Consider the following 71,151-nt stretch of genomic DNA (forward strand, 5'->3'; position numbering starts at 1 on the left):
TCACTAACCAATGAGAGGAATTGTGGGAGGAACGTTGTGTCAATGTCATTAATTTACTTACAACCAATGACAAACTATGTGGGTGGGGTGACACATGCAGCCCCGCCCCGATCTGCAGGCTGCAGACAGGGGCTTCCCGAGAAAATAGGTTGGGTGCATTTTGAAAACATCATAACATACTTATGGAAAGACTGAAAAACTGGGTCGGGCTTTCTGGGATGGTACTCAAATGGTTCAGGTCATACTTAAAAGGGAGAGGTTATTATGTGGGTATAGGAGAGCACAAGTCTAAGTGGACGTCCATGACATGTGGAGTCCCACAAGGCTCAATTCTTGCATCGCTCCTGTTTAGCCTGTATATGCTCCCACTAAGTCAGATAATGAGAAAGAACCAAATTGCCTATCACGGCTATGCTGATGATACCCAGCTTTACCTAGCCTTATCTCCAGATGATTATAGCCCCAAAGACTCCCTCTGCAAATGCATTGAAAACATTTGGAAACAAAGATGAAGCTCTGAAGGTGAATGTATACCATACCTTCACTCTAGGGGTCAGATAACTAAAAATCAAGTCAAGAATCTTGGGGTGATTCTGGAGACAGACCTTAGTTTCAGTAGTCATGTCAAAGCAGTAACTAAATCAGCATACTATCATCTCAAAAACATTGCAAGAATTAGATGCTTTGTCTCAAATCAAGACTTGGAGAAACTAGTCCATGCCTTTATCACCAGCAGGGTGGATTATTGTAATGGTCTCCTCACCGGCCTTCCCAAGAAGACCATTAGACAGCTGCAGCTCATCCAGAACGCTGCTGCCATGATTCTGACTAGAACCAGAAAATCTGAGCACATCACACCAGTCCTCAGGTCCTTACACTGGCTTCCTGTAACATTTAGGATAGATTTTAAAGTACTTTTACTTGTTTATAAATCACTTAATGGCCCAGGACCTAAATACATTACAGATATGCTCACTGAATATAAACCTAACAGACCACTCAGAACGTTAGGATCGAGTCAGTTAGAAATACCAAGGGTTCACACAAAACAAGGGAAGTCCGCCTTTAGCCATTATGCTGCCCGCAGTTGGAACCAGCTTCCAGAAGAGATCAGATGTGCTAAAACATTAGTCACATTTAAATCTAGACACAAAAAACTTATTTGTTTAGCTACGTCCGAACTGACTGCATTATTTTATGTTTATCTAATATCTTAAACTGTTTTATTTTAAGTTTTCTTTTTTATTTTAGATTTATTTAAATTAGTTTAAAGTTTTATTGCTAACTGTTTTTATTTTCATTTTAAATTAAATTTAAAAGTTTTCGTTAAAAAGATTTATTGCTATTATCTTTTATTTAATTTTATGATTATTATTTTTTCTTCTACTGTATGTAAAGCACTTTGAATTACCAGTGTGTATGAAATGTGCTTTACAAATAAACTTGCCTTGCCTTGCATTTGTGAGAAAATGGGTTGGGCGCATTTGTGAGGAAATACGTTGGGCGTATTTGTAAGAAAATACGTTGGGCGCATTCATGAGAAAATAGGTTGGGCACATTTGTGATTGCAGATTGTGTTTGTTTGTTTGTTAAATTTTGGCACTGAAATAACTCCATAAGCAGGTGGCATTGTGTCAGTTATGACTTCTGACAGCAGAATAAAAGATTAATCACACACACACACACACACACTCTCTCTTTCTCTCTGCAGCAGAGGTAATGTCATGCAGGACGTCTCTGTAACTGTAACCTGAACCACTAAATGTAAGAGATAAACATGAAGAAAATGTACAGTATTATACTAAAGGTGTGTGTGTGTGTGTGTGTGTGTGTGTGTTGCTTTTTAAGGACTTGGAACTGAAGATCTTTGAGAATGGGGACTGAGAATAAAGTAAGTGTTCCTTCTTGGTCTTAAAATTTTATCTAAATATTAAATCCACTCTTACAATCTGAAACAAACACTGGTTGTATATTTAAACCACACATGACTCGAGGGTGTGTGTGTTACACTGGGTTTGTGTGTGTCTGAGTGTGTGTGTAAAGTGGAGCACGATTCCCATACACATGATAAAATAACAGCAAAAGAAACAACTAGATAAAAATCTGTGTATTAGAAAAGGTTTGAATTTCTTTCATTAATGAGTAATGCTGATGACCGCAGTGAAGTTGTTTTTATATTGGACATTTGCCACACATTCAAGGTTATCCCATCCGTTTATCAAGAAATAAACACACAAAAATGACAAATCGCATATTTTCTTACTCTGGAGTGGACAGAGAAGCTGTTACAAATAGGTATATTTTTAGATCTTTTCCTATTACAGCCTGCTGGAGCTAAATCTTTCAGAAACGCTGCTTACAGGCGCATTATAGCAATGGAGTCACTAAGGGATCGTCTAAAAAGTGCATGACCAAGACCCAACCGTACAGAAGAATACACAAGATTACAGAGAAATACCTTACAGGACATCAAACATATTAAACTGTTAGGCTACAGTATATATTATTTGTTTATTTATTTGTTTGTTTAATTGATTAATAATTATTTTAAGGTACATTATAAAACAAATGATTACACAGACAATTTCTATGCCAAAAAAGAAATGTGGTAAATAAGAGTCTGTGTTTTTTATGATTAAAAAAATAATAATAATTGTAAAGGTATATATTAAAATGAATGCACTTTTGTTCAGTCTATTATGAGTAGCTAAAAAAATGACAATTAAATAAACAAAATTAAATAACTTTTTCGCTATACATTTCACATGTAAAACCAACTGTACTATAATCCACTCTATCATTGCCAATAAATACAACCATTCCCTTTGCAATATTCAGTTTGATCATTTTTAATTAATTTTTTATATAAAGTATATTAATTTTCAAAAGCTTTTTCGTTAAGTGGATTACACATGTAAAACCAATTGTACTATAATCCACTCTATCATTGCTAATAACTACAACCATTCCCTTTGCAATATTCAGTTTGATTACTTTTTTATACATTTTTTACAACAAAAAAAAAGAATTTTCAATAGCTTTTTCGTTAAGTGGATTAGACATGTAAAACTAATTGTACACTCCATCATTGCTAATAACTACAACCATTTCCTTTGCAATATTCAGTTTGATAAATGGCTCATTAAATCAGTTATGGTTCCTTTGATCGCTCCACACATTACTCGAATAACTGTGGTAATTCCAGAGCTAATACATGCAAACGAGCGCAGACCCTTCTCTCCCTCTCGGGGTATGCATTTATCAAACCCAAAGCCCATCTGGGGGGTCTCAGGCCCGCCGGCCGCTTTGTTGACTCAAGTCAATCGCGTGCCCTCCGTGGCGGCGACATCTCATTCAAATATCTGCCTTGTCAAATTTCAATGGTACTATAGGTGCCCCAAAGCGACCCGCCAAACTTGCATGAATACCTGAGCTAGGAATAATGAAATAGGACTCCGGTTCTATTTTGTGGGTTTTCAGAACCAGGGCCATGATTAAGAGGGACAGCCGGGGGCATTTGTATTGCGCAGCTAGAGGTGAAATTCTTGGACTAGTGCAAGATGGACGAAAGCGAAAGCATTTGCCAAGAATGTTTTCATTAATCAAGAACGAAAAATAGGAGGTTCAAAGACAATCAGATACCGTCATAGTTCGGACTGTAAACCATTTTGACCCGCGATCCAGTGGCGTTATTCCCATGACCCGCCGGGCAGCATGCGGGAAACCATAAGTCTTTGGGTTCCGGGGGAGTATGGTCTCAAAGCTGAAACTTAAAGCAATTGAAGGAAGGGCACCACCAGGAGTGTAGCTCCGACCAGGGGATTCAACCCGACGGTCCTGGGCCATCCCTGTGTGCCCCCCAACCCATCCTGCCGTCAATCGGGGTGGCCGGGGAAGGTGGGGGCCGCCCGCTGGACAGGGTTCCATGGCTGCCGATCGGGCGCATTTCCTCCGCGGCCTTGCGCCGCCCCAGGTTTCGGTTCAGCTTGGAAGGGTCTGAAGGCGAAGGTGGCTCGTGGCTCCGACCTTGAGATTTACAGCGTCTCCCCGCCCAGTCTTCGCTGCTTACCCCAGGACCAGGACAAGTCACTCTGGTGGAGTCCCGCAACGGTCCTGATGTGCAAATCAGTTGTCCGACCTGGGTATAGGGGTGAAAGACTAATAGAACCGTCTAGCAGCTGGTTTCCTAAGTGAGCGACTTTCGGTAAGCAGAACTGGCTGCAGGATGAACTGAATGCCGGGTTAAGGCGCCCGATGCTGACGCTCATCAGACTCTATAAAAGGTTGGTTGATATAGACAGCAGGATGGTGGCCATGGCAGTCAGAATCCACTAACAACTCACCTGCCGATTCAAATAGCCCTGAAAATGGATGGCGCTGGAGCATCGAGCCCATACCCGACGAGTAGGAGGGTGCGGGTGGATCCGCAGCAGGTGCAAATCTTGGTGGTAGTAGCAAATATTTAAACGAGAGCTTTGAAGTGGAGAAGGGTTCCATGTGAACAGCAGTTGAACATGGGTCAATCGGTCCTAAGGGATGGGCAAACACCATTCAGAAGGGTGGGGCGATGGCCTCCGTCACCCCCTGCTGATCGAAATGGAGTTGGGTTCAGATCCCCAAACCTTCACGCGGCAGCGGGCCTAGCGTTGCTGTGGCGGCGACTCTGGACGTGCGCTGGGCCCTTCTCGCGGATCTCCTCGTCTATGGTCCCGGCGCAGCGCCTCAACCGGCGCCTAGCAGCCGGCTTGGAACTTGTGCAGACAAGGGGAATTTGACTGTTTAATTAAAACAAAGCATCACGAAGACTCTCAGCAAGTGTTGACGCGATGTGATTTCTGCCCAGTGTTATGAATGTCAAAGTGAAGAAAGTCAATGAAGCACAGGTAAGCGGCGGGAGTAACTATGACTCTCTTATGATTACTATGACTCTTTTCGATATGATTACAACTACCGTGTCCCATGATGCGACTCTTATCGCTCTTATCGCTCTTATGACTGGGTGATTACAGCCCGTCACTAGATGGCGTGACACCTGACGAGCAGGTAAACTGGGTTTAGACCGTTGTGAAACACGTTAGTTTTACCCTACTGATGATGTGTTGTTGCAATAGTAATCCTGCTCAGTACGAGAGGAACCGCAGGTTCAGACATTTGGTGTGTGTGCTTGGCTGAGGAACCACTGGTGCGAAGCTACCATCTGACTGAACGCCTCTAAGTCAGAACCCTGCCTAAACGTAACAATACCGCAGCGCCGTGGATCTTCGGTTGGTCTGGCGTAGCTGGGAGCCCTCACGGGCTGCGCGACCTCGGCTCCCAGACAAAATATTGGATCAAGGGCTGACTTTCAAAAGATCGCAGCAATGGAGCTGCGCTGCCACTCACGACACCCTGACCCAGAATCAGAGTCAGCACCAGGTTCAAAAGAAAATTGCGTTGTAGTTATTAGCAATGATAGAGTGGATTATAGTACAATTAGTTTTACATGTCTAATCCACTTAACGAAAAAGCTATTGAAAATTCATGTAATCAAACTGAATATTGCAAAGGGAACGGTTGTCGTTATTAGCAATGATAGATTATAAGATTGTATTATAGTACAATTAATTTTCCATTTCTAATCCACTTAGCGAAAAAGCTATTGAAAATTAATATACTTTATATTAAAAAAATTATTTAAAAAATGATCAAACTGAATATTGCAAAGGGAATGGTTGTAGTTATAAGTAATGAATGAGTGGATTATTGTACAATCGGTTTTACATGTGTAAAACACTTAACGAAAAAACTATTGAAAACGAATATACTTTATATAAAAAAATTATGAAAAAATGATCAAACTGAATATTGCAAAGGGAATAGTTGTAGTTATTGGCAGGTAGATGACCCAGTTACCTGACGAGCAGGTAAACTGGGTTTAGACCGTCATGAAACACATTAGAGTTTCATTAGAGTTTGTGACTGTCAGATGCAGACTTTTTTATTTACCACGTGCATTCACCAGTGTTTTCATTATCGGAGTGTACATTCCACCTAGCACTAATGCCAAGGAAGCGCTACAGGAACCGTATGCAAAGATGAGTGAACTGCAAAATCCCCCCGCCCCCCCCCCCCCCGAATGGATTGTTTATTGTGGCTGGAGATTTCAACCATGCAAATCTCAAGTCAGTGCTTCCTAGATTCCATCAGTATGTGGACTTTGCAACAAGAGGGGAAAACACACTGGATTTTGTTTACACAAACATCCCCGGCACATATCGGGCAGAGCCCCGCCCCATCCTCGGCTACTCAGACCACATCTCTGTTATGCTAATTCCAGCATACAGACCACTCGCCAGGCATTCAAAACCGGTTCTGAAACAGGTGAAAGCCTGGCCAGCAGGAGCCATCTCTGCTCTTCAGGACTGTTTCGAGAGCAGTGACTGGAACATGTTTAGGGAGGAAGACCACCCCTCCTCCAGATGACCAGTTGCTGTCTCTCACTACAGCCCATGTGAGGAAAACTCTGCGCAGAGTCAACCCACGCAAAGCTGCTGGACCAGACAACATCCCAGGCAGAGTGCTCAAAGAATGTGCGGCACAGCTGGCAGATGTTCTCACCAACATCTTTAACATCTCCCTGAGCAGCGCCGTTGTTCCCATGTGCTTCAAAGCCACCACCATCGTCCCCGTGCCGAAGAAGTCTTTTGTGTCCTGTCTCAATGACTACCGTCCCATTGCAATTACATCCATCATCATGAAGTGCTTTAAGCGGCTCGTCATGAGATGCATCAAACCCTGCTGTCCCCCTCACTGGACCCACTGCAATTTGCATACCGTCCTAACTACTCAACAGACGACGCCATCTCCACTACACTCCATCTTGCCCTCACACACTTTGACAATAAGGACACATACGTTTGAATGCTGTACATAGATTTCAGCTCAGCATTCAACACTATCCTCCCCCAACAACTGTCCGGGAAGCCAAGCCTGCTGGGCTTGAACACCTCCCTCTGCAACTGGATCCTGGACTTTCTGATCGGAAGGCCTCTGTCAGTACAGATCAGGAACTGCAACTCCAGCACCACCACACTGAGCACTGGGGCCCCACAAGGCTGTGTGCTCAGTCCCCTGCTGTTTACACTGCTGACTCACGACTGCACTATAAAAAGTAATTTGTTAGGTTTAGTTAATTAAATTGTGCAAACTCATTGCCTTAATTCAATTAAATGATATTAACTTTATCATATCAAGTGTCATTTAAGCCATATTTACTAATATATTAAAAGTATTCCTTACTTGTATCCAGTCACATTTACTTAAAGCATTTAAGTTTTATTAACTTAACTGAATCTGTGATTTGGGGAATGGTACCAGTAAAGTTTAACTATATGTATAACAATAATTATTATAATTTATTAATAAAATAACAGCAATATTCCTATTTAATTTTATGTACAGTTTTAGATACATTGCAACTAGTAAAAATCACAGGTCTCCATTTACATCACTTTAAAAACATTTATTTTTCAAAATGTTGATTACAGCAGTAATGGCTGAAGCAATTGAAAAAATTTTAATCAACACACTACTATAATTTATTGGATGACTGCCACAGGGTGCAGAACGTCAACAGAACGGTTGAATGGAAAACCTCCGCTGTCTAAACATCTCTACATTCGTATAACATTTCACAATCCTTATTAAAAGTGTTTTAAGCAGACCATGCTGACTGATACACAATAACATTAATACAAGGATACTATGATCCATTAACATATGTCAAACAAAGAAAATAAATCTTGCTATGACATGATGTGAATCAAATCATCCCAGTAGTGGCTATATGAACTGCAGGTCAGATAATTTTGACCTAAATGTGTTGATTTAAGCAAATAACTGGTTTTTCAAAGTCTGAAGTTTTGGTTTCAATGACTTCGATTCCAGATCAAGCATGACTTGCTGGATGAAGTTGAATGTGTTCTTCATGCACTTTGGGTAATCAAGATGGAGTGCGTATAATAGTCCAAACAAGAGACAAACAGCAAGAGGCCGGTTCCTCATATCATCCATAAGAATACCTCCCTCTATGATGATAGCAGTGGAGACTGGACGTACAGGTATCAACGAAGAGTAGAGAGGAGAGTCTTCCTTGTCGACTAACAGAATGCCAACAGGAATCTGCTCAAAGTTGTTTACTTCTGAGTCCTGAATAGATATGAATATAAAAAAAATGTATAAAGTAAATATATCAAATAGACATTAGAGGTGTACATTAGATTTTTCTGTAGCACTGGTCACACAAACCATTCAAAATTCATTAGCCATATAAAAAAAAGTTAAAATATTAATCATCAATTTTTATAGCTATACTTACAAAGCAAATCTTGAAAAATTCTGAGGGGTTGTCCCTAAGAAGGACAGGGATACGACGAAGAACCACAGTGTGTCGAATTGTAATTTTCGTTTACTAAAAATAAGTTTATGAACTTCCATGTTATTCAGAGTGTGTACAAATTACTTACTGTTTGTCATTTGTAACAGTGTAGTTTCTTGAAGGAACCATATTTCATTTTAGTCCTTATCTGTTAATTAAAATATGACAATAAATCTTATTTTAATGGAACTGTTTTTTCTTTAACATTTATAAAATCATGAAAAATAGTACAATAATTTAAAGGAATAATTTAGCGCTATCCGCTCCTTCCGCTTACGTGAGCTCACCGACGGCTCTGATTGGCTGCAGAGCCGTGATTAATGTGGGAGCACTGAGTACCTCTCATCCCTCCCCTCTGAGAGAGCTTGACCAATCAGATCTCTCTAGACCTCCGGCTGCGAGAGGTTACAGCATTACCCGGGGATCGAACCAGCGATCTCCGGATGATAGGGTGAGAACTTTGTGCCACTGCGCCACTTGGAGGCCAGAATATAATTATTATGATTAATCAAAGATGTGTGTCTATTGAGGATTAACGCAGACGGGGCAGGTGGGCAGAGCGATGTTCCCAGAAGGGCATTAGAGGTGGAGGGACGACGTCAAAGGGGCAGAAAGGCACAACAGCATTCTCCTAAACACGGGACAATCACAGGTAGCCTGGGGTTCTAAGTTAGGCGGGACAAGGGGGCAATTGTGTCCTGAGTCAGAGACCTGAGCAGGCGGCACACACAGGACCGCCCCCGTGTCTCTACCTGCACCAATAGATATTAATTATAAAAGATAAAGTGAATATTTTTACTGGGATTAGTTCATATTTTCACTTTGGCTAAAATAACAGCGCTGAAGTGGTATAAGTGAATTTTAACACACTGGAGTCGTTTTAAGACAAAACATAATAAGTTAGACAGAGTGTTCTGCTGTACAGAGAGATACACAGACATGTACGTGGGCTTCAACCTCAAATAATAATAATAATAATAATAATATCACTGATTACATTAAAGATCAGATCAGATTAGTTTTAATATTTTAACTGTTTCTACAGACTCTTTAACCGTTAATGACGCGTCCTAACACTGGTTGGAAATAAATTCAAACTCCAGTGTTATGAACGTAAGAAGATCACGTTTCCTTTAGTGTATATTAGACAGAATTGATCTGCCAGCGTTCTGTTTGTCTGTACTTTATTTTTTAATTTTTTTATTTAGATCACTGTTGTAATAACAGTCAGGCTGGTGATCATTACTGTTAATAGATTTAACACTGAATCATGCTGACTAGACGTAATAAAAAACTGAAACATGTGTGTTTGTGTGTGTGTGTGTGTGTGTGATGGGAGCAGTTGCTCATGTGTGGACACACTTTAAGGCCGCTATCGTCATTAAAATGCTTCGCTAACGATCTTTTTATCTTTCACACGCCAAATCTGGTCACGTGTAAATTTAGCGGTGTGGTTTTTACAGATTTATGTGTTTCAGTACAGAACGCTGAAGGCTGTTACAGATGATCTATGTACATTAGGAATCTCCTGTACAGGTTCCTCTGTGAAGCTGCAGAGTTTTACACCCGCGATGGAGCGACTTCTAGAGAAACCTGCTGATGTCTGCATGACATTTAAACCCAAAGACACTCTGTGTGTGTGTGTGTGTGTGTGTGTGTGTGTAGGTGATCAGGTGTAAGGCGGCGGTGGCGTGGGAACCTGGGAAACCTCTCACCGTAGAGGAAGTGGAAGTCGCTCCACCTAAAGACCATGAAGTCAGAATTAAGGTCTGTGTTTCTGTAGGCCTGACTTTTACTATACAGCCTGAGATTATGGACGTGCTCGCTGATATATAAATATATATATGTGTGTGTGTGTGTTTCAGATAGTAGCAAGCGGTGTGTGTCGCATAGACTGGACGTATCTGTATGATTGTGGGAAAGAAGTGAGGACTCTGCCATTTCCTCTCATTCTGGGTCACGAAGGTGCGGGTGTGGTGGAGAGCGTTGGCCCGGGCGTGACCACCATACAGCCTGGTACACACACACACACACACCCACACACACATTCTTATTGTCCATTGTAATATAATGATGATGATGATACTCTTTGACCTGGAACGCTGGGTTCTGAGACGGTTCTAAGAATTCGAGGACTACAGTGGTTACTCATGCGGTAGCCTGGTTTTACCGCCACGGCTGACGGTGGCCACATTTGGGTTTGTGCGTTGGCTGGCTTCTACCGCTGAGTGGTGCTATATAACTACAGACTGACGCCTCGGGCATCAGTTCATTCTCTGCAGGATTAATGGGACGCGCTCCGTTAGAGCGTCATACAGCGTCCGGAAGGCGGTGAAAGAGGCGAAGCAGCGCTACGGGAGAAAACTAGAGTCACAGCTCCAACAGAGTGACTCTAGGAGCCTGTGGCAGGGACTAAGGACAATAACGGATTATAAAGCACCAACAACCGGTATGACGAACGCGGATGTGACTCTGGCAGACGAGCTGAACACTTTCTATGCTCGCTTCGAGGCTGCAGCTAAAGACGCTAGCGATGCTAATGCTAGCGGAGCTAACGGCTGCAGACAGGAAGTCACTGCCAGCACCGGAAGCGCGTTCATCATCACCGAGCATGACGTAAGGGGAGCCTTCAAGAGAGTGAACACCAGGAAAGCAGCAGGACCAGACGGCATCTCAGGCCGTATTCTCAGAGCCTGCGCAGACCAGCTAGCACCTGTGTTCACTGAGATATTCAACATCTCTTTATCTCAGTCGGTGATCCCCACATGCTTCAAAGAGTCCATCATTGTTCCTGTCCCAAAGAAACCACATCCTGCTTCACTCAATGACTATCGCCCTGTAGCTCTCACCTCAGTAGTGATGAAATGCTTTGAACGCCTGGTCAGAGACTTCATCATTTCTTCACTACCCGACACACTGGACCCACTACAGTTCGCATACCGTCCAAATCGTTCCACAGACGATGCCATCTCTCATCTACTCCACACATCACTCACTCACCTGGACACTCGGAGGGGGAATTATGTTAAAATGCTCTTCATCGACTACAGCTCTGCATTCAATACCATAATTCCCCACACACTCACTACCAAGCTGGAGCACCTGGGACTCAGCTCATCTATGTGTCAGTGGATCTCCAACTTCCTAACTGGGAGACCACAGGCAGTAAGGATGGGCGGACATGTCTCAGCCTCCATCACTCTCAGCACTGGAGCCCCCCAGGGGTGTGTTCTGAGCCCCCTGCTGTACTCTTTGTACACATATGACTGTGTGGCCACTACCAGCTCCACCACCATCATTAAGTTTCCTGACAACACCGTCGTGGTGGGCCTGATCTCTGATAACAACGAGACGGCCTACCTGAAGGAGATTAGGAATCTGGAGAACTGGTGCCAGAGGAACAACCTCCTTCTAAACGTCAGTAAGACAAAGGAGCTGATAGTGGACTTCAGCAGTAAGCAGGAGAGTTACTACCAGATCCCCGTCATCAACGAGAGCCCAGTGGAGAGAGTGGACAGTTTCAAATACCTCGGTGTTCACATCACGCAGGACCTGACATGGTCCTGTCACATCAACACCGTGGTGAAAAAGGCCCGGCAGCGTCTCTACCACCTCAGACGCTTGAGAGACTTCCGACTGCCCTCCAAGGTGCTCAGGAACTTTTACTCCTGCACCATAGAGAGCATCCTGACGGGAAACATCTCAACCTGGTTCGGGAACAGCACCATGCAGGACAGACGAGCTCTACAGAGGGTGGTGCGATCAGCTGAGCGCATTATCCGCACTAAGCTCCCTGACCTGCACTCAATCTACAGCAGGCGGTGCTGGACCAAGGCCAGGAAGATTGTGAAGGACCTCAGCCATCCCAACAATGAACTGTTCTCTCTGTTGAGGTCAGGAAAGCGATTCCGCTCCCTGAAGGCCAACACAGAGAGACTGAGGAGGAGCTTCTTCCCACAGGCGATAAGGTCTCTCAATCACACCACCACACAGTACTGACACACATATGGTCTTTACACACATACACTGGACATTCTGGACATTCGTTTACACTAGTGGCCACTGCACAACTACACCTGGTGGTCACAAGTCACAAGTCACTTTACATAAATCACTTTTTAAGCATTTTTTGCACGGCACTTGACACTTTAAATATGTAAATTGCACAAACAGTGGACATTACTTTACCGTTAAAACTACCATTCCATACAAAAATTACATAAATATACCTACCCGTTCAGCTGCTCTTATTGTTTTATATTTCATTATACATTCTTCAAATATTTTCTATATTGTGTATTTTTGTCGTACAATTATTTATTTATTTTTTTAACTTTAGTTTATATATTTTATTTTATTTTATTCTTTTCTAGTTTTATTTACCCTATTAGTCTTCTATTTTAGGTCATGAGCAGTTGCCTAAGCATTTCACTGCATATCGTACTGTGTATGACTGTGTATGTGACAAATAAAATTTGAATTTGAATTTGAATTTAGAGCTGCACATAGTAGCGGATAAAATCAAGTGAAGCATTGTAGTTAAACGAATTCATAATCACAGTATTAAAATTGCAGTACAAATGTAGAATTTAAATTAAATCTTATTAGGATTGAATTTAAGCAAAGTAAACGTGGGCCTTTAGATTTTATCATGTGTAATTAGTATAATCAATGAATCAAATATATTATTACTATATAATTAACCCTAGGCAAGTGACAAATTAATACACAAAAATTATGACATATAATACAAATTCTAGGGTTAATTATAATAGTAATAATATATTTGATAGTAATAATAATAATATGATTTTTTTCATTATAATGTCCATATATATTTGATAGAGATTTTGTGTGGGGTGCAATCCGTGACAGGGGAGCATTTTAGCGCATAACACAATGTTACTGCGGTTCACCTCCATTGTTCAAATTTCACCCTCACACTCAGTCGGCGACTATATTGTATTGATATTGTATGAGGAAGTCTGGAGTGGCAGAGAAGTATGTTAGAGTGGTGCAGGACATGTATGAGAGCTGTAAGACAGTGGTAAGATGTGCTGTAGGTGTGACAGAAGAGTTTAAGGTGGAGGTGGGTCTGCATCAAGGATCAGCTCTAAGCCCCCTTTTGTTTGCTCTGGTGATGGACAGGATGACAGATGAGGTAAGACAGGAGTCCCCATGGACTATGATGTTTGCAGATGACATTGTGCTCTGTAGCGAGAGCAGGGAACAGGTGGAGGAAAATTTGGAGAGGTGGTGGTATGCTCTGGAAAGCAGAGGAATGAAGGTTAGCCGAAGCAAGACGGAATACATGTGTGTAAATGAGAGTGACCCAGGAGGATCGGTGAGGCTACAGGGAGCAGAGGTAAAGAAGGTGCAGGATTTTAAGTACTTGGGGTCAACGGTCCAGAGCAACGGGGAGTGTGGAAAGGAGGTGAAGAGGCAGGTACAGGCAGGTTGGAATGGGTGGAGAAAAGTGTCAGGTGTGTTGTGCGATAAAAGAGTATCAGGGAGAATGAAAGGAAAGGTGTACAGGACAGTGGTGAGACCAGCGATGCTCTACGGCTTAGAGACAGTGGCGCTGAAGAAAAGACAGGAGGCAGAGTTGGAGGTAGCAGAGCTAAAGATGTTGAGGTTCTCTTTGGGAGTGACAAGGATGGATAGGATTAAGAATGAGTTTATCAGAGGGACAGCCCACGTTAGATGTTTTGGAGATAAAGTCAGAGAGGCCAGATTGAGGTGGTTTGGGCATGTTCAGAGGAGAGATTGTGAATATATCGGTAGAAGGATGCTGAGGTTGGAACTGCCAGGCAGGAGGTCTAGAGGAAGACCAAAGAGGAGATTTATGGATGCAGTGAGAGAGGACATGAAGTTAGTTGGTGTGAGAGAAGAGGATGCAGAGGATAGGGTTAGATGGAGGCAGATGATTCGCTGTGGCGACCCCTGAAAGGGAACAGCCGAAAGACAAAGAAGAAGACTCAGTCGGCGACTGCGAGTGACGTCACTCCCCACACAATCCCGCCCCACAGTATAGACCCGCCCCTGAGCAATTCCTTTTGAATATTGTCCGAGATATCGCTCCATAGCGACATATACAGTACTTGCTGATTAAACACTGCATTCCTTATCATTTTAAGCCATTATTTTTAATGCTATTTTACAAAGGATAAATACAAATGAAATAATTTTATTTGGTTTATTTATTTATTTATTTTTAAATAAAATCTAAAATTAAAACATTGTAGAGTAATTAAAAACAGTGTAGAGTGATTAATAACATGTATGTTATGATAAGAAAAATCTCATTCCAGGGATTAAAAACAGTCACAATGTCAATTTTAGAATGTAGAATCCAAAAGATTTTAAATTTACACAAATTTAAGAAGAGACATGAAGCAAGATCCAAGATCCTCCACTTTGCTGCAACCTTGCACAGTGAGGAGAGGTGCATTTTAGTTTCCCTGAGAGTAAAGGTGAGAACAGCTGGTTCACACCTGGGGTATTATTTGCTTTTGAATGTGTCTGACATTGCAAAGCACACACAGTAACACTCCAAGAACAACAACCTAAAGTAAATAGAAATAAGAGGCCCTGATTATACTGCGTAAATATTATTTAGTACAACAAAATTCCAGCCGCGATATACTATACTATTACCATATAATACAAATGATAGAAGTGTATATTTAAGTTATTTTAATGTTCTGTTCTGTAGGTCTATTTTCCCAGTTTTTTTATATATATTTTAATTTTGATTTCTTTAAATGTATTTTTTTATAATAACAATAAACTGATACAAACAGAAGCTATATAACAGTTCATTCTTTGTACAAATAAAATTTGTAATAAAAAAAATAAAATCGTTAGCTAGTAAACTTAATTAGCTAGTCTAAATAATATTTTATATTTACTATTACAAGCCCTTGAGCTGTTGTTAGTGCTTGTTTGGCCAGTCAGTTTCCTTGCTGTTTTCCCTGACGCATTCATAATCATTAGTCTACTTTTGCCGGTGCTGTGTTTCTTAACCCCACCCCTGTTAAAACGGCGTATTCAGAGGCTCGCCCGCGAGAGGTTGTGCGCGCGCGGTCCACTACACAGCAAAAACATGTTAGTATACAAACACTGCATTGTGCTATGTTGTACTGCATTGTGCTATGTTGTTTGTACACACTTTTACTTTTCCCCTTCTAATCTCCCCTTTGATCAAAATGCTCCCGATATGAGCCGACACGAGCAGCTGTATTTCAGTCATAATATTCCTCTATCATAAAGAGAGGCGACATATACTTGATTAAACACTGCATTTTTTTTTAAGTGAAAGCGCGCGCGATATGAGCAGCTTTAATTATTGATAATTAAATAATTATTAAATGGTGGACATAAACAGCAAAAAGAACAATATCATTTTACTTTTGATTATTATCATGTTATTGAATGATTATTTGAAACTGAAGCCTTCCGTGTAGATTCATGCCACGAGTCATTTTATCAGACAAAGATTCCAAAATTGACATTTTTACCGTTTTTTAATCACTGGAATGGAAGAGATAAAAAGTTTCCTTATCATAACATGCCTTGTATTGTTTTAAATCACTCAATACACAACCATCTGAAATAAAGCGGCTCACATCGGCGTGCGTTTCGCACAGCGCCGCAAAGACAGCGCTTATTTAACAGGTATAAATGTGTGTTTGTTATTTCTGGGAAACAAAAATCGTTAATAAATCTCTCATATCGGCTCGCGTTCATCTGACTTTAGATCAAAACTCGGCAAAGTGAAAGAGTGCACACGCGCGCCGCGGGCTCATGCGAACATTTTACATTCTTATTCACAACCACTTTCTAGCCATTCACAGACATGCATTGTGCTGTGTTGTTGGTACACACATTTTCTTTTCACTTTTCTTCTCCCCTTTGATTAAAATGCTCCCGATATGAGCTGACACGAGCAGCTTTGTTTCAGTCAGAATATTTATCTCTCATAAAAAGAGGCGACATATACTTGCTGATTAAACACTGCATTGTTCTTTAAGTGAAAGCGCGCGCGATGTGAGCAGCTTTAATTATTAATAATTAAAAAATTATTTAATGCAGGACATAAACAGCTAAAATCAAGAGTATTATTATTTTTTTAGATCATTATCATGTTTTTTTGCTGTTTGGGTTCAGCGTTAAATGATTATTTGAAACTGAAGCGCCTTGTGTAGATTCATGCCACGAGTCATTTTATCATACAAAGATTATTACGTTGTGCTTGGACCACTGACTCCAAAATAACCGTTAAAAATATAAATGTTTTTACAAGCCCTTGAGCTGTTGTGTTATGCTAAGAGTCTGTCTAAACAAAATTAATTGCAGCCATTTTGCAAAATGTCCCTTTGCGCCACCTGGTGGTCATTTCCCTAATTACTTTGAATTGCGACTGATTTATTTTGGCTGTTGCCGTTTGGCCGTGACAGAGTGCGCGGCAGTAATAGACATTCCGCTTGAGTAACCACTGTAGAACCCCAGGCCGGGCTTCAGGTGGGTGTTTATAAGAGGTAGTGGAGGTACAGCTGTAGCGTATCTCCTAGTAGACGTGTCCCTTTGCAGTGTGTGTGTGAGCAATTTACTTTTATGATTCTACACCTGAGCAGGTTAATGCGCTGCCTGGAGGTGCTGGGGTTTGAGTGTGCTGGTCAGGTATTGTGGACCAGCAGGCTACATCAAGTCCTTTTTCCTTTTTCCCCTCCAGGTGATAAGGTGATCCCTGTCCTCCTGCCTCACTGTGGGGAGTGTGAGTTCTGTCTGGGCTCAAAGACCAACCACTGCTCCAAGAACTGGTGAGGATGATGATGCTGCTGCTGCTAAAGATAATGATGATGATGATGATGTATATTTCAACCAATTAATCACTCAGTAAATGCCCACACCGTACACTCCTAAAACATAATCAGTTTATTAACATGGTATATACACAGTATGTTGGTGGCATAGTGGTGTAGCGATTAGCACTGTGTCCTCACACCTCCAGGGTCAAGGGTTCGATTCCCGCCTCGGGGTCTGTGTGTGTGTGTGTGGAGTTTGCATGTTCTCTCTGTGCTTGGTGGGTTTCCTCCGGGTTCTCCGGTTTCCTCCCACAGTCCAAAGACATGAATGTTAGACTACACTGCCTGTAGTGTGTGACTGTTGAGCGGAGGTACTACCACTGTTGTGGAAATGGGAGTTAATACAACAGTCACCACTGGTACCTCGTTGGACTACAGAGGTTCCTAGTTGGATGGATGGATGTCCAGTAAATTACTTATCCCCTATTAGTAAAGTGTGAGTATCTCTCCAGGGGTTCCACATGGGTGCACAAGTAAGTGCACTCTCAGTGCTGCTCCTACGGCTGGATTAAATATGGAGGGTTGCATTAGGAATACATTAGGAGTATCAGTGAAAAAAAAACCTGTGTCTAATTAAATATGTGTGGCGACCCCTAATGGAAACAGCTGGAAGAACATCATCATTATGCAATACTTATTATAATTTGGTATCTGTCCAGGGTATCACATTGGATCAGGGTCACCTGACAAAAAGGTTAATGAGTTTATCATACTCTCCCTCTCTCTCTCTGTCCCTCTCTCTCTCTGTCTCTCTCTCTTTCTGTCCCTCTCTTTCTCTGTCCCTCTTTCTCTCTCTCTGTCCCTCTCTCTCTCTGTTTCTCTCTCTGTCTGTCTCTGCCTCCCAGGGAGAAGCTTGAGAAGTGTGTGTTAGCGGACGGGACGAGTCGTATCACCTGTAGGGGGCAGCAGGTGAATCAGTTCATTGGAGTGTCCACGTTCTGTGAATACACGGTCACTCCTGAATACAACGTGGCTAAGATTGATCAAGATGCACCGCTGGATAAAGTCTGTCTCCTTGGCTGTGGAGTGGCTACGGGATACGGAGCAGCGCTTAACTCTGCCAAAGTGTGTGTGTGTGTGTTTGTTCCTATTAAGGCGTAATGAAAAACCTGACCATGCAATAATATGGCTTATCTTTGATGTGTATTTATGAATAACTGATTAACCTGCTCGCTCATCTTATGGAGGACCTCCTGTGTTTAAGTCCCGCACTGCTCTGTAGGTTGTGGTGTCAGCATGAGCCTGTGGTCACAGAACTCTGTTTATGAGCCCTTGGCTGGACAGCTCTGGAAGTCTTAGAAAGTTATATTTGTGAGCTTGTGCTTTGTCATCCTGTGATCAGACATCTCTTTCCACGAGCCCCTGGTTGATGAGCTCTGTCTATCAGCCTGTAAATGGACTGCTCTATCCATAAATCTGTCATCAGAGCGTTCCTTCTATAAGCTCATGGAAAGACGCCTCTACCTCTATCTGGTCATATAGTTCTGGTCATGAGTCTGTGATTGACGGCGCTAAACGTCAGCCCGTGATTGGACACGGCTCTAACCCTGAGCTCCTATCAGTCCAGCTCTAAACTCCCAGTATTCTCTTAGCTGCAGTTAGACCCTTGTTCTAAGTGTAAGCTGTAAAGTCATCAGCGCCTCCATGTGGTTGCAACCTGTATGTCAATATCTTTTCCCTACTGATTGTTAACACTTACAGGTGTTGGACAATGAAACTGGAACGCCTGGCCACAATAATTCATTAGTATGGTGTAAGGCCTCCTTTTGCGGCCAATACAGCATCAACTCATCTTGGGAATGACAGATACAAGTCCTGCTCAGTGACCAGAGGGATTTTGAGCCGTTCTTCTTGCAGAATAGTGGCCAGGTCATTACGTGATGCTGGTGGAGGAAAATGTTTCCTGACTCGCTCCTCCAAAACACCCCAAATTGGCTCAATAATATTTAGATCTGGTGACTGTGCAGGCCATTGAAGATGTTTAACTTCACTTTCATGTTCATCAAACCACTCTGTCACCAGTCTTGCTATGTGTATTGGTGGATTATCATCCTGATACACGGCGCCGCCTTTAGGATACAATGTTTGGACCATTGGGTGCATATGGTCCTCCAGAATGGTTCGGTAGTCCTTGGCAGTGACGTGACCCATCTAGCACAAGTATTGGGCCTCGGGAATGTCATGATATTGCAGCCCAAACCATCACTGATCCACCCCCATGCTTCACTCTGGGCATGTAACAGTCTTGGTGGTCTTCAGTCTTTGGGGCTTCTCCACACCGTAACTCTCCCAGATGTGGGAAAGACAGTGAAGGTGAACTCATCAGAGAACAATACATGTTTTACATTTTCCACGGCTCAAGATATCTGCTGGGCATGGCCTGAATGATGTCACTTCCTTGTGCATAAAGCAGCACTGTTTAGATGAATTAAAATTCTCCATTTTTAATGAATGATTTTCCTCTCCTGCTCTTTCCCCTGTGGTTGTTCCTCCTGGTGTGTGCAGGTGGAGCGCGGTTCCGTGTGTGCCGTGTTCGGGTTGGGAGCCGTGGGTCTGGCCACGGTGATGGGCTGTAAAGCCGCCGGAGCCTCCAGGATCATCGGCATCGATGTCATCGCAGAGAAAGGTGAAATCGGGAAGACGTTCGGCATCTCCGAGTTCGTCAACCCGAACGATCAGAACAAACCCATTCAGGAGGTTCTGGTGGAGATGACAGGGGGAGGAGTGGACTACAGCTTCGAGTGTGTGGGGAACGTCAACCTCATGGTGGGTTTCAGGTTTATGTATAAACATCAGCTTCAGTGTAAAGTAACTAGGTCCTCTTCTTATCCTTCTTCTTCCTCTGAAGGCTGAGACTGCACATGAGACGTGATTCAGGTGAACACTTTAGTGTCGAGTTTGATTGGACTGAATGGCGTCACTGAGTTAAACGAGCGTGCACTTGATTTAGAAGAATAAATGTGTTTTGTCTCCACTAGACGGCGGCGTTTGAGAGCTGCAGAGCCGCTTGTGGAACCTGTGTGATCGTGGGATGGACAGAAAGAAATCTCTCTGTGTCAGCCAGAGACTTCGTGATGGGACGGACAATTAAAGGGTCTTACTTGGGTGGTACGAGTCGAGCACTTTGTCATGTAGCTTCCGATCAAATAATAATCTTTATTTCAGCTATTAAAAATATAATAAGGGCAAAATTTACCACAAAGAAGGAAAGAAAAGACTAAAAAAAAAAAAAACTGGTTTTCCTTTTTGGATATATGTTCAGTGTGTGTGTGTGTATGTGTGTGTGTGTGTGTGTGTACTCTGAACAGGATGGAGGTTTGTGCGTAGTTTACCCAAACTGGTGGATGACTACATGAGGGGCCGGATTTTATTGGACGAGTTTGTGACACACACACTCCCTCTGGAGGAGATTAACCACGCCTTCGAGCTGATAACCAAGGGGAAAAGGTCTGTAAGTCACATGACCCTAATACAGCTAGACCTGTTGGTAATGCAGAATTTTCTCTGTTTTTGCATACATGTGACCTAAAGCACATCAGAAGTTTGTGATCCTCGGCTTGAGTATCTGACTTGACCTCCGTGTGCAGCAGTGACAACAACTAAACCTTAATCAGTCCTGTGCATCAATTGTGTTTTGTCTCCCTTCAGGGCTTTTAGTAGGATTAAAGTTAGGACTTGGACTCATCAATCCATTAAGACATCATTCTTCTTTAACCTTTAGGTGGAACCTCTTTAAAGCTGGTTTAGTGACCTTTTCTGGTTAACTATTTCTCTGAAGTCACTGTGGTTTGAGCCATGATACACATCCATGAATGTGTGTTGTGAAGATCTGACTTTAATAGATTTGTGTACTTTAAATAAAACAAGGCTCTCACACACACACACACGCACACCTGACTGTCGCCCAGTGGATTGAAATCTACTCACTCTGATTTCACCTTCATATGAACTCCTATTCCTAGGGGTTTACATAAGTTTGCCCCCAGTGTTGGGTGACTTTTTAAAGTATCTAATTACATTACAAAATTACTATCATTAAAAAGTAATTAGTTACATTACAGCGTTACTTTCTGATAAAAGTAACTAGTTCGAGTACTTTTCCATTGCAGAAAATGAAAACTCCTTTGTGATTCCTCATGCATGTTGTTTTAGTCAAGACCTTTATAACATTTACATTTAGGCATTTGGCAGAAGCTCTTATCCAGAGCGACTTACAAAAAGTGCTTTAAAGTTTGCATCAATGGATACATACTTACACTGGGTTAACTAGGTTAATAACTAAGTGCCATTAGTCCAACACAACTGGGAATGTTTTTTTGGGGGGAGGAGGGGGGCGGGGTTGTTAGTCCAAGTACTGGAGAAACAGATGCGTCTTGAGTCGTCGTTTAAAGCTAGTCAAAGTCTCTGCTCTACGGACATCTACAGAAGGTTGATTCCACCACCTCGGTGCCAGAACAGAAAAGAGCCTGGATGAATGCCGCCCTCGATCCCTGAGAGATGGTGGGATAAGGCGAGCAGTGCTGGAGGATCGGAGGGAACGTGGTGCAGTGCGTGGTGTGATTAGAGGAGAGAGGTATGTGGATGCTGGGCCATTTTTAGCTTTGTAGGCAAGCATCACCGTTTTGAATTTGATGCGGGCAGCTACAGGAAGCCAGTGCAGGGAGCAGAGGAGTGGGGTGGTGTGGGAGAACTTGGGAAGGTTAAAAACGAGACGTGCTGCTCCATTCTGGATCAGTTGCAGAGGACGAATCGTGGACAGAGGCAGACCTGCCAGGAGTGAGTTGCAGTAGTCCAGTCTTGAAATAACAAGGAACTGAACAAGCACCTGAGTAGCCTATGAAGAAAGAAATGGGCGAATTCTTCTGATATTGTAAAGAAGAAATCTACAAGAGCGAGTAAGGTTAGTGATGTGTGGGGAAAATGACAGATGATTGTCCACAGTTTATCCAATATTGCGGGCGGTGGTTGAAGGAGTGATTAGGTTGTTGTCTAGTGATATCACAAGGTCTTGACCTGGGGATGAGTCACAAGGGATGAACAACAGTTCGGTTTTACTCAGATTGAGCTTCAGCTGATGAGCAGCCATCCAGGATGAGATGTCTGCCAGACATGCTAAGATCCGGGTGGAAACCTGAGTGTCAGAGGGAGGAAAGGAGAGAGTAAGTTGGGTGTCATCTGCATAACAATGGTATGAAAATTCATGCGATGATATGACCTTACCAAGAGACTGGGTATAAAGGGAGAACAGAAAAGGACCAAGTACTGAGCTCTGCGGGACACCAGTGGAAAGTCCACGTGGGCCAGATGTAGATCCCCTCCATGTTACCTCATATGACATATCTTCTAGGTAAGAAGCAAACCATTGCCATGCTGTTCCACAAATTTCAAGGCTTGTAAGAATAGATAATAGAATCTTGTGGTCCACCGTGTCAAATGCAGCTGACAGGTCCAGGAGGATGAGGACAGATGACAGTTTAGCAGATCTAGCAGCATGGAGCTTCTTAGTGACTGACAGAAGGGCAGTTTTTGTGGAATGTGCCACTTTAAATCCAGATTGGTTGGGATCATTAAGGTTGCTCTGATCATTAAGGTTGCTCTGTGACATTTGGTTATAAACAGTTCTTTCAAGAATCTTGGAAATAAAAGAGAGAAGTGATACCGGGCGATAGTTGTTAACTTCTGATGGGTCCAGGCAAGGTTTCTTGAGGATGGGAATAACCCCTGTCTTTTTAAAAGCAGCAGGAACATGACCAGATGATATGGAATGGTTGATGATGGTTGTGGTGAAGGGAAGGAGGTCTTGTGAGATGGCCTGGAGCATTGTGGAAGGGATTGGGTCTAATGAACAGGTGGTGGGGTTAGATGATGAGATGATCTGCTGAATCTCATCAGATGACAGGTTGGAGAATTCTGCTAAGGGAGGGAAGGGAAGGTCCTGAGGTTCTGCCGTAAGAGCTTGGTTGGGAGTGAAGGACTGGTGGATTGCTACAATTTTCCCATCGTAGAATGTCATCAGCAGTCAGAGAGGAAGGGGCAGCAGGAGTCGGTGGGTTGAGTAGTGAGGAGTAGATGTTGTGGAGTTTGCCAGGATCATGTGCAGAGGCTTCCAGCTTTTCTCTGAAGAAGGTGGTTTTGGCAGTCACGTCACATGAGAATTTGGCGAGAAGAGTCTCGTAAGAGATGAGATCTGCATCAAGTTGCGATTTCTTCCATCTTCTCTCTGCAGTTCTTAATTCTCTCCTGTTGTTGCGTAGCACATCAGATAGCCAGGAGCAGGACAAGACATCCTTCTTTGTTTAGATGACAGCGGGCAAAGAAGATCTATCGATGAGGAGAGAGAGGAGAGGAAAGTTTCAGTTGCAGTCTCTAGTGGTAGAGAGGAGGAGGAGTCTGGGTCTGGGAGGGATGATAGGGTGCATGAAGACACAGAGGAAGGGGAGACAGATGAAGGTTTCTGCAGGTAAAAGAGACATTTTTGTGGTTAGGTTTACATAGAATAGGAAGGGTTATGGTGAAGGATACCAGGTAATGATCAGATTTGTAAAGAGGAATAGTAGTGATATCTGTGACTGGGAAAGGGCGGCAAAAACGGGGTGGAGAGAATTCCCTGCCTTGTGTGGGGGAAAGAGAAGGAGTTAAGGAGATGGAGAAGGAATTATTATATTATTTTATATAATTATTATATTATATATATAATAATTATTATAAGGAATTATAATTATTTTACCATCATTACTCAGTGAAGTTTGGCCCATAATCTGTTAACTACTAATACCCCGATCTCACCTATGCGGTTTCGCGCAGTGGCTATAAGTACGGGTCATCATAATTCACTGCGAGTTTTAGCTGAAACTAATAATAAAGTAAATAGATTTCCACCTTTCCACACAGGTGAGATAGAGGTATAACAGCAGGATTAACAGGGGGGTGTTATCGGGGGCGGGGCTTGTGGGATGACCTTCACACACACACACACACACAATAATGGATTGGGAATGACTTCTGTCTGGCTTATGGATTACATAAATTGTCTGAATAACAGATTATATTTTTGAAAAAATAACTAAATACAGTAACTGAGTAATTAAATGGTGACCTGACGTGTTAGATTACTCGTTACATCAAGTAATCCAAGTACTCTAACGCGTTACTTTGCAACACGTTACATCCAACACTGGTTGCTTCACACAGATATGTATTTGGATCATTTTCCTCAATAAATAAAAAAATTACAGTCTTTATTAATTATATCTTTATTTATATTATACCTTTAGATATTGTGTAAAAATCATTTGATGTTTTCAAACCCTGGTCTAATCTTTAAATTTTTTTGCTTTTTTTGGTTTGTGTTGTTTACATGTCTATTCAAGCACATGGCGTTTGTTTTGATCCCTCGCCTTGTGTCCCTGTGACATCACCACCATCCCTCCCACTTCCTCTTTATTATTCTATTAAGATGATTTCACTCACCTGTTCCCCCTCGTTTTCATTGTAATCATTCACCCCATTCATTCCCTCTTGTCTGTTGTCCTGTGTCAGATCGTTGTCCATGTCGCCAGCTGTCTACACGAAAATAGGGATATGTTGTTCCCTATTTTTGGCTACAAGTCAGTATCCTCTGGGGTTTTTTTTCACCCTATTTTCTAATTCAAATTTTATTTGTCACATACACAGGCATACACAGTACGATATACAGTGAAATGTTTTAGACAACTGCCCGTGACCTTAAAATAAAAGACTATGAAATAGAAAAATAAATATGAAAAGGAAAACAGAAGGTAAATTTAACGAAGTAAGAATAAAATAAAATAAAATATAGAATTAAAATAAAATAACATAACATAACTGTACAGTACAAAATATGCAATAAAAGAGACATATATGAAAAATATAGAAAAATAAGAGACAGCAATACAAAGATATATAATTTAGGACTATGTGTGGGAATGAGGGTAAATATGGATTGAGTATAAATAGAAATGTCACGAATTTAAAGTGTTAAAAGTGTTTAAAGTGACTGTGCATCCAGGTAACAGAATGTCCAGGGGGTCCTGTTCCCCTTTTCATTGTAATCATTCACCCTATTTATTCCCTCTTGTCTGTTGTCCTGTCTCAGATCGTTGTTCCATGTCGCCAGCCGTCTGCCCATTTCGTGTCCTGTTTAGCTCTGTATACAGTATGTTGTTCTTAGTTTGCGCTGTTCTGCAGTTTTCTGTCCTGAGGCCTGCAGTTCAGCAGACTTTGGCCCCGTCGCCCTCTGCTGTCTGCCGAAGGAACTACAGGCCTACAAGGCCTTTTTTCCTCTTCGGAGTAGTTTTTGTTTTGTTTATTTTTTGACGTTGGCGCTCCTGTGTTTTTGCTCAAAAGAGAACAGTTCCGTTTGTTCCTCTTTTTGTTTTGTTTTTGTTCTTTAATTAATGAATTTTTTGTGTGAATTAAGGCATCCCGTCAACAAAAAAAAAACCTTGAAGGAGACCAGCATTTGTGTCCGTTCTGATTCCCTGACAGTTGTTGGTCACATTTATGCAGTGTATTAGCACGTTAGCTAATTTAATCTGATTAAACGTGTGAGGATAAAACTTTATTAAGTCACTCACTCACCCCCCCCTCTCTCTTTTTCAGTATCCGGACGGTGATAAAGCTGTGAGATGTGAGTGTATTTCAGTTCATTAACCACGACATGACGTCATCAGTCTCCGTGACAACTTTTTCAGTCACCATGGCAACAGACTCACTCTTTCTCTCTCTCTCTTTCTCTCTCTTCAGAGTCGCTGGAACTTCCCTGAAGCTTAAAACACAGTGATGCAGACGGGAGCTCTGGACTCGTCTGTGTGTTTGTCGTTTATCTGTTAATGCGGAAATTAAAACATGAAAAATTTTATTGAATTAATAAAATCTACATTTGCATCCTGAAATTAGAATAAATGTCACTGCATTTACTAAACAATAACATACGCCGTTGTCAGTTTACAAAAGCAGATGTTGGTTATTTCAGAAGTCTTGGTGTTTAGTATGACATTCAACTGCAGACATTTTCAATATTTTAATATGAATTAACAATTTTTAGCCTAGGGGGTGTAGTGGTCAGCACTGTTGCCTTGCACCTCCAGGGTCTGGGTTCGATTCCCGTCTCTGTGTGTGTGTGCAGTTTGCATGTTCTCCCTGTGCTTTGTGGGTTTCCTCTGGGTTCTCCGGTTTCCTCCCACAGTCTAAAGCCATGTAGATTAGGCTAATTGGCATTCCCAAATTGCCTGTAGTGTGTGTGTGTGTGTGTGCCATGCGATAGACTGGCACCTTGTCCAGCGTGTACCCTGCCTTGTGCCCTAATGCTCCTGGGATAGACTTCGCCCCCGCAACCCTGAATACAGAATAAAGTGGTATAGATGAGTAAGTGAGAGAATTTTCAGCCTAAAAGCCTCCATAAAAATCTTTTTTACAGAATCTGGAAATATAATGAAAAATAACAATTTAGATTTTTTTTATTATTATGTTTAAAACCCCACAACAACATCATTAGTTAAAATAAAATGATCTGTCAGTCTTGTTTCATAGACATCAAAGTAAACATTTATAGAGTAAATAATTTTATTTAAGTCATTTATTAATAAACATGTATCAATTATACAGATTACAATTATAAATATGTATAATTTATTTTATGTTAAGAAATTAATATATATCTGCATTTAGTCTACTTTTTTTTTTTTTCATCACCTGTAAGGAGAATTTACACTCATAGTAAAATGATATTTTAGACAGATCGTTAGCCCTCGAACCACCCCCCCCCCCCCCCCCCAAAAAAAAAACAAAAACAAAAACAGGTTCTCGTCTGATCAGCTATACAAGTGACTCCACCCCCTTATGTAAAGGCTCCGCCCTCAAAACTGTGACATGTGCGTTACTGCTCATACCCGCAGCAGGAAGTCGAACAGCGCCACTTTGCTCCACTCGTGATGATGGAGGCTGCTGCAGCTCCACTCGGGTCTCGGGACTCCGCGCTGCCAGCACCGGTACTGTAACGACGTCTGATACCAGCTCCACCTCACAGAACCTGATCTCGACTCGGGTACCGGCAAAACAGACGGGTCGTACAAGGTCACCAGACCCAGCTGAACATCTGAAACAGCACGGTGTAGCGATGATGCAACATTCAACAACAACATTTATCATCATGATCATTTATTCACTCACCATCTATCTACAGTATAATATTTTACGGGATTTAAATCACTGGAGACTCCTAAAGAATTGAAGACCAAAGAGCAGTGCTGCTGAATTCTAGATTCTGTTTCGTATAGGTTTATAATAACACACTTCCTCTAATAAGTTACCGTTTCTATAGCAACAGTTCATACACAGTGAAGTGTAAAGCACACAGCCAATAAACAGATCATAACAATCAATATTTAGTACAAAGAGATTTACTTATGTAGCATTTATGGAAGGAGTCTCCAGTGTCAGTGCTGTGTAACAGGCAGAGGTAAAGCTGTAATTTTAAGCAACTACCACATCCTGCAAACATTTATTTGCAGTTTTTGAATAATTTGACAATCTGGCATTTTTCTGTTAGTACTTCTATGACATGATCATAATTTTTAGTTAATTTTTAGTTTAGTTAATACGAACATAAGGCAAAAAAATTATGGTTTCTTTTTCATCTTAGATTAAATATTTAACATATTGGAGACATGCTATTAGAAAAAATGCTTTTTGGGATTTAACAGTGACATTTTTAGACTTTATCAAAGTACCACATTGAGCAATATTTTCCTACAACAACATGACGTTTTATTTTTTTTACATATTCTTTGCAAATGCTGAAGAAGAAATACACAGTCATTTTTTTAGGAGCAGCTTCCTAGTAAAACCTGCTTTATATTGACCCGCGTTTATAAAGCAGTCTGGTGAAAAATGATTAGTGCAAACATGAACGCATTTAGGTAAATCAGCGGGGACGTTAGCTTCAAAAACTAAATTCAGCCACTGCGTCCTCAGCGGCTCAGATGTCGGTAGTGAATGATGACTGCTGTGATCGCTATTACACCCAACAACTGTACAACACACTCGCTTAGGCGCCATTTTGCTCCAGCGGCGAAAAACAATAGCCGACAGCTTCTTCTCACTCGGGGCGGGTCTTTGCTAAAACACCAGTGTCAATCAACTAGTGTAGGAGCGGCCTCTTGTGGTGTGGCGTCACAGTGACAGGCATTTGCGATTGCCAACTCTATACAAGCCGAAGAAGAAGGAGACTGACATCACCTCCACGTGAATAAACCCGGAAGAAACCAGTGACAACATTCTCTAGATATCTAGTATCTTGTGATACATTTATTTTTAGGAAAACGTAGCTAAATCTAAATAAATCAGTAATTATTTTTATATCCGTTTTGCTGGCAGATTTATTTAAAAATAGTTTTTTTCCCTTGTTGGCCTGCATTTCAAAATAGATTAGTCCTGAAGTTGCCTTCCCTTGGCGGATGTGAGCCTGTAGAGGGCGCTGTTTCAGCACACTACTGAGTGGAGTAAAGAGCGATTTGGAACGCGTCATGAAGAGGAGAGGTCATGTGACTGCAGCCGGACAGAGAGGGCGGTGTAACTCAATTTCTAAAGCCGTATCGAGGTGTTACAGCGGGATTCTGTTGTTCCTGTAGAGATGTACACCCTGACCCTGAGCCTGCTGGACCTGCTCTCCGCCCTGGTGCTGTCACTTCCGGTACACAGCGCGCTCTTACCGCTGGTCATAAACACCAGGGGCCTCATGTACAAAGACTTGCGTTGAATTCATACTAAAACATTGCGTACGGACAAAGCTGTAAATGTGCGTACGCAGTAAAAAAATGTATGAAACACTGCATACGCGGAATCCCACACATATTCTCTTTGTACATCCAAATTAACGTGAAATTGAGGGCACGTGCACGAGCGCAAAACCCCTCCCTGCCTCCTCCCCGTATAAATATGGTAATGACTCCACTTTGGCAAAACCAAACGAAATAGCAAAAGCAAGCAAGAAGAGAAACTTCACAGAATGTGACTTGGAGGTGCTCCTATCGGAGGTAAACCGGAGAAAAACTGTGTAATTTGTAAGTTTGTCCTCCAGAATTAATAACAAAATAAAAAAATTTAGCTGGAATAATATCTTTAAATACATCACTCACCAAGAAGCCACCCATCGCGAACCCTGCCACCTTGGAGTCTTATCCCAACCATGCTGTTTGTAAGGATGAATGAATCATGGGTTAACCCAGGCCACCTTGCCACAATATTTGTTAGGCGCATTTGATCATCACATATTATTTGCACATTTGTTGAATGGAAATGTTTCCGATTCACATATGCAAATTCGTCTTCAGATGGCGCCTTTATAGCAGTGTGCATGCAGGCGTTCGCTCCGATTACATTAGAAAAAACGGCGATCGCTGCAAACTGCACTTTAAAGTTTGGCTGGTCAACTGCATGGTATGGAAACCTTATATAACTGCTAGACATGCGGATGATCCCGTCCCATATAGCTGCCATTGCACGGCTCAAAGACGACTGGCTTAACCCCGAGCGGTCTGCCAGTTCCCTTTGGAAAGGATCAGTTGCCAGGAAACCAAGCATTGTCAGCACCTGTAAGGGAACGGGTAATGCGTGGCTCCTCGCTGTCTCTCTTTCCAAATTTGGACCCAACTCAGCACAGAGCTCCAAGAGGATAGCTCTTGGAAATCTGAAATGGCTAATAAGCCAGTCATCATCGTGGGCCAGAAAATCACTGTGATCCCTAAAAACGCGTTCCCTTCAGATTCGGCCACTGACAATGTCCTCTAATAAAGCCAACACTGCCATTGCCATAGACTAAGGGTTGTATACATTTGCAAATGCTTTTATATGTTCTAAGTCACATAATTGGTAGAAAAATATTGTGTCAATTAACCCATTTTATCAATTATAAATTAATAGCAATGTTTTTCACATGTGTTGGTGCGATACTTTGTAGTGTGCAATCTAACATAATTGCCTCTAGGAGTCGCCAACGGAAATAAAACAAACACACACAAGAAATACACATACGCCAGACATGAAGTTGGTGTGGGAGAACGCACATTCTCACGTTAATTTTACTGTTAGTAAATCCGACCGGGAGTGTGAAAACTGGCGTAAGTTTTTGTGCGTACGCAGCGTTGATACATGAGACACCTGGGGCTTTGAGAACGCCATTGTCGCAGGTGAGAGCGCGGCGCATGCACAGTCTCTCTCGCTCGGCTCACTTTCAAGGGATCTTGTGGGAGGAAAAGGAGCATGGGGGGTCCTCCTGGTGACGTCAGAGACTAATCTGCATATTCATCGGATCGATTTGCATATTAGGAAGTAAAGTTGTGTTAAAAGTTTAAGTGGATTCTATACAAATTAAAGGAAAGGTTTAGTCTGTACATTGGGTCAGAATCCACTCTTTTAATGATATACCGTACTTTCCGGACTATAAGCCGCGACTTTTGTTACACAATTTCAACCCTGCGGCTTATGTAGAGATGCAGCTAATGTATGCATTTTTTCTAACGGCCGCCAGGGGCGCTCGAGCAGAAAAGGTAAGAGTGAGACATGTGTTGTCGAGGAAGACGCAAGTCACAACCGCTAATAAACGCCATAGAAGAAGAAATTTAACGTACGGTAACTTTGCGCGCTTTGTACATGAATAAAATTAGCATAAGCCTAACCTCATCATGGAAAATGCAAAAAGAAAAGCATATGACGCAGCTTTCAAGGTAAAAGTAATCGAGTTGGCCGATAAAGAAGGAAACAGAGCTGCAGCACGTAAATTTCGCATAGATAAGTCGATGGTGAGACGCTGAAAACGGCAGCGGGAAGAACTGGAGCAATGTAAAAAGTAGCTTAGAAAAGCTAAGTTATGTTATTAAAACATTGAAAACTCTTTTTGTGTAACGTCTTTCTTTGTAAATATCCCATGTTTCAATGTGGGCACATGCGGCTTATAGTCAGGTGCGGTTTATGTATGTACAAAATGGTTTTTCCTTTAAAATATGTACTAGGTGCGGCTTATAGCCAGGTGCGGGTTATAGTCCGGAAATTACGGTATTTACGTTTCACACACTGGAGGACCAGAAACCAGTCTGTCTGTCTGTATGTCTGTCCAGTCAGATTCTGTCACGTCATCACACAAAACTGTCTGTCTAGACTTTACTGAATCTCCTGCAGTCCTTAGATCTCTACCTGAAGTTTAATCTGCACCATCAGTGAATCTAAATGTGGAGTAAAAGTGATGTTATGAACAGTTATGTGTGGGATTTAATAATCTACTGTAAAATAATCTACTAATGCGCTACTGTCTCAATGTAAACAAACACCTGCACCAATAGATATTAATTAGAAAAGATAAAGTGAATATTTTTACTGGGATTAGTTCATATTTTCACTTTGGCTGAAATAACAGCGCTGAAGTGGTATAAGTGAATTTTAACACGCTGGAGTGGTTTTAAGACAAAACTTCATCTTTATCCTTTTATCTACTTTTTCCATTTCTCATCTGTGATTCACTCTCCGATTACCGAACAGGGAGTGTATTTGTCTGAGCACCAAAGAGGGACAACTTAGTGTAAACAAGGCGTAAGATACTCAACCTTACAGAATGGGATTTCTTTGTATTAATAAGTTAGACAGAGAGTTCTGCTGTACAGAGAGACACACAGACATGGACGTGGGCTTCAACCTCAAATAATAATCATAATAATAATAATAATATCACTGATTAGAATAAAGATTAACAGATTAATATTAGATTTAACATTTTAACTATTTGTACAAACTCTTTAACCGTCAGGGACGTGTACTAACACCAATGAGTTTATTAAATTCAATAAATGCAAATAATCCCTTAGAAACAGCCTTCTGCATGTAGGACTTTGATTTGGCCACAAGATGGCGATGTGACCGTTATTACCGCTACAGAGCGCGTGCTTAAACGGAAGAATTATTAACACGTGTGAAATATTTGATCTGATTGTTATTAAAGTGATTGAAAATGTGAACTGATAATGATCAGTACAAGTATTCCAAAGGTAGCCGGTCACACACATGACAGACTGAGGTGTCTGATGCTAATGTGGCTAACAAATAAGAAAGAACAAACAAACCTATACAAATCTATAAACTATCAGACTGATCATTATTAAACATGTTAATCTGCGTTACTTTTCCCTTCAGCTCACACTTGAGATGAGTGTGTGATGGTATACACCAGGCTAAACTGTAGGCCGGTGTGTGTGTGTGTGTGTGTGTGAGCCCCATGGCTTCACAAAGCTCTCATTATTAAGACGGAGAGACGCTGTGGAGATTTTTGAATGAATGATGGTTTAATGCTGAGGTTTTATTTCACACATGATCTTAAAACATGTGGAACATTTGGCACTTTCACCAACTCAGAGTGGCTGCTTAGTGCTCACACACACACACACACACACACACACACAGGACGCATGAGATTTGTACAGTCCATGACACTGATTTATTAATCCCGAAGGACAAATATTTTAATGCAGCAGCGTGACAAGGCCAGAAATGAGCGCACTTCTTTTCCTGGAATATGGATTGCACCGGGCTAATGTGTGTGTGTGTGTGTGTGTGTGTGTGTGTTTTAGTCCTGCACTCAGACATCTCCAGATGACTCTGGATGGAAGGAATGGTGTGTCGTTTCCCTCAGCCGTTCTTCTCCTTCCTGTCCGAGCTTTCCCTGCTTGTTTGTCTTCCTGTCACTGCGACATCATTTCCTTTAAGAACATTACCAGACGTGTAAAAGCAAAGGCTCGGGTTTGTGTTAGAACATGGCAAGAGCTGATGATTGATCTGGAAAGAGCAGAGATTTCTCCCCTGATGTCATGCGTTTCTGGCCCTTTGAGGTCATGACCTTACATAACCCCAGTCTGACCCTGGTGACCTCTAACGGGGTGTGACGCAGGAGTTTAGCCCCGGTATTACTGTCCTATAAAGCTGTCTCAGCACACAATGTCTCAACCAGCCTCAGATAGGGGCGGGGCCGAGGTGGAGCTAAAAGGTGAAAAGTGATTTTTTTTACATTTCATGAAATCACAAACTTTAATATTTCAGGTTTAAGTTTACTTTGATATTATATACTTATTAGTTATCATTATACAGTTATTATTTCTCCTTTAGTTTCATTTGAATATATTATAAACTTATTAGGAATCTCTACAGGAGCAGCAGAAAGACAGTTTTTATACAGTAGATTTATTAATAGTCATTTTGCACTAACTGTGAAGTGCAATGAGTGTGTGATGTGTGTTGTAATGATTGTGTAATGAATGTTTGATGTGTGTGTGATGTGCAGTGTTGGGGGACGTTACTTTTTAAAGTAACTAATTACGTTACAAAATTACTCACATTAAAAAGTAATCAGTTACATTACAGCGTTACTTTCTGATTAAAGTAACTAGTTCGAGTACTTTTCCATTGTAGAAAATGAAAACTCCTTTATGATTCCTCATGCATGTTGTTTTAGTCAAGACCTTTATAATTATTCTACCATCATCACTCAGTGAAGTTTGGCCCACTACAAGTCAGGGCTTGTAGGACGACTTTCACACACACACACACACAGTAACAGATTGGGAAATGACTGATGTCTGCATAACGGATTACATTTTTTTTTTAAATAACTAAATAACTGAGTACTTAAATAGCGGACCTAACGCATTAAATTATTCGTTACATCAAAAAAGTAATCCAAGTTAGACCCAACACTGGTGATGTTTGATAAGTGTGTAATGAGTGTGTAATGAGCACATTCCACAGAGACTACCCTTACGTTAGTTACTGAGAAGCTCTATGCTGCTAGATCAGCTAAACTATCATCTGTCTTCATCCTCCTGGACCTGTCAGCTGCATTTGACACAGTGAACTACAAGATTCTATTATCTATTCTGACAAGCCTTGGACTGTGGAACAGCATGGCAATGGTTTGCTTTTTATCTAGAAGATAGGTCATATGAGGTGACATGGAGGGGATCCAATACTGCCCCACGCAGACTCTCTACCGGTGTCCCACAGGGCTCAGTGCTTGGCCCTCTTCTGTTCTCCCTCTATACCCGGTCTCTTGGTAAGGTCATATCATCACATGGAGTGTCTCTTGGTAAGGTCATATCATCACATGGGGTTTCATACCATTGTTATGCAGATGACATGCAACTTATTCTCTTCTTTCCTCCCTCAGAATGGCAGCTCATCAGCTGAAGCTCAATCTGAGTAAAACCAACTGCTGTTCATCCGTGGTGACTCTAGACCTTGTGATATCCCTGGTCAACAATCAAATCACTCTTTTAGCCACCGCCCGCAATTATGGGGTAAATATGGATAATCATCTGTTATTTTCCCCACTCATCGCTACCCTTACTCGATTTCTTCTTTACAACATCAGAAGAATCTGCCCATTTCTTTCTTCACAGGCTACTCAGGTGCTTATTCAGTCCCTTGTTGATTGGACTACTGCAACTCACTCCTGGCAGGTCTATCCACAATTTGTCCTCTGCAACTGATCCAGAATGCAACAGCACATCTTGTTTTCAGCCTTCCTAAGTTCTCCCTAACCACCCCACTGGTCGCTCCTTGCACTGGCTTCCTGTAGCTGCCCGCATCTAATTCAAAACTCTGTTGCTTGCCTACAAAGCTAAAAATGGCCCAGCACCCACTTACCTCTCTGCTCTAATCACACCACGCACTGCACCACGTTTCCTCCGATCCTCCAGCACAGCTCGCATCGTCCCACCATGGGATCGGGGATGGCATTTATCCAGACTCTTTTCTGTTCTGGCCCCTAGGTGGTGGAACAAACTTTCTTCAGATGTCCGTACAGAATAGTCTTAGACGATCTTTAAACGATGACTCAAGACGCATCTGTTTCCTCAATACCCCCACCAAAAAAAAAAAAACCTCTTTAAAGTTGTGTGACTGATGGCACTTAGTTAGTAACCTAGTAACCCAGTGTAAGTATCTATCCAGTAATGTGAACGTCAAAATGTAAATGTGATAAGTGTGTGTAATGAGTGTGTAATGAGTGTTTGATGAGTGTGTAATAAGTATGTGATGTGTATGATGAGTGTGTGATGTGCAATGAGTGTGTAATGAGTGTGTGATGTGCTGTGTTTGGTATAACGCGTTACAAAGTAATGGGTTAGAGTACTCGGATTACTTTTTTGATGTATCGAGTAATCTAATGCGTTAGGTCGCCATTTAAGTTCTCAGTTATTTAGTTATTTCTTTTAAATGAAATCCATTATTCAGACAATTTATGTAATCAATGAGCCAGACAGTTATCCTACAAGCCCTGCCCCCAATAACCTGCCCCCAATAATACCCCTTTTTCATCAACGCTTGCACCAATTTTAGCAATGTTTGACTCGCGATGAGAAGCGGTGTTAGGCACTGTGAGCCGCCACGAGTGACCGCCCGACGTTCCGCAAAGTTCTGCAAGGTCTGCGAGGACCGACGTGCAGAAAGATGGAAACGTATGATGAACTGAACATACGGCCACCGTGCGAAACTGCGTAGGTGAAAAGTATGCAAAAGTTCTCTAACTAGTTTAATTTTATCAGAAAGTGACATTGTATTGTAACTGGTTACTGATTTTAATGACAGTCCTTTTGTAATGTAATTAGTTAATTTTAAACATAACGTCCCCCGTGTTTTGGAGATAAAGTCAGAGAGGCCAGATTGAGGTGGTTTGGGCATGTTCAGAGGAGAGATTTTGAATATATCGGTAGAAGGATGCTGAGGTTGGAACTGCCAGGCAGGAGGTCTAGAGGAAGACCAAAGAGGAGATTTATGGATGCAGTGAGAGAGGACATGAAGTTAGTTGGTGTGAGAGAAGAGGATGCAGAGGATAGGGTTAGATGGAGGCAGATCACTCGCTGTAGCGACCCCTGAAAGGGAACAGCCGAAAGACAAAGAAGAAGAAGTCCCCCAACACTGGTGATGTGTAATTAGTGTGTTGTGTTTGACAAGTGTGTAATGAGTGTGTGATGTGTGTGATAAGTGTGTGATGAGTGTGCAATAAGTATGTGATGTGTGTGATGAGTGTGTGATGTGTGACGAGTGTGTAATGAGTGTGTGATTTGTGTGATGAGTGGATGATGTGTGATGAGTGTGCAATAATTATGTGATGTGTGTGATGAGTGTGTGACGTGTGTGTAATGAGTGTGTGATGTGTGATGAGTGTGTAATGAGTGTGTGATGATTGTGTGATGTGTGATAAGTGTGCAATAAGTATGTGATGTGTGTGATGAGTGTGTAATGACTGTATAGTGAGTGTGTAAGGAGTATGTGGTGTGTGTGATGAGTGTGTGATGTGTGATGAGTGTGTAATGAGTGTGTGATTTGTGTGATGTGTGATAAGTGTGCAATAAGTATGTGATGTGTGTGATGAGTGTGTAATGACTGTATAGTGAGTGTGTGAGGAGTATGTGGTGTGTGTGATGAGTGTGTGATGAGTATGTGGTGTGTGTGATGAGTGTGTGATGAGTGTTTAATGAGTGTGTGATAAGTGTGCAATAAGTATGTGGTGTGTGTAATGAGTGTGTGCGAGTGTGTATGAATTGTATTTGTGTGATGAGTGTGTGATGTGTGTGTAATGAGTGATGATGTGTGCACTTTTCCTGTACCACCCTACCATGCTTTCACATTGCCCCGCCCCCTTACTTTGCCCCGCCCATCTCTCATTTTGCCACGCCCTCTCTCACGTTGAATGAGACGACAACAGTTGGAGAAAAATGGGTAAAAACAGGTAGAGAAAGAAGAAGAGAGAAATGTTTGGATGAATTAAGTGAGGGAGGGGAAGAGAAATGGGTGGTAATACACACACACACACACACATACAGAGGGAGAAGTAAGTTACTGCACACAAGAAGTCGGTTAGAAGAGTCTCCTTTTATCCCTCTATCTCTCTCTCCCTCGCTTAATTTCTCTCTCCATTAGATTTCTCTCTCTCTCTCACTCTGCTAATTATAATCTCTCATTTCATTTTTATTATTTAGCTTCTATGTTAGTTTCTCTTCTCTCCTCTTCTCATTCCATATTTCATTTCTCTCTCTCTCTCTCTCTCACACACACACACACTCTTCCTCTCTTTGTTTAACAGAAGAGTCTTTATGAAGTGCAGCGTCTCAGCATAATTGCTCCACTTCATAACTAAGCATGACCTGGTTTTTCCTTCTGTCCACTCTCTCTCTCTCACACACACACACACACACACACGACCCCAAGTGAACTTGGTTGCAGTAGGCTGAACCCCTCATTAAGTCATATGATGTCTCTCTACTGCCCTTCTGAAGTGTGTGTGTGTGTGTGTGTGTGTGATGATTTCAGGAGTAGGATGGTGACATTTTGAGATTTACACCCAGTGTGTAGTTATATACAGTAATATATAGTTTTTTAATCCAGATTATAATGTAATAATGTAAAATAAAGGGTTTTGATAATTTTGCAGATTTAATAAATATTGTGTGTATATATTTCTCATATACAAGCTCCGCCCACACATGGTAGACCACACCCCCTCCTGTCTGATGCTGAGGAAGAAAAATGTAGAATTCAAATTAATTAAATGAAAAAAGGTTATTTTACTTAAATACATTTAATTATTATTATATTTCCTGTGTACGGCAAGTGTGTGTGTGTGTGTGTGTGTGTATACAATTAGTGTAGATCTTCAGATTAGAAATGTGCATGCATTCCTTCTCTGTGCCACAACGAGGATTTATACACACACACACACACTCTCTCTCTCTCTCTCTCTCTCTCTCACACACACACACACACACTGTGTGGAGCTGCTTTATGAGTCAAAAATGGAAGGAATGAAAACAGTGACGACCACAAGCGACGATTTTCTGATTAAAATCTTTAGAAGGAGTTTTTCTTCACTGAAGGAGACACGTAAAGCCTCAAAACATCTAGTGTGTGTGTGTGTGTGTGTGTGTTTCTCATGGGGTTTTCCTGTAGAGGAAAACAAAATCTGCATGTGAAAACAGCACTCAGGACTGCAGGCTTACAGCCAGGTCTTGCTCTCTTTTCTTTGTGTGTGTGTGTGTGTGTGTGAGAGAGAGAGAGAAAGATGCAGAAATATTTGGGGATTTGCACAGCTGTCAGCTCTGAGAGTTAGATTGGAGAATCTTAAACTCTCCCTCTCTCCTCCTGTAGAATATGATACGGTACCTGTACAGTCTATCTATAGGTTTAATATCCATTAATCTGGCAACACAATTTTGATGGAGCAAATTTAAAGCTCCTTATCTCGCTCTTCTCTACAGTAACTCACCTTTAACATCGTGTGTGTGTGTGTGTGTCTCAGGGTCAGAGGTTAACCCCACATGCGAGTGACAGATGCGACACTCCTCTGCTGGGTCCAACACGGCTGAATGTAGAAGAACAGCGAGAGGGAATATGTGAAAGAATAACAAGAGTTCTGGGTTGAATGTGCCGTCCTGTGTTTTTCTGTTTATTAGCGGCGTGTGAGCAGCAGTGCGAGAGGAAACAGTCGTGCAAGAAGCCTCACACTTTACACTTTTATAAACAAACAGTTTCTCACATCCTGAAAATCTAGGAGTGTCTCAGTCCTATCCTTCTGCTCCTATAGTTCTGGCAAACATTCATCCGTCACTTTATGCAACCTTCCATCAATCTATGAATCCATCGCTAGCAAATCTATCCATTTTTTTATCACTTCATCGCTCTTTTTTGTCCATTCATCCATCCATCCATGTTCCTATCCATGCATTCATCTCTTACTCTCTATTCTTTCATCTGTCTGTCCATCCATCCATTCTTACCTTTATCATCCAGCCATGCATCCATTTATCTCTCTCTCTCTATCCATCCATCTATCCATAGCTCTATCCATCAATCCATATTTCCTCCATTCATTTACTCATCTCTCTATTGGTCCATTCATCTATTTGTCTTCTATTTATCCCTGCCTGTCTTTCTCTTGTCTGTGCACCCATCCATCCATCCATTTCTCTATCTATTCTTCCATCCATAAATCCATAGCTCTATTTATCTCTCTATCCATCCCTCTCTCTATCTGTCCATCTCTGTGTATCTAATTCTGGTTTGTATAGCGCCCCCATGCTGCAGCGGTTTCTCACAGTGTGTGTTTGGGAGTAGCTGTAGATTCCTACACCTGAGACTACAGGTGTGTATCGGGTTGCCGTGTGGTCCTGAGGCTGATGGTGTTTCTACGTCTGGGGAGTTTTTTTAGGGTTCGTGGGGACTCTACTGGTTTAGGCCACGCCCACTTTAGGTTTAAATCCTAACTCCATATTTATCGCATGCACCTGAAAAACAAACACGTCACAAACTTTCAGCCTAAAGAGACAGCGGATTTTTATTTTTGGAGAAAAACACTCTTTTAGAAAGGAACACGAATCAAAGATAATGATGATGTAATCGATGTTTACGTCTGTATGTAATGAATGACATCATATTATGAACTTTGGGCATGAATTCAAAAGATTAATAAATTAGTTATTAATTATAACGTTTCCCGCGGGTGTTTACGTGTTCATGGCGACGATGTTGATGCCGTGAGCGTTGATGTAGCGCAGTAGGACTCTCGCGCGGCTCTCGATGACGTCGATGAGCTTATCGATGCCGCGGCGTCCTCCCTGATTCTCCCAGAACTGTTCATCCACAAACAGGGACTGTAGGAGGTTCTGTCTGAGACGCTGAGAACGCAACACACTCACAGCTGCGTCAGGGAGCCTGATACACACACACACACACACACACACATTGTACAGTCTGAATAATTGCATAATTAAACTTAAAGTGGGTGGAGCTAATCTTAGATATACTTTGCATAACTTCTCCCTCATTACTACAGAAGCTAATGTCGCTGGCCCCGCCCACACAGCTTTTATATAAACATTTCCCTCTCTTTGAATCAGTCACTTAATGAACAAGTGAAAGCTAACACGGCTACAGGATAAACCTCACTGTAACTGTGTGCAGTCTCAGACAGACAGCTGTCAATCAAGTGTGCTCATTAAAATACTAAGCCCCTCCCATTTTTTTATTTAGACTTGAGTTTAATACAAAACTACTAGAACTCACTCTTTAATTCCCTCGAGCAGTTTAAAGTCCAGGTTTTCTTCTCCGCGGTCGAAGAAGGCGTTGTTGTTGATGTAGACGAGGCGTCTCGGGTCAGTCTTGCGATGGACGATGTGAGAAAGCTCCAGATTTTCCGCATTAGCGCAGTGTCCGTGATATCCGAGCCGGACACAGCTGTCCTGTGGGCGTGGCCTGAAACCACAGCAGTTCCTGTCGAGCCGCTGGTGATTCTGGAAGCAAGAAAGTGTCTTGTTATAGAAAATCTAAATAAAACACTAAATATAGTCGAGTATCGGTGCTGTTACCTTCCCTTCTCTCTCTGGTGGAACCATTAAGGTTAATACGCTATATAACGGCCTGTGTGTGTGTGTGTGTGTGTGTGTGTGTTTCCCAGTCACAAATTTTTAGAGTTTAGAACCCACACTTATCCAAAACCCCTGAACGAACCAGTCTAGAACTCTTTACACTGACAAAAATTAAACTGTGCAAAAGGAAACATCTTAAATCCAGTCAGATTTATCTAGAAATGTTTAACAGAAGCAAATACTGTATATGTTTATAGCAAACCAAATATAAGATTATGTAGCCTAATTCTAGACATTTAACTAAACAAACATAAAAATAGCAAGATTATAAACTGATGCTGATTCCAGCCGGCCGACACGGTGGCATGAAGCTGGAGGCCAGAGGCAGAGACAGGCTGAGAAGATGGACAGCAGGAGGGTCGGGTACCAGACCCGGTGCCAATATGGCACCAGTACCATCAGAACCGGTATGTACTGGGACTGGACCTGAATCAGAGCAGACAGAGCAGAACCTCACTTCGGTATTAATATTTGTGTTCTGGTTCTCTGAATGAACGTAAGAAGCATCATCACCCTCATCATCACCGCAGGCGGAAAATCATTTCCTGACTGAGAAAATGGACGCGTACGCAAGACGGAAAGCTCTAATAATAAAAATCAAACTAATCCCTGCAGTAACGCGAGTGTCCATGTTGTTTCCACAATCCGATTAAAATCACAACTCTGGAAACGAAAGCATCCATGTGAATGCTGCGCGTGAATGCAGTAATTACCCTCGCTCTGACGGCAGCAGGTAGCATTAGCACGCTAAGCTAAACGCTCTGAAATGAAAATGCCTAAAGCTAAACGGTCTAAAGCGTGTCTGTATTTCACAACAAACGTTTTTCAGCTATTGCGTGTAAAAACTCGTCAAACCTAATGGAACATCTGAGGACACACAGAGGGACGCAGCATGTTTAACAGCGTGTGGACGTCAGCTGGCAGTGTGTGTGTGTGTGTGTGTGTGTGTGTGTGTGTGTCCGGCCTCAGTCAGACCAACACTACCCAAGTCAGTAGAGCTGGCGTGTTTTACCAGGTGAGACAGATTTGGTGATATTTCTGCAAAAGAAAGGAACTAATGTACACACTATTAGCGTGTTGATTTACCGCAGTATGTGTAATGTGTGTGTGTGTGTGTGTGTGTGTGTGTGTGTGTGTGTGTGCAGCGCCTCGCTGTAGATGTTACAGATTCTCATCCCAGATTCCCCAGGTCACTGCAGACTCCTGCAAAAACACATGACCTGCTGGTGTGATGCAGGAACGGTTCTTGGCGGTTCTTCACAGTTGAACACTCTCCTCTCCTTTACCGTTCCCCACAAGGCATCAGGGGGTGTAAGATTGGGGGAACGGGACGGGGACGGGAAGGAATCGTTCTGCCACCGTTTTTAAACTCGTTCCCCGTTCACGAACGGTTCCGTATGAGCGGAAATAATACACAACTATGAATTAATTTTCCTCCATCGAGAGACTCATTAACAACAACGACTGCACAACACAACTTCCTTTACACTATGGGAACACGTGTGTCTGGATCTATGCCCTGTCGACACACACACACACACATGCGCGTCCAGGATGTACATGTTTCAGTACTGTATGTTTTGGAGCATATCATATATTTATATGTATACCACGTATACTTTACACTTTTACTATACTGTTTATTTTACTTTTTTTTTGTCGAGGGGACGATCACCTCTGGTTGGCAGCAGCGCCAGGCTGAAGTTGGACAGACTGACATCAAATCCACGGCAGGTCTATGAGATGGGGATGAAAAGGAGGTGGCGCTCACAAGCTCTTTAGCAGTGTATACACGTTGAAGGCCAGAAGGCTGGTCGCTGTTCTATGTTAGCGGTAGCAGGGTTAAGAGCCAGTGAGCCCACATGGTTATCACAGTGCGGTAGTTTGAGCGGCAGGTCGGCATTTAAGGCATAACAGCCATTCGTCGACAGCAGACATGGCCGGCGCATTCCTGAGGCTGAAAATAACTGAAAGCGAAAGTGCCGGGCCCGCGAACGCGGCCCATCAGTGGCTGATGCACGAATAACTGCTCAACCGTTTAGAACACTCGGGTTGAGGCTGAAATGGAACACACCATGGCACTCGCAGGACGCCATTTCTCGCCCGGCTCTTTTCTGAATTCTCCTGAACCAATCTTCTTTCCTCTTTTCATAAAAAAAAAGAACATTCAAAGGACTTCAGCCATAATGCAGTACCAGCCGTGTCATGTTTAGCCGCCCCACCCTTCACATTCCTGCTGATGGGGAGGCCGTGATGCCAGATGAGCTCGTCAGTTTCGGTTTTAGAGATAGGAGGAGCGGAAACTTTTGCGACATGCCCGTCACTGGAGAATCTGCGACAGTATAAACTGTTCACTCCAAATTATTACTCGTTGTTGCTCAATACTGGTTGAAAACACATGTGATAATTCTTAGTCTTACAGAATCATTCTGCTTGGAAACCTTTAGGACATGAAAATACATAAAACCTACATAAAACCTTCCAGGGTTCTCAACAAAGGAACCACAAACCAGCTAAACATCTCGAGACTTGTTCCACTCTTAGTAAAATGATATTTTAGACATATCGTTAGCCCTCGAAAAAAAACAAAAAAAAAAACAAGTGACTGCTCATACCTGCAGCAGAAAGTCGAACAGCGCCACTTTGCTCCACTCGTGATGATGGAGGCTGCTGCAGCTCCACTCGGGTCTCGGGACTCCGCGCTGCCAGCACCGGTACTGTAACGACGTCTGATACCAGCTCCACCTCACAGAACCTGATCTCGACTCGGGTACCGGAACAACAGACGGGTCATACAAGGTCACCAGACCCAGCTGACCATCTGAAACAGCACCGTGTAGCGATGATACAACATTCAACAACAACATCTATCATCAAGATCATTTATTCACTCACCATCTATCTATCTATAATATTTGAAGGGATTTGAACCACTGGAGACTCGTTGCCATGGTACCACCCATGATGATTTAATATGTGTTACAGAACAGTGCTGGTGAATTCTGGATTCTGTTTAGTACAGATTTATAATAATGCACTTCCTCTAATAAGTTACCGTTTCTATAGCAACAGTTCATACACAGTGTAGTGTAAAGCACACACACTGAACGGATCATAACAATCGATATTTTATACAAAAATATTTAATTATGTAGCATTTATGGAAGGAGTCTCCAGTGTCAGTGCTGTGTAACAGTCAGAGATAAAGCTGTAACTTAAAGTAACTCCCACATCCTCAGGACGGAGGAGTTTACATTTCTCTGCAGTTTCTGAATAATTTGACAATCTGGCATTTTTCTGTTATTACTTTTAAGACATTATCATCATTTTTTAAGAGTTTATATGAACAATAGGCAAAAAAAGGTTTCTTTTTCATCTTAGATTGAAAAATGTCAGCACTCAACATATTAGAGACATGCTATTAGAAAAAAAAATGCTTTTTAGGGAATTAACAGTGACATTTTTAGACTTTATTACATGACCACATTAAGGAATATTTTCCTACAACAGCATGATGTTTTATATTTTGACATATTCTTTGCAAATGCTGAACAAGAAATACACAGTCATTAATCTGGGGCTTTAGCTAATGAAGCTAACACATATTGGAGGCTTATACAGAAGCTTCCAGTTTAGCATCACACAACCCCCAAGACACAAGACCTCAAACCCCAGAAAGCTGATCGAGGAGATGTCACTGTATGATATGATATAAATAATAAAGTATTAATGATTCTAAACATATTTAAAGTTAGCATTTGTGCTGAAAAACTGTAAAATATCACACTGAAACATAGAAATGAAATAACGCAGGTTAGACATGATGAGTTTCAATGTGACGTACCCAGAGCATGGAACCTCCTGCTGATGGACACTAAACTCCGATTGAGGCCTAGGACTCGGTCCAGGTGGAAAGCAAAGACTTCACTCATGTCCTCAGCTCTCTTAATGACCCCACACTGTCCATCACACCCTCCTGCATGGCCCAGGTTCTGATCAAACCCACTCACGCTCTTAAACAGGAGCATGGGAGGATAGTTCTCCGGTTCGAGAACTTCCACATGTCTGATTTTGCACTTGGACAGGAAGCGCATGGTTTCTATATCAGCTTGGCTGAACCACGGTGGAGACTTTTGGCTGTAGATCCGGATGGAGTTTCCATCATCATCATCAGCAACATCATTATAAATGAGCTGACCTGGTTTAGAGAATGAATGGAGGACCAGCCTCCACAGGTCTCTAGATTCTGCATGTCTCAGCGTTTCTTCTCCGTGGTGGTGGTGGTGGGTTGTATCTTGGCGTTGGTTCTTCACTTGGTTCTTCACCTTCTTCCTGCGTGGTTTGGAGCGCACCGTTGCTCTCAGGATGGCAGGTTTGTATCTTTTGGATTTCAGGGTGATGTAGACCACGTTGGAGTGTGTTGGAGAAGGAGATCCTGGAATCTTTTCCAAAATCCATCTTCTGCTTTTGGTCAGGTTTCGGTCATGCTCTCCAGGGCTGATCCACAACTCTACGCAGAAGAGGTAGAGCAAGCAGGCGAAGGCGAGGAGTAAAGCTCTCCTGTTCCTGGAGAATCTCCAGCAGGATCTGAAGACCCTCCTACAGGACAGGCAGGTCAGATGGACGAGTGTGTGGTGTGCGCTCCGAGCAGGACGGAGCAGATGTTCCTCCATCTGTAAGGTCATCTCCGCATGGACAGCTGGAGCTCGTGAAGAATAAACAGGGTTAATTTCCTGAGTGATGTTTATGATGAAAGCGCCGAGTGTGAGGGAGAAAAATCACGAATCCTTAATGTCGCATCAAAACCCGACAACTGCGCCGAGGGCATGACGCGCGTGAGGTCCGTGAATAAACCATCTGCAGGATGAGAAATAAAACACACTCGGGCTCCCTGAGCTTCATCTTCATCCGCTGAGAACCAGAAGAGTCCGATAATAAAGAGTCCGATGATGAAGAGTCCGATGATAACCCGCACTGCACTGGATGTCTGATCCGATAATAAACACTGATCGGATGGGATGGGATCGAGTCCCGGAGGAACACCACCCCGTGTCCGACTCCACAGACAGAAAATCACCCTGAAATAATTCACGCTGAACAGTTCACAAACTTTAAGGTATTACAGCGCCACCTGCTGGGAGAACTCTCTCACTGTGATAAAGTGTTGTATTTCAAAACCCTGATTTTTAGTTCTCACCAACCCCTCATCCAATAATCTATAAACCTTATAGAATAAACCTAGAATCAGGAATTAATAAATGTTTTTAGCTGCTACAGCAGAAACTGACTGATTTTAAAAAATTTTAAATTAATATAAATAAAAGAAAGGTTTTGTCTGTGCGTCGGTCAGAAGATATATATATAATGATATCTTTATGTTTCAAACAAGAGAGGAGGAGAAACATTTCAGTTTGTCACAGCATCACACAAAACTTGTGGACAGAATTTAATTAAACGTTTACACTTTTACAGTTCATTATGTATCAGCCTGAAGTGGAATCTGAGCCATAAATTCAATTAAATCGTTGAGTAGAAGGAAAGTTATTAACATTTATGAACCAGATTATAAACCACAAGTTTTTGAGAGCATACTGCGTACTGATACTGCGTATGCATCACACAAAACTGTCTGGACAGAATTTATTGAAACTTCTCCAGTCTTTAAACTTTTGCCTGAAGTTTAATCTGCACCATCAGTGAATCTAAATGTGGAGTAAAAGTGATGTTATGAACAGTTATGTGTGGGATTTAATAATCTACTGTAAAATAATCTACTAATGCGCTACTGTCTCAATGTAAACACACACCTGCACCAATAGATATTAATTAGAAAAGATAAAGTGAATATTTTTACTGGGATTAGTTCATATTTTCACTTTGGCTGAAATAACAGCGCTGAAGTGGTATAAGTGAATTTTAACACGCTGGAGTGGTTTTAAGACAAAACTTCATCTTTATCCTTTGATCTACTTTTTCCATTTCTCATCTGTGATTCACTCTCCGATTACCGAACAGGGAGTGTATTTGTCTGAGCACCAAAGAAGGACAACTTAGTGTAAACAAGGCGTAAGATACTCAACCTTACAGAATGGGATTTCTTTGTATTAATAAGTTAGACAGAGAGTTCTGCTGTACAGAGAGACACACAGACATGGACGTGGGCTTCAACCTTAAATAATAATAATAATAATAATATCACTGATTACATTAAAGATCAGCAGATTATTATTAGATTTATAGGAATAAAATGCTCAAAAAATGCTAAAAAATATTGCTGATCTCTCTCTCTCTTTTACACACACACACACACACACACACATATTGTACGTCTTTACACATTAAAAATTTTTTTTTTGCTCATAATCCCTTTTAATGTACACAGGCCTGCAGGAAGTACATTTACATTTACATTTAGTCATTTGGCAGACGCTCCAGAGCGACTTACATTTTTATCTCATTACACATCTGAGCAGTTGAGGGTTAAGGGCCGCGCTCAAGGGCCCAACAGTGGCAGCTTGGTGGTTGTGGGGTTTGAACCTGGGATCTTCCGAACCGTAGTCCAATGCCTTAACCACTGAGCTACCCCTGACCCCAAGTACACCCCAGAGATTAATGATAAAGTGTACACACTGTAATGATGTTATTCTGCCTGTAATCAGTTTCTTTCTTCCCAGACTGGATAATTCCTGTCTTTATTCCCAGAAGTGATGATGGAGTGTAAGAGTAACACACAGTCAGGGGTCTGAAAGAGATCCTCCTTTACTGCTAACAGAATTATAGTTGAGTTTAAAGTAAAGAGTAAATCACGCGCAGAGTGAAACACGTCCTCATGCTGATCTGTAGAGAAGAACGAAACGCTCTCAGTCTGGACCTGGACCAGGTGTCGCTCTCAATACCACTAACGCAGAGTCAGCAAAGTCTTAATCAGGTATTAATAACTAAACCTCATTCAAACACACAATTAACACATTTAACACTATTCATATGTTTTAGTGCAGGAATTTTATTATAAATATTTCTTCAGGTGAATTCTATTACATTATTGTTTAAAAAAGGGAAGAATTTAGGCAAAATGTTTCAGTTGGTGGTGTTATTTTAATAAATTAATTTATTTAAAGAAATATAAAAAGAAAAAAAAGAAAATTTGAAAAAAATCCAAGGAAATTTTATTAGTCATTTATAATTGTATTTTTGCTCTAAAGGGTTTAATTAAATATAAGATCACAGAGATATATAAAAAAACGAGACAGGAAGGAAAAAATGAGAAAATGGTGTCACAAAACAGCAGCAAAGAAAAATTGTCTGATTTTTTTTTTCATTAATTTATTTTATTTTACTTTATTGTTACCTTAAATGCCTGGATGTATTTCAGATATACTGCAGGAAATAAACATTTGAGTTGATGCAGGTTGGTGTGCAGCAGGTGGCAGTGTTGGGTTTATGACTTACAGAATCACAGAAGAAGCACAGAAGTCTCACACACCCCAAAACACACACACACACACACACTTCAGCAGAGGTAATGTTGTGTGTGCTGTCTCTGTAAAAGTAATAATGTTTAATAATGATAGAAGTGAAATTAACTAGTGTGGACTTTTGCTTTACTCTGAATGTTCCATAAGAACTGTGTGTGTGTGTGTGTGTGTGTGTGTGTGTGTGTGTGTGTGTGATTATTTATAAAGAGAAGGAGGTGTTACAGAGGATCTTGTTTGGATCAGGATGGGATCTGAGTGTAAGGTCAGAGTCCACCTGCAGATCTAAAACACACACACACACACACACACACACACACACACACCTGATGAACACCTGAACTACTGTCAGAGCCGCTGTTACAGAGAACTAATCAACAACTATCTAGGATCAATAATGTTATTTTTAAGTGTGTGTGTGTGTGTGTGTGTGTGTGTAGGTGATCAGGTGTAAGGCGGCGGTGGCGTGGGAACCTGGGAAACCTCTCACCGTAGAGGAAGTGGACGTCGCTCCGCCTAAAGACCATGAAGTCAGAATTAAGGTCTGTGTTTCTGCTCAGCACTTTAATGAAACTCTTCTACAGCCCTGACCTTTTGATTGTGTGTGTGTGTGTGTGTGTGTGTTTCAGATAGTAGCGAGCGGTGTGTGTCACACAGACTGGACGTATCTGTATGATTGTGAGAAAGGAGTGAAGACTCGTCCCTTTCCTCTCGTTCTGGGACATGAGGGTGCGGGCGTGGTGGAGGGCGTCGGCCCGGGCGTGACCACCGTACAGCCTGGTACACACACACACACACACACACACACACACACACACACACACACACGTCACTGTTAAAATGAACATGTTGTACTGAATATCATCTGAATTTTTTTTTCTCGTGCCCACCCTCTGATTCCCGCCCACTTTACACAAAGCTCCGCCCCCACAACCTGCAGCCGCTCAGTGTTAAAGTAAAGACTGTCCTGACATCCCTTCCAAAGTTCTGACTTGTATCTTCTTCTTCTTCTTCGCTCCAGGTGATCATGTGATCCCTCTCTTCCTGCCTCAGTGCGCCGAGTGTGAGTTCTGTCTGAACCCAAAGACAAACCTCTGCTTTAAGAACTGGTGTGTTTGCTTTATTTTGGTCACATAAACAGCTGTATAAATTTAATCTAAACCTCACACACACACACACACACACACACACACACACACTTTATTACTTGAACACACTACTATATGCCATGCACACACTCTAATCTTTCATTGCATCACCGTTCGCTTTATTTACAGCACACACACTCCATGACATTGTTATAACACCCTCATGCAACGTCACAACATTTATCTCAGTCTGCTCAGAGTTCTCCAGAACTGATGTCCAGTTCCAGTCCAGTGTGTAAATGATCCCTCGTGCTCCCAGAGCCGCTCTCTCACACACTCTGAGTCCTGGAGTATATCTGCTCCATCAGTGAAGAAGAAACCCTCCATAGATGTGATGACCTGGTGATTCAGTACATTCAGGTGGTCAGCTGACTTCATTTTATTGCCCCATAACGTTACTGAGTCTCGACCTGAGTAACTGATCAACCCCAGATCATAACACTGTCTCCAGAGGCTTGTACAGTGGAGACTATGCATGATGGGAGCAGCGCTTCATGTCCTTCCCTTCCCACCCTGACACGCCCATCACTCTGGGATAGGATCAGTCTGGACTCATCAGGTCACATGACCTTTCTCCATCACTCCAAAGTCTTTTTGACGCCTCTTTACCCGATTCCAGTCACTTCACTTTTATCTCTTTAGTTATTGTCTTTGCTTGATGCAGGAAAGTAATTTGAAGCTTCTGACACTCAGTAACGTCTCCTCAAGCAGAGAAGCTTCTTGCAGAGAATGTGTGTAGTCTTATTACCATACAGTATGTGTTAATATTTAATATTACTCATTAATGAATGTGTTTGATGTCTCCTCTTTACTCTCTTGCTCAGCTTTGTGTAGCGATGATGTCTATAAAAATGTTGCAGAAATTCTCTCTGTCTCTCTCAGGGCGAAGACCCAGCAGGGTGTGTTAGGGTGTGTACGAGTCGTATCACCTGTAGGGGGCAGCAGGTGTATCAATTTTTAGGAGTGAGCTCGTTCTGTGAATACACAGTCGTTCCTGAATACAACGTGGCTAAGATCGATCGAGACGCACCGCTGGATAAAGTCTGTCTCCTGGGCTGTGGAGTGGCTACGGGATACGGAGCAGCAGTAAACATAGCTAAAGTGTGTGTGTGTGTGTGTGTGTGTGTGTGTTTAAACAAGATCGACCAATGTAGCCATTGCTCCCCTCTACTTCTTGCCTTTTTCTTTTACTTTTCCATCCTCTCCTCCTCCCTGTCGTTGTCCCTCCTGGTGTGTGCAGGTGGAGCGTGGTTCCGTGTGTGCCGTGTTCGGGTTGGGAGCCGTGGGTCTGGCCGCGGTGATGGGCTGTAAAGCCGCCGGAGCCTCCAGGATCATCGGCGTCGACGTCAACGCAGAGAAAGGTGAAATCGGGAAGAAGTTCGGCGTCTCTGAGTTCGTGAACCCGAACGATCAGAACAAACCCATTCAGGAGGTTCTGGTGGAGATGACGGGGGGAGGAGTGGACTACAGCTTCGAGTGTGTGGGGAACGTCACGCTCATGGTGCGTTGCTTCTTCTGTTCTGTTTGTTTTTCTCTCTGCTCAGGTTAATCAGTGTGTTTGGTCTCCACTAGAGGGCAGTGTTTGAGAGCTGCAGAGTTGGCTGGGGAACCTGTGTGATTGTGGGATGGAATGAGACAGACAGCCTGTCCCTCGCACCCATCGACGTCCTGATGGGACGGACACTTAAAGGAACTTACTTTGGTGGTAAGAGACGAGCGGTTTATAACGTCTGTCTCTGATCAGAGCGTCGGCTGTAAAATCCGTCAATTCATCATTTATATCAAAACGCTGCTCTCTGATCAGGGTGGAAGAGTGCGACTGGTTTACCCAAACTGGTGGACGACTACATGAGCCGACGGATCTTACTGGACGAGTTTGTGACACACACACACCCTCTGGAGGAGATTAACCACGCCTTCGAGCTGATGGCCAATGGGAAAAGGTCTGTGGGTCACATGACCATAATCCCACTTCCTACCTGAACAAACATTCATTTATTATTAATTCATCTGTATTTATTGTTTTTCTGTTTCTTTTCTCAGTATTCGGACGGTGATAAAAATATGAGCATAAACCACGATGACATCATCAGTTGCCATGGCAACACACTCACACTCCAGTCGGTCTCTGAGCTGCTGAAACTTTAAAAACTGAAGTAAAAATGTAAAGTTTAAAAGAAAACACTGTGACGTAAACGGGAACTCTGGACAGAAGACGTGTTTGTTTGTGTGTAGATGCTGATTGTGTAAATAAATATGTCACCATAAGTGGGCGGGGCCATGTCATTACATCACCTGAGGATAATATATGTGATGATGAGCCTGATAACGCATGTCTGTCACGATACACAAAACATTGCAACATTTTCGGTTCAGTAAAGTGAAAAAAGATCAAATAATTAAATTTCTTTTCATTTGTTCTGAATGTAAATTGTGAACATATAAACTTGTGAACACTGGTAAACAGGTAAACAAAAATAGACCGTCAAGGCACACCCCTTCCTTTATTAAATACAAAAACAAATTCTAGATATGTTTTGTGCAAGAACAGTAACAGCGCCACCTAGAGCAAATAGTACGGGCTGTAGATGCGCACAGTGAGAACAAGCTTTAATATCAAATCTATTTATTTTGTTAAACACGTTGTCAGCCCATGTACTGCAGAATAACATCCATGTGCGCGCCGAACCCTCCCACTTTTGTTCTTAGCGAATCAGTATTGTTTTTACATGTTTGTAATTTCTTTTCTAAAATACCCCTTCGCAAGGCGATCGGACAAAAAAAGAACAAAAGTTAAAGGGCTTCGACCAGATCGACCTGATCTTCTAATTAAGCAGCAGTCACATGATCACGGCCGAGCTCACACTCGGTGCTTTTCTAGCACTTCTCATGGCTATTTACAGGCCATTATTAAAGTTTCATTTTTGATTGTGTTTGCCCCCCAAAAGAAAAAAATTGCTGGCTAATGTTAACAAAAACAAGACCGGAATTGTTAGCAGACGTAACATCACTTAAGCTATTGTTATTTTAAATTAGGGATTATTAATAGATACAGTACAGTATAAACCATCATTTGCGCTAATTGCTGTATTTGCTGTAGATGGCGCTGTTCGTATTTTTGCAGAGCTTAGGGAAGCGTGTCCTTCAGACACAGCAGGACGTTTGTGATAACGCCCTCCAGTGTGTCACTGTCTCTGTCAAATTCCACAGCTTCATGTGCAGTGAAAGCCATCGTGCTGCCAAAGACTGAACTGTGAGTGAAGACTCAAAAAGATTCCAGCGCTGTAAGAAAGTGTTACGGCTGTTTTGCAGTGTTATTTTCCAACAGGTGTGGTTCCCGTCAGGAAAATGATACTGTCGATAGGTTCACGTCAGGGTTGGCATGGTAGCCAAAAAGAGCATAAAATATGAGTGTGTGTGTGTGTGTGTTTAAAGATACCTGTGTGTTGAGGTGTGAGAAAAGAGTGTAGTAATGTGCTTGAGCTCTGCTTTATACACTAATTATAGTCTTACACATTTATTACTAATGACCAGTTGTTTTAGAATAAACACTGTTACCTGTGCTGGTAGCGGTGTTCATTATATATATATATAGATTTATAAATATAAATCTGAATATTTTATACAAATATTTTTTATTAAATATTCATGAATGTGTGAACCTCATGACACACTGATGTAATTAACTGCACTTTTTTAGAGATGGAACACAACGTAAAGGGGTACAGTATACAGTGTTGCAGGGGGGAGCTGGAGCCTATTTCAGGAGACTCGAGGTGCCAATCCATCGGGACACACACACACACATGCACACACATTCACAAACTATGGGCAATTTGGGGAACGACCTTATCTCAGGGGTCAGGTGTGGCTCAGTGGTTAAGGCACTGGACTACAGTTCAGAAGGTCTGTATAATCTGCATATCTTTGGAATATGGGAGGGAACCGGGGCGAAGCACAGGGGGAACATGCAATCTCCATGCACACAGACCCTGGAGGTGTGAGGTTATGTAACACAACGATATAACTGTGTGAAAAACACCTTCTGTGGGGGGATAAACCCATAAATCCCATTCTGGAAGAAAGCCCAGTTTATACCGGGCCAACCAGGGAACAAACGTTTTAACCCACACTATAGCACACACCTTAACACACACCTCAACCACCCACACTTCAACACACACCTCAACACACACACACCAGCACACGTTTCAGCACAGGTAACGTATAGAAGGAGCGGCTCTCTAAGTGTAAATACTTGTGCATGGTGAAAAAATGCAGATTAACTAAAACAAATTTACTTTTAGTTTGTACTGAATGTGCAGTATCGTGTGTGTGTGTGTGTGTGTGTGTGTGTGTTGCTTTTAAAAGGAAATTAAGATCTGATTATTGTTGAAATGGAAACTGAGGATAAGGTAGGAGTTGATTTAATATTCCTGAGTATTAATGTGTATTGTGTAACATGAACACACTGCTACAACAATCAGACTTTTGGCTTGTTATTGGAGGTGATCAGGTGTAAGGCGGCGGTGGCGTGGGAACCTGGGAAACCTCTCTCTGTAGAGGAAGTGGACGTCGCTCCGCCTAAAGACCATGAAGTCAGAATCAAGGTCTGTGTTTCTGCTCAGAACTTACAGAAGGATTAAATCTTTTTGTCTTTGATTTCAGTTCGACTTTTTTAAAGGTGTTGAACAAAATACGATCTTTGTGTCTCACCTATGATGGGTGAAAATGGGAATTTTCATTTAGCATCATAGAACACCATTTTTCATAATACTTACATTTACTTACATTTACATTTAGCAAAAGAGTAGCCAAAGTAAGGTGTACTTCAAAATGTTATTACTTTAGTAGAAGTAAAAGGTATTTGGTGATTTTATGAAAGAAATTGGAGAAATTATGTAAGCAGCCAAACAAATAAAAACTATTTCCAGTGTAAGATTTACTGTATATTTAGTTTCCCTCCAAATGTCTCAGCAGATAGAAAATAACATTAGAACATGTACAGGAGTCTCACTTTATCCATCAGAACAAAAGTAAGAAACTTATATGAGGCGCTAGTTTATTTGCTAATTATATATTATGATAATTGTATACACACTGTATAGTTATCACCCAGATGGGGATGAGTTCCCTGTTGAGTCTGGTTCCTCTCAAGGTTTATATATAAGGTGTATATATATATATATATAATATTATAGAATAATTATAATAATTATAAATGCTAACACTGCAACATTTAATAAAACATGTTTCCTCAGGTTAAAGGTCATGTTTTATACGCTGAAATGTGTGTGTGTGTGTGTGTGTTTTGTCAGACACTGCAGTATGAAGTTGTTCTTTTGCACAGTGTATAAGTGAAACATTCCGTCTAACATGTTTTCATTCCCTGTAAACCACGACTGAAGTTTTTTTCCCACCATGCACTGTGTCATGAGGCACTGATCGGTCATTGGTCATGTGATTATCGGTGCTGCGTCTGATTGGTGAAACGGTCATGCGGTAGATCCTCCGGCTGCAGGTGTAGAATAAATGGTCAGCTTTCAACAATTTTATCAATACTTGTGTGTGTGTGTGTGTGTGTGTGTTGCAGATAGCAGCGAGCGGTGTGTGTCACACAGACTGGACATATTTGTGTTATTGTAACAAAGGACTAAAGTCGCAGGTGTTTCCTTTTGTTCTGGGTCACGAAGGTGCCGGTGTGGTGGAGAGCGTCGGCTCGGGGGTGACCAATGTACAGCCTGGTACACTAAACACACACACACACACACACACACACACACACACACACACACACACACACACACACACGCTGACACTACTGCTTGTCCTGCTTCTGTCTTTGTCCATGTCTTGTCTGTGTCCCTCTTCCTGTTCTCAATCTCGATGTTCTTCTTCTTCCCTGCAGGAGATAAAGTCATCCTCCTCATGCTGCCTCAGTGTAATGAGTGTGATTACTGTTTAAACCCAAAGACAAACTACTGCTTAAAGATCCGGTAAGAACCTTCATACAACACACACACACACACACACACACACACACACACACACACACACACACAATATGAGCAGAATGTAAAGCAGCTATCATTACTGTTATGTTCTATACAGAATGATTTTATCCAACGCTCCATCAGGAGGCACGAGTTCGTGCGTCTCCTCAGCCCACAGAGATGGTGCCTCTGCCAAACAAAAAGTCCTCAGGAACACTTTGGCTCCACCCACTTAACAGTTTAGCTGCTTTGCATAACATATAAAACCTATGTTTTATCATTTATAATTTGTTAATAAAATTGGATCTGTAATCTCACTCCAGCTGAAATGTAAAACGCTGCGTCACCAAAAGAATCTGTAAGTTGATGTTTGAAAATAACCTGGTTACCTTAAAACAAACAAACAAACAAACAAACAAACTAGGACACTATGAACCTCATGGCTTAAAAACACTGCTTAAAGTTTCCGGTTGAGAATCGCCCGATGCGGTGCTGCTCAACATGGCCTCTGGGGAGCGCAATCAGTGTTTTTGCACTTGGGTTTAAAACAAGTTGAAGAGCAGCGGGTCGCGGCCCTGGCCATAAGGAGCGCCACCCCGCACAATTCAGTGTTTCCCTGCTTTACCACACACACACACACACACACACACACGATAATGAGCTGATTAGTTAAATCAGATTTTCCCGGGGCTGAGAGAACTGAAGTGTGTAGATCAGGCGGCCCTTCAGGCTCAGGACTGCGAACCTTTGATGTGAAGTAAAACATTTTTATTCCTAATGTTTATTTTTGTTTGTCTTAATGTTTTTTTAGTATAAATCGTTGGTGTCACATTACTCAGAAAAGTCTCAATCTCAATAATAGTTTCACAATAAAAACTGCGCTTTTTACTTTTATTATTTAATTTATTTTTACGCTAGCATATTTTACACCACCTTGATTTTAAAAATATGTGACCTCCAATTAAAAAGTCAATGTTGTTGGTCTTTCGGCTGCTCCCGGCGAGGGGTCGCCACAGCGGAATACCCAGTTCGCACTACAACTTGGCACAGGTTTTACTTTCTGACCCAACCCTCCCATTTTATCCGGGTTTGGGCCCGGCACTGCATCCAGTGGCTGGGGGGTTTGGGCACTGGCTGGGAATCGAACCCGGGCCTTCTGCATGGCAGGCGAAACACCTACCACTGAGCCACCGGTGCCCAATTTAAGTTAAAATGTCAGTGACCTTAAAAAGGAAATAAAAACTATATATAAGGAATAAATATTAATAAAAAGAAATACGAAAGAAAATAAATTTAACTAGTAAAATAAACAAACTGTACAAATAAGGGCATAATAAAAATATTACAAAATATAGGAATATAGGGGGGGGAGAAGTATATATAAAAAGTTTTTTAAAGTGGCAATGACTGTGCAAATATGCATGAAAAGTGACTTATGAAACAGAGAGAACAGTCCATTGTTGGGATGGCTGAGGTCCTTCACGATCTTCCTGGCCTTGGTCCAGCACCGCTTGCTGTAGATTGAGTGCAGGTCAGGGAGCTCGGTGCGGATGATGCACTCAGCTGATCGCACCACCCTCTGTAGAGATCGTCTGTCCTGCATGGTGCTGTTCCCCAACCAGGTCGTGATGTTTCCCGTCAGGATGCTCTCTATGGTACAGGAGTAGAAATTCCTGAGCACCTTGGAGGGCAGTCTAAAGTCTCTCAAGCGTCTGAGGTGGTAAAGACGCTGCCGGGCCTTTTTCACCACGGTGACACCAAGCTGTCCACTCTCTCCACTGGGCTCCTGTTGATGATGGAGGTCTGGTAGTTCTTCTCCTGCTTTGTACTGAAGTCCACTGTCAGCTCCTTTGTCTTGCTGGAGACAAAGGAGTTAAAAACGTCGAATTGTGAGTACATTGTACACCAATAGAAACAAGAGTGCCTCTATCATACCTAATGTACTCAATGGTGGTAATTTTGCCGATTTTAAAACACTGAAAACTAACTTAAAAAACAAAAACAAAGAAAAGGTGGTCGGAGCAGTCGTGACGGCAGCTGACCTCACCGGCGCCATCTTGGGAACGCGTATGTGACAAATAAAATTTGAATTTAAAACTGAAAGGTTAATTCAGGATGAAACGCTGTTAGGTTAGGGCGTGGTCACCCACAGGGGGCGGGGTTACATTGAAAGCTTCAGCGCATTATTTGGTGCTGATCTGTGAATGCGTTTATAAAATATGGTCTCGACTGGCCAATCAGTGTGCAGCACACACGCCATGTGACTAGTGGAGCCGCTGACACAGAATTTAGCCGCTACAGTATATTCGCGGATCTCCAATTTTCTGACTGGCATACCACAGGCAGTAAGGATGGGCGGACATGTCTCAGCCTCATTCTCTCTCAGCACTGGAGCCCCCCAGGGTTGTGCTCTGAGCCCCCTGCGTTACTCTTTGTACACCCACGACTGCGTCTTTTGAGAAAAGTTTGCTCAGGCGAATGGAGCGAACAGGAGGTCCAGTAATGCGGAAATCCTGTGCAAGGAAAAGAGATGGAAAGAGTAATTAATCATTACGGAGTAAGCGTGTTTTAAATCTGATGTGAGTGTTACTGGATCTGTAGCGACAACAGAGTGCAAAGGATGATGACCACGTCTGGGCTGATGGGAATTGTAGTTCCCGCTATCTCCCGTTCGCTCCATTCGCCTGAGCAAACTTTTCTCAGAAGATCTATCGTTTTATCGAGTCATGTGACCACGGTAGTATCGGAAAAATTTGTTATTGTGGTACGACGATATTTACAATACTGTTACATCACTAGTCACTGGTGGTCGTATAAGCATTTCACTGCATATCGTACTGTGTATGTGACAAATCAAATTTTAATTTTAATTTGAATAACTGGACACGGTTCTACATTACATCTCAACTCTTCTATATTTAATTTTATTATATATATTTTTATATTTCTACTTTTATTCTACTATTTTATTTTCATTATTTTATTACTTGTACATAATGTAAATTTAACAGTCCTTTACAGCTAAAGTTTATTTCCATATTTCTCTGTATTTCTAAGTTGTAAATTTTTTTTTTTCTCTTATTTTATACTAAAACTTTCTTTTTGAATGTTGAGGTCATCAACAGTCGTATAAACATTTCACTTATATCATACTGTGTATGACTATCGATGTGACGAATAAAATTAGAATTAGAATTTGTTTACACACCCCTCTGTCTGTCTCTCAGGGGGAAGATTAAGCAGCATATGTTAGCTGACGGTACAAGTCGTATCACCTGTAGGGGGCAGCAGGTGAATCAGTTTGTCGGAGTGTCTACGTTCTGTGAATACACGGTCGTTCCTGAATACAACGTGGCTAAGATCGATCGAGACGCACCGCTGGATAAAGTCTGTCTCCTGGGCTGTGGAGTGGCTACGGGATACGGAGCAGCAGTAAACATAGCTAAAGTGTGTGTGTGTGTGTGTGTGTGTGTGTGTGTCTGTTAAAACAAGACTAATATGACCTTCGCTCCCCTCTACTTCTTGGCTTTTACTTTCCCATCCTCTCCTCCTCCCTCTCCTCCTCCCTGTGGTTGTCCCTCCTGGTGTGTGCAGGTGGAGCGCGGTTCCGTGTGTGCCGTGTTCGGGTTGGGAGCCGTGGGTCTGGCCGCGGTGATGGGCTGTAAAGCCGCCGGAGCCTCCAGGATCATCGGCGTCGACGTCAACGCAGAGAAAGGTGAAATCGGGAAGAAGTTCGGCGTCTCTGAGTTCGTGAACCCGAACGATCAGAACAAACCCATTCAGGAGGTTCTGGTGGAGATGACGGGGGGAGGAGTGGACTACAGCTTCGAGTGTGTGGGGAACGTCACGCTCATGGTGGGATTGAGGTTTATCCATGAACATCAGTTGGTTAAGATTAAGATGAATGAATGAATGTATTTGGTCTCCACTAGAGAGAGGCATTTGAGAGCTGCAGAGACGCCTGGGGAACCTGTGTGATTTTGGGATTGACTGAGAACGCCCTTCTGTCAGTGTCACCTGGAGACCTGCTGTTGGGGCGAACGCTTAAAGGATCCACCCTGGGTGGTACGAGATGAGCGGGCCGGGACGGGCGGGTGGCCATTTATCACAATTAATACCACTCACTCTATTAACTTACATGTTTAATGTGTGTGTGTGTGTGTGTGTGTGTGTGTGTGTGTACTGATTAGGGTGGAAGAGTGCATCTGGTTTACCCAAACTGGTGGACGACTACATGAGCGGACGGATCTTACTGGACGAGTTTGTGACACACACACTCCCTCTGGAGGAGATTAACCACGCCTTCGAGCTGATGACCAATGGGAAAAGGTCTGTGAGTCACATGACCACTACACATACGGGTCTGATTTTTTTAGTCGGATTACTTTTTAGATTTATTTTAAAAGAGCTGTTTACGGAAGCTATAGAAGGTAAAATGGTAAAAAAAATAAATAGCTTAAGATATAAAGTTGTAGAATTTATGCCATTTATCTTTCTTTTTTTCTTTCTTTCAATACAACCCGTTACATTGAACTTTCTGTACTTTGTTTAAATGACTGGCTGAAAGTCATTAGATAACTGAGTCTCATTAAACATGTTGTAAGTAAAATAATAAAATAAAGACTGAACGATGACACGCGCCCCGTCAGTTACTGCCGTCATCTCTCCGTCTCTTCTCTCTTTCTCAGCATCCGGACTGTGATTACAATGTGAGCTGCGTTTCGGATCTCTGACCGTCAACCACGACGACATCATCGGTTCTCATAACGACATCATCAGTCACCATGGCAACACACTCACACTCCAGTGGGCCTCAGAGCTGCTGGAACTTTCCTAAAGTTCTGAAGAAAATATATTTGTGGAGTCTCGCGCCAGCAACGTGTCTGTGTGTTAATCCTGTGTGTGTTAGTCCTGTGTGTGTTAATCCTGTGTGTGTTAATCCTGTGTGTTAATCCTGTGTGTTAGTCCTGTGTGTGTTAGTCCTGTGTGTGTTAATCCTGTGTGTTAATCCTATGTGTTAATCCTGTGTGTGTTAATCCCATGTGTTAATCCTTTGTGTGTTAATCCTGTGTGTTAATCCTGTGTGTGTTAATCCTATGTGTTAATCCTGTGTGTGTGTGTGTTAATCCTGTGTGTTAATCCTGTGTGTGTTAATCCTATGTGTTAATCCTGTGTGTGTGTGTGTTAATCCTGTGTGTTAATCCTGTGTGTGTTAATCCTATGTGTTAATCCTGTGTGTGTGTGTGTTAATCCTGTGTGTGTTAATCCTGTGATATGGAAATGATAATAAAACACAAGAACAATCTATACAACTGGGAGTGTAACGTGTGATAAAGAGAGTCATGTGAATAAATAAAGTGTTTGTTTTCTGAATTACTTAAATAATTAAAGAAACATTTGGAGGTGAAGTGAGAAGCGTAGTGTGTTCTGTCATTCTGAGCGTTTCAGTTTACGTCTCCTTATGTCTCATCTCCAGACTGAACGTCCTGTTCTTCATTTCCAGCTTGTTGTTCTTCTTCCATTCAGAGATCCGTAACGGTTTGTAGATTCTGAACAACAGGACCTGGAGCTTGTGTGCCTTCAGGGGAAGTTCAGACCTCCTGCTGCAGCGTGACATCGCTCCAGCGTCTGTTTCTCTCTCTCTCCATTTCTTGGAACACGGGAGCGACCTGATGACACACACAACCCCAAGACTGTTTAATCCTCTTTAGATTTTTATTTCTGCAACAGTGAAACTTCTTCCTTCTCACCCGTGACCTTTGAACTTCTTCAACTTCTTGTCTTAGTGTGTTACTGAGGGTTTGCCAGGAGTGTGCAGCAGGTGGCAGTGTTTGAGTTTTGACAGCAGAAGTAACCGAGAAAACACAGAAACACACACACACACTCTCGCTCTCTCTCTGCAGCGGAGGTAATGTCATGCAGGATCTGTAACTGTAACCTACACCACTGAATGTACAGTTTTATACCAAGGCTGCATTAATGTGTGTGTGTGTGTGTGTGTGTGTGTGTGTGTGTGTTGCTTTTTAAGGACTTGGAACTGAAGATCTTTGAAAATGGCGACTGAGAATAAAGTAAGTATTTCTTTCTCAATATTTGATCCTAATATAAAATACACTCGTACAATCTGAGTCGAAACACTCTGGTTGTATATTTAAAGCACACATGACTGGCGGGTGTGTGTTACACTGGGTTTGTGTGTGTCTGAGTGTGTGGATTCTCAGACACATGATAAAATAAAACAGCCAGATCAAGAAACAACTAGATCAAATCCTGTGTATGAAAAAAGGTTTGGGTTTCTTTTAATAATGAGTAATGCGTCTGTCACAGTGATAACGGCGAGCAAAATCAGGGTCAAAGGTCAGAGTGCACCATGGACGGAGTTTAATCAATTTAAAATCAGAAGAATGAATACAGAATATAATTATGATGATGAGTCAGAGACGTGTGTCTATTGAGGATTAATGCGGGCGGGGCAGGTGGGCCGAGCGATGTTCCCAGAGGGGCAATAGAGGGGACGTCAGATTATTATCTCCTGAGACACGGGACAATCACAGGCAGGGATTTCTCTGTATTAATAAGTTAGACAGAGAGTTCTGCTGTACAGAGAGACACACAGACATGTACGTGGGCTTCAACCTCAAATAATAATAATAATAATAATAATCATAATATCACTGATTACATTAAAGATCAGATTATTATAAGATTTAAACTTTAACTGTTACTACAAACTCTTTAACCCTCAGTGACACTAGTAACACTATTTGGAAAATAAATGCAAACTCCAGTGTTGAACGTAAGAAGATCAGGTTTCCTTTAGTGTCTATTAGACAGAATTGATCCGCCAGCGTTCTGTATCTTATTTATTTATTTATTTATTTATTTGTTTATTTGTTTATTTATTTAGATCTGAACAGTCAGGCTGGTGATCATTACTGTTACTAGATTTAACACTGAATCATGCTGACTAGACATGCTGACTCCACTTTAAGGCCGCTATTATCATTAAAATGCTTCGCTAACGACCTTTTTATCTTTCACACGCCAAATCTGGTCTCGTGTAAATTTGGCGGTGTGGCTTTTACAGATTTATGTGTTTCAGTACAGAACGCTGAAGGCTGTTACAGATGATCTACGTTAGGAATCTCCTGTACAGGTTCCTCTGTGAAGCTGCAGAGTTTTACACCCGCAATGGAGTGAGATCTAGAGAAACCTGCTCAGGTCTGGGTGACCTCCATTAAAACCCCAAAACACTTAACAGCCCCACTCTGTGTGTGTGTGTGTGTGTGTGTGTGTGTGTGTGTAGGTGATCAGGTGTAAGGCGGCGGTGGCGTGGGAACCTGGGAAACCTCTGACCGTAGAGGAAGTGGACGTCGCTCCGCCTAAAGACCATGAAGTCAGAATTAAGGTCTGTGTTTCTGTAGGTCTGACTCTTACTATACAGCTTCGGCTTATGGATGCGCTCGCTGATTAATGTGTGTGTGTGTGTGTGTGTGTGTGTGTGTGTGTGTGTGTGTTTCAGATAGTAGCGAGCGGTGTGTGTCACACAGACTGGACGTATCTGTCTGATTCTGGGAAAGGAGTGAAGACTCTGACGTTTCCTCTCATTCTGGGTCACGAAGGCGCCGGTGTGGTGGAGAGCGTCGGCCCGGGCGTGACCACAGTACAGCCTGGTACACACACACACACACACACACACACTCACATTCTTATTGTTCATTGTAATATAATAATGATGATTTTTGACCTGAACCACTGGGTTCTGAGTCGGTTCTGCGTATGGTTCTAGTCCTAGAACCCCAGGCAGGGCTCCAGGTGGGGGGTTTATAAGAGGTAGTGGAGGTACAGTTGCAGCTGCGTATGGGATCTCCTAGCAGACGTGTCCCTTTGCAGTGTGTGTGTGAACAAATTACTTGTATTATTCTGCACCTGAGCAGTAAAGGGCGTGGCCAGGAGGTGCTGGGGTTTGAATGTTCTGGTCAGGTGTTGTGGACCAGCACGCTTCATCAAGTTCTTCTTCCTATTCCTCCTCCAGGTGATAAGGTGATCCCTGTCGTCCTGCCTCACTGTGGGGAGTGTGAGTTCTGTCTGGGCTCAAAGACCAACCACTGCTCCAAGAACTGGTGAGGATGATGATGCTGCTGCTGAAGATACTGATCATAATCAGTTCATTAACATGGTATATACAGTACACAGTATATTGGTGGCAGGGTGGTGTAGCGGTTAGCACTGTTGCCTCACACCTCCAGGGTCAAGGGTTCAAATACCACCTCGCCTGTAGTGTGTGACTGTTGAGCGGAGGTACTACCCCTGTTGTAGAAATAGGAATAATTACAAGTCACCACTCGTCCCTAGTTGGACTACAGAGGTCCCTAGTTGGATGGATGGATGGATGTCCTGTGTATTACTTACTGTATCCCAATTAGTACAGTGTGAGTATCTCTCCAGGGGTTCCACATGGGTGCACAAGTTAGTGCACTCTCAGTGCTGCTCCTAAGGCTGGAGTAAATATGAAGGGGTTGCATTGGGAGGAGTAACCAGTGAAAAAATGATCCTTTGTGGCGACCCCTAATGGAGACAGCTGGAAGAGCATCATAATTATGCAAAAATACTTATTATAATTTGGTACATGTCCAGGTTTATTACATTGAATCAGGCTCGTTTTAGACTCTGACAAAAAAGGTTAATGAGTTGATCATACTCTCTCTCTCTCTCTCTCTCTCTCTCTCTCTCAGGGAGATGCTTCAGAAGTGTGTGTTAGCTGACGGGACGAGTCGTTTCACCTGTAGGGGGCAGCAGGTGCATCAGTTTGCTGGAGTGTCTACGTTCTGTGAATACACGGTCGTTCCTGAATACAACGTGGCTAAGATCAATCGAGACGCACCGCTGGATAAAGTCTGTCTCCTGGGCTGTGGAGTGGCTACGGGATACGGAGCAGCGCTTAACTCTGCCAAAGTGTGTGTGTGTGTGTGTGTGTGTGTGTTTGTTCCTATCAAGGCGTAATGAATAACCTGACCATGCAATAATATGGCTTATCTCTGATGTGTATAACTGATTAACCTGCTCGCTCGTCTTATGGAGGACTTTAGACTCCTGTGTTTTATTCCCGCACTGCTCTGTAGCTTGTCCTTGCCGCATGAGCCTGTGGTCACAGATCCCTGTTTATGAGACCTTGGCTGGACAGCTCTGGTAAGTCTTAGAAAGCTATATTTGTGAGCTTGTGTTTGGTCAGCCCGTGATCAGACAGCTCTGTCCACGAGCTCCAGGTTGATCAGCTCTATACATAACCCTGTCGTTAGAGTGTTCCGTCTATAAGCTCATGGAAGGGACACCTCTATCAATGAGCCACTGGTCATGCAGTTCTGGTCATGAGTCCGTGATGGACGGCGCTAAACGTCAGCCTGTGATTGGACACGGCTCTAACCCTGAGCTCCTGTCAGGCCAGCTCTAAACTCCCAGCATTCTCTCAGCAGTGATTAGCCACTTGTTCTAAATGTAAGCTGTAATGTCATCAGCGCCTCCATGTGGTTGCAACCTGTAAGTCAATAACTTTCCCCTACTGTTAACATTTGCAGGGGTGGAACATTGAACCTAAAACACCTGGTTTTAGACCACAATAATCCATTAGTACGGTGTAGGGCCTCATTTTGTGGCCAATACAGCATCAATTCGTCTTGGGAATGACAGATACAAGTCCTGCACAGGGGCCAGAGCGATTTTGAGCTGTTCTTCTTGCAGAATAGTGTCCAGGTCACGACGTGATGCTGGTGGAGGAAATCGGTTCCTGACTCGCTCCTCCAAAACACCCCAAAGTGGCTCAATACATTTATTTTGATCTAGTGACTGTGCAGGCCATTAGAGATGTTTAACTTCACTTTCATGTTCATCATGGATACAATAGATACAATGTTTGAACCATTAGTTTGGTTGTCCTTGGCAGTGACACGCCTGTCTAGCACAAGTATTGGGCCCAGGGAATGCCATGATATTGCAGCCCAAACCATCACTGATCCACCCCCATGCTTCACTCTGGGCATGCAACAGTCTGGGTGGTACGCTTCTTCTCCACACCGTAACTCTCCCAGATGTGGGAAAGACAGTGAGGGTGGACTCATCAGAGAACAACGCATGTTTCAGATTGTCCACAGCCCAAGATATCTGCTAGGCATGGTCTGAATGATGTCACTTTCTTGTGCATAAAGCAGCACTGTTTAATGAATGATTTTCCTCTCCTCCTCCCTCTCCTCCTCTTTCCCCTGTGGTTGTCCCTCCTGGTGTGTGCAGGTGGAGCGCGGTTCCGTGTGTGCCGTGTTCGGGTTGGGAGCCGTGGGTCTGGCCGCGGTGATGGGCTGTAAAGCCGCCGGAGCCTCCAGGATCATCGGCGTCGACGTCAACGCAGAGAAAGGTGAAATCGGGAAGAAGTTCGGCGTCTCTGAGTTCGTGAACCCGAACGATCAGAACAAACCCATTCAGGAGGTTCTGGTGGAGATGACGGGGGGAGGAGTGGACTACAGCTTCGAGTGTGTGGGGAACGTCACGCTCATGGTGCGTTTGAGGTTTATCCATGAACATCAGCTTCAGTGTAAAGTAACTAAGTCCTCTTCTTCTCATCCTTCTTCTTCCTCTGAAGGCTGAGACTGCACATGAGACGTGATCCAGGTGAACGCTCTCGTGTCTGGTTTAATTGGACTGAATGGCGTCACTGAGTCAAACGAGAGTGCACTTGATTTAGAAGAATAAATGTGTTTTGTCTCCACTAGAGGGCGGCGTTTGAGAGCTGCAGAGCCACTTGGGGAACCTGTGTGATCGTGGGATGGACAGAAAAAAACCTCTCTGTGTCAGCCGGAGACTTTTTGGCGGGACGGACAATTAAAGGGTCTTACTTGGGTGGTACGAGTCGAGCACTTTGTCATGTAGCTTCCGATTAAATAATAATACAGTGGAACCTCAGATTACGAGCTTAATTCGTTCCGGAAGCGGGCTCGTATTTCAAAACACTCATAAACCAAATTTAATTTTCCCATAGGAAATAATGGAAACCTAAATTATTCGTTCTACAGCCCAAAAAAATTAATACATAAATATAATTAATACAAAATATAAAGTAAAAATAAAACAAATTAACCTGTACTTTACCTTAAAAAAATGTAAAAATAAATCCCGACAGATAAGGGTTTTTCGTTTGTGCACGCAGAGTGTACGTGCATAAAATGTGCGCGCGCGCACACACACACACACACATTAACGGATAGACCGTTTTTAAAACCATTTAAAAATTAGCAAGGAACATTCCTAGTCACACTCATGTGAGCGCATACTAACAGGATCACTGCTGTAAGTAAAACAACAACAACAACAAAAAACAAATTAAACAGCTCCTCACCTTTGAAAACAATCGCGAAAGAGACCAATTTTTGTGTTTATTAAGCAACCTGAGAGAAGGGGGGCTGAAGGGGAGGCTCGCTCGTGTTTACGGTCCCCTTCTCTCAGGTTGCCAAACAAACACAGTAACTCTTTTCTGCTGCGACTGTTTTCAAAGGTGAGGAGCTGTTTAATTTTAGTTGTTGTTGTTGTTTTACTTTACAGTAGTGATCCCGTTAGTATGCGCTCACGCGAGTGTGACTAGCGATGTTCCTTGGTAATTTTTAAACGGTTTTAAAAACGGTCTCTCCGTTAATGTGTGTGTGTGTGTGTGCGCGCGCACGCACATCTCACACACACACACACACACACACACACACAGCGTGTGTGTGTGTGTATTCACCCAGCAGGAGAGACGATTACCTACAATTCCGCTGCAAGAGAGAGAAAAACCGTTGGCTTACTTGTGATGACGTAACGCTCGTTGGTAAAACAAGAAACGCATACGTAAAACATGATACTCGGTGCTCGTAAACTAAGACAATGCTCGTTTTTCAAGTCAAAAATTATTAAAAATTGTTGCTCGTCTTGCAAAACACTCGTAAACCACATTACTCGTAATTCGAGGTTCCACTGTATTTATTTCAGCTATTAAAAATATAATAATCTACCACAAAGAAGGAAAGAAAAGACTAAAACTCTATTTAGAATAAAAAAACAGGTTTTCTTTTTGAATATATTCTCAGTGTGTGTGTGTGTGTGTGTGTGTGTACTCTGAACAGGATGGAGGATTGTGCGTAGTTTACCCAAACTGGTGGACGACTACATGAGCGGACGGATCTTACTGGACGAGTTTGTGACACACACACTCCCTCTGGAGGAGATTAACCACGCCTTCGAGCTGATGACCAATGGGAAAAGGTCTGTGAGTCACATGACCACTACACATACGGGTCTGATTTTTTTAGTCGGATTACTTTTTAGATTTATTTTAAAAGAGCTGTTTACGGAAGCTATAGAAGGTAAAATGGTAAAAAAAATAAATAGCTTAAGATATAAAGTTGTAGAATTTATGCTATTTATCTTTCTTTTTTCTTTCTTTCAATACAACCCGTTACATTGAACTTTCTGTACTTTGTTTAAATGACTGGCTGAAAGTCATTAGATAACTGAGTCTTATTAAACATGTCTTAAGTAAAATAATAAAATAAAGACTGAACGATGACACGCGCCCCGTCAGTTACTGCCGTCATCTCTCCGTCTCTTCTCTCTTTCTCAGCATCCGGACTGTGATTACAATGTGAGCTGCGTTTCGGATCTCTGACCGTCAACCACGACGACATCATCGGTTCCCATGACGACATCATCAGTCACCATGGCAACACACTCACACTCCAGTGGGCCTCAGAGCTGCTGGAACTTTCCTAAAGTTCTGAAGAAAATATATTTGTGGAGTCTCGCGCCAGCAACGTGTCTGTGTGTTAATCCTGTGTGTGTTAATCCTGTGTGTTAATCCTGTGTGTGTTAATCATGTGTGTGTTAATCCTATGTGTTACTCATGTGTGTTAATCGTGTGTTAATCCTGTGTGTTAATCCTGTGTGTGTTAATCCTGTGTGTTAATCCTGTGTGTTAATTCTGTGTGTTAATCCTGTGTGTTAATCCTGTGTGTGTTAATCATGTGTGTGTTAATCCTATGTGTTACTCATGTGTGTTAATCGTGTGTTAATCCTATGTGTGTTAATCCTGTGTGTGTTAATCCTATGTGTTACTCATGTGTGTTAATCGTGTGTTAATCCTGTGTGTGTTAATTCTATGTGTTACTCATGTGTGTGTTAATCCTGTGTGTTAATCCTGTGTGTGTGTGTGTGTGTTAATCCTGTGTGTGTGTGTGTTAATCCTGTGTGTGTTAATCCTGTGATATGGAAATGATAATAAACACAAGAACAATCTATACAACTGGGAGTGTAACGTGTGATAAAGAGAGTCATGTGAATGAATAAAGTGTTTGTTTTCTGAATTACTTAAATAATTAAAGAAACATTTGGAGGTGAAGTGAGAAGCGTAGTGTGTTCTGTCATTCTGAGCGTTTCAGTTTACGTCTCCTTATGTCTCATCTCCAGACTGAACGTCCTGTTCTTCATTTCCAGCTTGTTGTTCTTCTTCCATTCAGAGATCCGTAACGGTTTGTAGATTCTGAACAACAGGACCTGGAGCTTGTGTGCCTTCAGGGGAAGTTCAGACCTCCTGCTGCAGCGTGACATCGCTCCAGCGTCTCTTTCTCTCTCTCTCCATTTCTTGGAACACGGGAGCGACCTGATGACACACACAACCCCAAGACTGTTTAATCCTCTTTAGATTTTTATTTCTGCAACAGTGAAACTTCTTCCTTCTCACCCGTGACCTTTGAACTTCTTCAACTTCTTGTCTTAGTGTGTTACTGAGGGTTTGCCAGGAGTGTGCAGCAGGTGGCAGTGTTTGAGTTTTGACAGCAGAAGTAACCGAGCAAACACACACACACACACACACACACACTCTCTCTCTCTCTGCAGCGGAGGTAATGTCATGCAGGATCTGTAACTGTAACCTACACCACTGAATGTACAGTTTTATACCAAGGGTGCATTAATGTGTGTGTGTGTGTGTGTGTGTTGCTTTTTAAGGACTTGGAACTGAAGATCTTTGAAAATGGCGACTGAGAATAAAGTAAGTATTTCTTTCTCAATATTTGATCCTAATATAAAATACACTCGTACAATCTGAGTCGAAACACTCTGGTTGTATATTTAAAGCACACATGACTGGCGGGTGTGTGTTACACTGGGTTTGTGTGTGTCTGAGTGTGTGGATTCTCAGACACATGATAAAATAAAACAGCCAGATCAAGAAACAACTAGATCAAATCCTGTGTATGAAAAAAGGTTTGGGTTTCTTTTAATAATGAGTAATGCGTCTGTCACAGTGATAACGGCGAGCAAAATCAGGGTCAAAGGTCAGAGTGCACCATGGACGGAGTTTAATCAATTTAAAATCAGAAGAATGAATACAGAATATAATTATGATGATGAGTCAGAGACGTGTGTCTATTGAGGATTAATGCGGGCGGGGCAGGTGGGCCGAGCGATGTTCCCAGAGGGGCAATAGAGGGGACGTCAGATTATTATCTCCTGAGACACGGGACAATCACAGGCAGGGATTTCTCTGTATTAATAAGTTAGACAGAGAGTTCTGCTGTACAGAGAGACACACAGACATGTACGTGGGCTTCAACCTCAAATAATAATAATAATAATAATAATCATAATATCACTGATTACATTAAAGATCAGATTATTATAAGATTTAAACTTTAACTGTTACTACAAACTCTTTAACCCTCAGTGACACTAGTAACACTATTTGGAAAATAAATGCAAACTCCAGTGTTGAACGTAAGAAGATCAGGTTTCCTTTAGTGTCTATTAGACAGAATTGATCCGCCAGCGTTCTGTATCTTATTTATTTATTTATTTATTTATTTGTTTATTTGTTTATTTATTTAGATCTGAACAGTCAGGCTGGTGATCATTACTGTTACTAGATTTAACACTGAATCATGCTGACTAGACATGCTGACTCCACTTTAAGGCCGCTATTATCATTAAAATGCTTCGCTAACGACCTTTTTATCTTTCACACGCCAAATCTGGTCTCGTGTAAATTTGGCGGTGTGGCTTTTACAGATTTATGTGTTTCAGTACAGAACGCTGAAGGCTGTTACAGATGATCTACGTTAGGAATCTCCTGTACAGGTTCCTCTGTGAAGCTGCAGAGTTTTACACCCGCAATGGAGTGAGATCTAGAGAAACCTGCTCAGGTCTGGGTGACCTCCATTAAAACCCCAAAACACTTAACAGCCCCACTCTGTGTGTGTGTGTGTGTGTATGTGTGTGTGTGTGTAGGTGATCAGGTGTAAGGCAGCGGTGGCGTGGGAACCTGGGAAACCTCTGACCGTAGAGGAAGTGGACGTCGCTCCGCCTAAAGACCATGAAGTCAGAATTAAGGTCTGTGTTTCTGTAGGCCTGACTTTTACTATATAGCTTCGGCTTATGGATGCGCTCGCTGATTAATGTGTGTGTGTGTGTGTGTGTGTGTGTGTTTCAGATAGTAGCGAGCAGTGTGTGTCACACAGACTGGACGTATCTGTCTGATTCTGGGAAAGGAGTGAAGACTCTGACGTTTCCTCTCATTCTGGGTCACGAAGGCGCCGGTGTGGTGGAGAGCGTCGGCCCGGGCGTGACCACAGTACAGCCTGGTACACACACACACACACACACACACACACACACTCACATTCTTATTGTTCATTGTAATATAATAATAATGATTTTTGACCTGAACCACTGGGTTCTGAGTCGGTTCTGCGTATGGTTCTAG

General features: G+C 42.3%; 5 protein-coding genes and 1 pseudogene across 7 annotated transcripts in view; 5 read left to right on the forward strand and 1 right to left on the reverse strand.

Annotated features, from left to right (window-relative positions):
- Positions 1 to 1,689: 1,689 nt before the first annotated feature.
- On the forward strand, positions 1,690 to 26,168 carry LOC128531960 (alcohol dehydrogenase class-3-like). 3 transcript variants are annotated; one of them, XM_053506152.1, is made up of 11 exons: positions 1,690 to 1,716; positions 1,849 to 1,891; positions 10,082 to 10,183; positions 10,282 to 10,432; positions 17,151 to 17,238; positions 18,129 to 18,348; positions 19,789 to 20,049; positions 20,262 to 20,391; positions 20,592 to 20,730; positions 25,906 to 25,933; positions 26,050 to 26,168. In XM_053506152.1, exons 2-10 carry the CDS (start codon positions 1,874 to 1,876, stop codon positions 25,928 to 25,930), a joined length of 1,134 nt encoding a protein of 377 aa, XP_053362127.1. In that variant the 5' UTR covers positions 1,690 to 1,716; positions 1,849 to 1,873; the 3' UTR covers positions 25,931 to 25,933; positions 26,050 to 26,168. The 3 variants fall into 3 exon arrangements, with proteins under 3 accessions (XP_053362127.1, XP_053362126.1, XP_053362128.1); XM_053506151.1 differs by lacking the exon at positions 1,690 to 1,716 and having other exon boundaries at positions 1,809 to 1,891; XM_053506153.1 differs by lacking the exon at positions 1,690 to 1,716 and having other exon boundaries at positions 1,809 to 1,891; positions 10,282 to 10,381.
- A 13,556-nt stretch (positions 26,169 to 39,724) lies between these two features.
- On the reverse strand, positions 39,725 to 45,830 carry gask1b (golgi associated kinase 1B). Its single transcript, XM_053506149.1, has 4 exons — positions 44,608 to 45,830; positions 43,379 to 43,584; positions 40,402 to 40,628; positions 39,725 to 40,050 (listed from the first exon to the last, which is right to left on the reverse strand). The coding sequence occupies exons 1-4, from the start codon at positions 45,446 to 45,448 to the stop codon at positions 39,843 to 39,845; spliced, it is 1,482 nt and encodes a 493-aa protein (XP_053362124.1). The 5' UTR covers positions 45,449 to 45,830; the 3' UTR covers positions 39,725 to 39,842.
- A 2,425-nt stretch (positions 45,831 to 48,255) lies between these two features.
- Positions 48,256 to 51,729, forward strand: LOC128531959 (alcohol dehydrogenase class-3-like; annotated as a pseudogene).
- Positions 51,730 to 53,519: 1,790 nt separating this feature from the next.
- Positions 53,520 to 60,299, forward strand: LOC128531958 (alcohol dehydrogenase class-3-like). Its single transcript, XM_053506150.1, has 10 exons — positions 53,520 to 53,603; positions 53,755 to 53,798; positions 53,892 to 53,993; positions 54,977 to 55,127; positions 55,292 to 55,379; positions 58,604 to 58,823; positions 58,971 to 59,231; positions 59,309 to 59,441; positions 59,567 to 59,705; positions 60,065 to 60,299. The coding sequence occupies exons 2-10, from the start codon at positions 53,781 to 53,783 to the stop codon at positions 60,087 to 60,089; spliced, it is 1,137 nt and encodes a 378-aa protein (XP_053362125.1). The 5' UTR covers positions 53,520 to 53,603; positions 53,755 to 53,780; the 3' UTR covers positions 60,090 to 60,299.
- Positions 60,300 to 61,229: 930 nt separating this feature from the next.
- On the forward strand, positions 61,230 to 68,251 carry LOC128531489 (alcohol dehydrogenase class-3-like). The gene is made up of 10 exons (XM_053505366.1): positions 61,230 to 61,284; positions 61,405 to 61,447; positions 62,683 to 62,784; positions 62,899 to 63,049; positions 63,412 to 63,499; positions 64,112 to 64,331; positions 65,661 to 65,921; positions 66,137 to 66,266; positions 67,520 to 67,658; positions 68,017 to 68,251. The coding sequence occupies exons 2-10, from the start codon at positions 61,430 to 61,432 to the stop codon at positions 68,039 to 68,041; spliced, it is 1,134 nt and encodes a 377-aa protein (XP_053361341.1). The 5' UTR covers positions 61,230 to 61,284; positions 61,405 to 61,429; the 3' UTR covers positions 68,042 to 68,251.
- A 983-nt stretch (positions 68,252 to 69,234) lies between these two features.
- LOC128531490 (alcohol dehydrogenase class-3-like) overlaps positions 69,235 to 71,151 on the forward strand; it is a 7,114-nt gene continuing 5,197 nt past the window's right edge. Inside the window, exons 1-4 of the mRNA XM_053505367.1 lie at positions 69,235 to 69,292; positions 69,399 to 69,441; positions 70,677 to 70,778; positions 70,879 to 71,029. Of these exons, the coding sequence (XP_053361342.1) occupies positions 69,424 to 69,441; positions 70,677 to 70,778; positions 70,879 to 71,029 (271 nt within the window). The 5' untranslated portion in view covers positions 69,235 to 69,292; positions 69,399 to 69,423. The remainder of the gene's footprint in view (positions 69,293 to 69,398; positions 69,442 to 70,676; positions 70,779 to 70,878; positions 71,030 to 71,151) is intronic.

Source organism: Clarias gariepinus, chromosome 10 (genome assembly GCF_024256425.1).
Source record: "Clarias gariepinus isolate MV-2021 ecotype Netherlands chromosome 10, CGAR_prim_01v2, whole genome shotgun sequence".
NCBI lineage: Eukaryota > Metazoa > Chordata > Actinopteri > Siluriformes > Clariidae > Clarias > Clarias gariepinus.

Coding starts and splice junctions, on each gene's coding strand:
- LOC128531960 (XM_053506152.1), top strand. Junction 17,239..18,128: donor AACCACTGCTCCAAGAACTG/GTGAGGATGATG, acceptor TCTGCCTCCCAG/GGAGAAGCTTGAGAAGTGTG. Junction 20,050..20,261: donor TGGGGAACGTCAACCTCATG/GTGGGTTTCAGG, acceptor TGTCTCCACTAG/ACGGCGGCGTTTGAGAGCTG.
- gask1b (XM_053506149.1), bottom strand. CDS start 45,448: ATGACCTTACAGATGGAGGAACATCTGCTCCGTCCTGCTCGGAGCGCA. Junction 40,629..43,378: donor TGTTCGACTTTCTGCTGCAG/GTATGAGCAGTC, acceptor TCTTGCTTCCAG/AATCACCAGCGGCTCGACAG. Junction 40,051..40,401: donor CTGCTCGAGGGAATTAAAGA/GTGAGTTCTAGT, acceptor TGTGTGTATCAG/GCTCCCTGACGCAGCTGTGA.
- LOC128531958 (XM_053506150.1), top strand. Junction 55,380..58,603: donor AACTACTGCTTAAAGATCCG/GTAAGAACCTTC, acceptor TCTGTCTCTCAG/GGGGAAGATTAAGCAGCATA. Junction 59,706..60,064: donor CTGATGACCAATGGGAAAAG/GTCTGTGAGTCA, acceptor TCTCTTTCTCAG/CATCCGGACTGTGATTACAA.
- LOC128531489 (XM_053505366.1), top strand. Junction 63,500..64,111: donor AACCACTGCTCCAAGAACTG/GTGAGGATGATG, acceptor TCTCTCTCTCAG/GGAGATGCTTCAGAAGTGTG. Junction 65,922..66,136: donor TGGGGAACGTCACGCTCATG/GTGCGTTTGAGG, acceptor TGTCTCCACTAG/AGGGCGGCGTTTGAGAGCTG.